The following is a 72,089-nucleotide window of genomic DNA, read 5'->3' on the forward strand; positions in this document are numbered from 1 at the left end:
CATTAACATAAAAGTCACAGTCATTGTAAAACTAAAACAGTTTTTTTTTTGCTTGAATTAATTTTACATTCGATTCCACAAAAAAAAAAAAAAAAAAAAAAAAATTCACTCCAACAATAACAAAGAAATTCTAAGCAGAATCAAGATTTTTTTTTTTATCACTGAAATTATATGAATGGTTTGAAGAGTTACAATATATATAGAAAAGAAACCTATAAAACACCACAAAGGGAAATAATATAATGCTCAACCTCGAACTTACAAACATATGAGGATGATTGTGACACATTGACAAAACCATTCACAGTTTTTTGTTCCGTTGTGTCTTTTAAAAAACCATAAAAGAACTCACAAGTCACTACTTGATCTTAAGTCCGACAAACAAAACCTCTGACCGAACCACTTATAATTTTGACATCATTGCCAAATCCATCTCCCCCCAAAAACGACATTTAAAAACATCCATCTCACTTTTCTTCAAACAAACACCAATCTCCACACCACCTATCTCATCTCTCCTCGCTGACATAGAAAACTCATCGTTCTTGTAAAGAGACATAATTTCAGTGTGAATAGGTCTTCCCCACCCGAAATCCAATCCATATATCCCAAACTGGTTTGAACCCGTAACAGTCAATACTTGCGTACCCAATTCCATCGTTTTTGTTCCTTCCTCATAAACATCCCATATTGACTCAACACTTCGTAAACCCAAACCTTTGACTGAGTCACTTAGAATCTCCACACCATTAACAAACCCATCATCCCCCAGAAACGTCTTAGCTTTGTATCCATAAAAATCAATTGGTAACACACAGTTCCCAAAGTAGGTCAAAGGAACCGGCGGGACTAACCGGTTTTTAAAATCAGCAGCGTACATAAACCGAACCGGTCTATCCACACTACCTCCACGTGCCTTAACCACACATGTCAACACATAAGCGTACGTGACTACGAACGTTGACAAATAAAGATCTGACCGAATTGACTCGTTCTTGGCTCGTTCTTTAAGTTTCTCAATGTTCTCTTGAGACAGTTGGAGTGTGAACCAGACGACGTCTTTGATATCTTTAGCTGGAGGAACCTTTAAGGTTCTTGCGTTATCTCTGTCTTTTGACAGATACGGTAGGAGCTGCAACATCTTGAATTCGAGTCCGGTCGGAACATTGATGACCGTACGATCTAAAACCAAAGGTAAATCAAGATCTTGCGGTATGGTTCCGTATTTACAGATATGAGCCCAAGAGTTGTGAAACTTTGTTGCGGTTTTTCCGTCCATAATGACATGGTGAGTTGTGATTCCGATGGTAAAGCCTTGGTTTGGGAAGAGAGTAACTTGTAGAGAAAAAAGAGACGTTGACTCAGAAGAAACTTCTAACTTGGGGATAAAAGAACGTAACTCAGTCTCGAGACGAATCTCTTTGCTAGAGACTCGTGAGAAGTCAGCGTCGGTCTCGGCCACAGTGAGAGAGACAGTGTCTTGTGAGAAGACGAAGACGCGTGGCTTAGGATCTTGTGGGTTCCATTTGAGGTGACCAGAGAGAGGGAGGAAGTGTGAGATGGCGAGGGAGAGAGATAGCTCGAGCTTTGGGAGGATGGAGGAGAAGAAAGAGACATAAGACAACTCAGTGAGTTTGTAGAAGGTCACTCGCTCGATTGGACTGAGTTTTAGCCAAAGTAAATCGAAAAAAGTGAGTGGTAGGAGGAGTGGGGTGGTTGAGCTAGTTACAGGGCTGACTCGGGAGATCTTGATCACGTTTAAGGCCATCGTTGACGGAGACAATCTCACTTGGTTTCAAGCAGACTAGTGTTTGGTGACTCTATTCACCAATGATCAAAAGGTCCATATAAAATATGGAAGATGCTTTTAGTAGGTAAAGATGCTTTCTGGTAGGTCGAACCAATTTAAATTTGTAAGGAAACCACACATAAATAGTTATTTATTCAAACCAATATGACATGAAGTGCAAAAAGCAACGTACGTAAATCATATTAATACTGATATATAAATATATCATCCCATTAATCATATATTGTTTCACATCATTGTGTGAGCCCAATAGACTGAGTTGATAACAGATAGGATTCATCTTGATTCTTCAAATTCAATCTTTTAGGACATTAGAAGCAGCATCGATCGTCAAGCAGCACGAAACAGTATATTCTTCATATCACGAAAATCGTATGGATGAAACATATGAAGGAAGTTTTTAAAGATGGAGATTTGTCCCTAGTTGACAGCTTTAAGAAGTGGTTTTAGTGAAATGTCACAAAAAAAAAAAAAGAAGAGTTTTTAATAATTCATTTTGAAAAGTCGAAAGTAACTAATACGTTTAGGGTTTTAAGAATTTTTTTTCTGTGTTTTAATAAAAAAAAAAACCGGTAAGGAAATGATCCGAAATTTCTTAGCTCCGAAAACAAATTTAACAATTGTTTGTGAAATTTTGAAAGCTGTGATAATTTTTTTTTGTAGATGAGCGCAAATAATTTGTGACTTTTAGTATACTCCTTTCAAGTCCAAACGTCTCGGGAACGAAATCGAAAGAGTTACTTTGACCGTCTCTAGGCTCTCTATATATAACCGAGTTTAATCGTTAACCAAATCAAAACCATTATAAACTTACAAACATGGGAGAGCAAAACAACAAAGAACTACTCGTAGGTGGACTGGCAAGGGCTTTGAAAGAACAACGACACGTCGATGTACGCCTAAAGCCAGGGGACAGTAATGAGAAGGGCGAATCTATATCTGTCCACATGCTTGTTGGTCTCTTCTTCTTTCCTTACTATTACTACTCCCTCCGTTTTCTTTTACTTATCATTCTAGAGTTTTTCACACAAATTAATATAAATGTTTTATTATACTCTTGTTTGACTATTAGAATTCTAAAGTTAATTTTTTATTCATTTAATAAGGGGCAAATGAGAGAATTTTCTACTATAAATGACATTGGAAAGCGAGAACGACAACTAAAATGAAACAAAAAATTAGGCCGAGAATGACGAATATTTTAAAACGAAAAGAGTATTATTTATCGAAATCTTTTACGTAAATCTTTTTGTTAATGCTCTTTCCTCAACATTAATGTGGAATATTTATAGTCTGCAAGATCTGAGGTGTTTAGTAAGATACTTGAATCAGCAAGATCAAGGCTGCGACTAAGCTAGAGACAATCACTCTCTCGGAGCTGAAACACGAAGATATACACTATGTATCAAGGAAACCGGAGATCTATCAGGATCAACTAGAAGGATCTAGAAGATATACATTAGGAATATTTATATTTATCTCTTATGTATTATTTACATTTGTATTTATTTTAGAATAGGAAACTTAGCTTTATCATATCTCTACCATTATGTATTAATACCTATGTTATGTTAATGAATAAACCAAACCTTTCTAAATTACTAGATGAGGACCCGCCAGATATGCGGGTTTAAGGTTTTATAAATTAAATTAAATTTAACAAAAATATATTAAAATTTTTTGTATGTTGTTTATAAATTTTATTTTTGTTATAGTACACTGATTTATATTCATTTACAAATACTTTATGTATGTTACTAGTGTATGTTACTATTAAAAGTGTACCTAAATATATTCTATGTTACAAATATATTCTTTACTAGGTGATTTACCCGCACGCTTGTGCGGGCAAGAACTGAATAGAAAAAAGAAAAAAAAATTAATTTAATTATTTAAAATGTTGAATTAAAATTTTTTTATATTTTAAAAGCTTGTTTAATTTTTTTTAATTTTTATATTAGTTCGTATGTTCAGACATAAATTATTTTTTTTGTAAGTTTCGTATTAAATATTTTGTTTTCATTTTTTAAAATAATAAAATGAATAGTTAATAAAATGTTTATTGATAGTATTACTCTACATATGCAAAATATAAATTAAAATTTAAAGTCCATTTTTAAAGTTTAATTGAAATTTTAAAGTTCATTTATAAAGTTTAAACCCAAATTGACCGTAACAAAGTTTTAAATGAGCCAAATACAATTGTTACGGTCAATTTTAATTACCTTGATATAATAATTTGGGACAATATAATATGTAATTTTTTTTACACCATTAAAATAATATTTTAAGCAACCCATAAATATACTTTCGTTTAGACCATTGTATTTGGTACTACAAACATTCAAAATTATACTAAAGTTTGCATATACAAAAAGTTCATTAAGCCACGGTAACTTCATTTCTGAGTCCATTCTTTATGACTGAGTCTCCGAGCTCTTACTTTGATGCTCCATTACATGGTTTATGTAATAACGTCCAGCAAACTCAGACCTATAAATATATTAAGTGTATGAAACAAAATTATTTTAACATCATACATAATCATATATAAAGTGTACAAAGTTATAATCAAATCTTACCAGTCCTTCGAACTGTGGTTTATAAAGATCTTCGAAGACGTCAATGTGTTTTCGTTACATGGTGCACCTATAAACATTTGCAGAGAGAATATATTGGTTACCTTATGATGATTATATCAGAACTATTTTATGTTCCATACCTTCATATTCTCCGACTTTCACAAACCGCATTACACAAGACTCAGGTTCGGATTTGTATATGAGATGGCACCTGTTTGATTGTCATTTAGACATGAATTCAGAAGCGTAGTTATCTTTGACACGACACTTCACAGTTTCATTCATAAATGTTTATCAAATTAATAAAAAATCTTAAAAGAGACAATTTTAAAACGTAACTGTCCTAAAGGTAGAGTAAATGTCTTTTACCTGCAATTCAACAACGTGAAAACAAATTCATTACGTTTAATGGCACTCTGAGGTCTTCTTTTATCTTCCACATCTATACACCCACAAACATCTAATTTGGGGAAAAGATAGAATTTAGTTTTCCAAAGTGTTGCAAATCTACATTTTGTAAAAGTTTAATTCATACTTTTCTAAGGGAGGGGCCAATACACAAAGTTACAACAAATCCTATAAAGATTCTAGATTCCCAAACACAAAGTTACAATTAACTATACTCACAGATTGTACCATATCAATATTAACTGTGCTTCCACGATATATATCATCCAAATCCTCGAATCAAAAGTAATTCTTTGGACTCAATTGTTGGACCAACGTCATAGTAGTATCGTCCGTGAATTTAATTTGATAAGGATGATGAGTATTCCTCTCATTCAGAGTTGGATTGATTACTTTGAAAGTTCTAATATCATATCAGTCACCATCATCAATATATTTTTGAAGTTTAGCGAGTGTATTTGGTAAAAATGTAGCTTCAATTGTGTTACCCTTCACAGTTTAATAACAATTGTGTAAGAATTCATATATATATATATATATATATATATAAGAACTGTTAAAATTTGAAATTTAAGTAATTTAAGTAAGAATGATGTTCAATTAACAACGCTAACCTCTACATCCACAAGAAGCAGTACTTTTTTGTAAAGAACTCGCTGATACTCCAAGAATGTAAGACCTTGGCGTTTATACGCCAATTAGTTCTTCCAGGAAGAAGATCAGCAATTTTATCGAATCTCATGATTTTCTCAAATTAGAGTTTTCACCTTTTTGTTTCACACCTCTTTATTTTCACACTTTTTTGTTTTATATATATACAGAATTTTATGGACTTTGAAAGAAAAAAATTTGTTCTTTGAGTATTATTAATGATCTCACCATTTGTTAATGATTTCAAAATATGCAAAGTTTTGATCCAAAAATTATGTTTCTTTGTCGCACCCCCAGCTTTCCATGTTGGCACCGTTAGTTTTCACAAATTTTTGTTTTACACCTCTTTGTTTATTACTTTGTTTATATAAAGTTGCAATTTTTTGATCCAAAAATTGGGTTTCTTCTCGTACCCCTAGCTTTCAGTATTTGCACTTGTTAGTTTCACACCTTTTTGTTTCACACTTCTTTGTTTTCACACCTTTTTGTTTTTATGTATATACAAATTTTTATGGAATTTGAAAAGAGTTTTTGTTCTTTGAGTATTATTAATGATCTCACACTTTGTTAATGATCTCAAAAGTTGCAAAGTTTTGATCCAACAATTGTGTTTCTTTGTCGCACCCAAACTTTCCTTATAGGCACCAGTTAGTTTTCACATCTTTTTGTTTTGCACCTATTTGTTTATATATAGTTGTAATGTTTTGATCCAACAATTTTTTTTCTTCGTCGTAACCCTAGCTTGAAATATTTGCACTTGTTAGTTTTTTCACCTTTTTGTTTCACACCTTTTTGTTTCACACCTCTTTGTTTTCACACATTTTTGTCTTTATATATATACAGATTTTTATGGATTTTGAAAAAAAGTTTTTGCTCTTTGAGTATCATTAATGATCTCATCCTTTGTTAATAATCTCAAAATTTGCAAAGTTGTGATCCAATAATTTTGTTCTTTGAATATCATTATTGATCTCACCCTTTGTTAATGATCTCAAAATTTGCAAAGTTTTGATCCAACAATTGTGTTTCTTCATTGCACCCCCAAATTTTCATGTTGGCACCGTTAGTTTTCACAATTTTTTGTTTTACACATCTTTTTTTATATAAAGTTGCAATGTTTTGATCCAACAATTATGTTACTTCGTCATACCCTTACCTTTCAATGTTTGCACTAGTTAGTTTTCGCATCTTTTTGTTTCACACCTATTTTTCTTCACACGTCTTTGTTTTTATATATACATATCTTTATGGACATTGAAAAGAGTTTATGTTCTTTGAGTATTATTAATTATCTCACATTTTGTTAATGATCTCAAAAGTTGCAAAGTTTCGAACCAACAATTGTGTTTTTTCATCGCATCCCCAGTTTTCCATGTTGGCACCCGTTAGGTTTCACACCTTTTTGTTAATATAAAGTTGCAATGTTTTAATCCAACAATTGTGTTTCTACGTCATACTCTAACCTTTCAATGTTTGTACTTGTTAGTTTTCGCACTTGTTAGTATTCACATCTTTTTGTTTCACACCTTTTTGTTTCAGATCTCTTTGTTTTCACACTTTTTTATTTTTATATATATACAGAATTTTATGGACTTTGAAAGAAAAAAAATTGTTCTTTGAGTATTATTAATGATCTCAGCCTTTGTTAATGATCTCAAAATTTGCAAAGTTTTGATCCAAAAATTATGTTTCTTTGTCGCACCCCCAGCTTTCCATGTTGGCACCGTTAGTTTTCACAAATTTTTGTTTTACACCTTTTTGTTTATAACTTTGTTTATATAAAGTTGCAATGTTTTGACCAAAAATTGAGTTTCTTCTCGTACCCCTAGCTTTCAATGTTTGCAATTGTTAGTTTTCATACCTTTTTGTTTCACACTTCTTTGTTTTCACACCTTTTTGTTTTTATGTATATACAAATTTTTATGGAATTTGAAAAGAATTTTTGTTCTTTGAGTATTATTAATGATCTCACCCTTTGTTAATGATCTCAAAAGTTGCAACGTTTTGATCCAACAATTGTGTTTCTTTGTCGCACCCCAACTTTCCATGTAGGCACATATTAGTTTTCACACCTTTTTGTTTTGCACATATTTGTTTATATATAGTTGTAATGTTTTGATCCAACAATTGTGTTTCTTCGTCGTACCCCTAGCTTGCAATGTTTGCACTTGATAGTTTTTGCACATTTTTGTTTCACACCTTTTTGTTTCACATCTCTTTGTTTTCACACATTTTTGTTTTTATATATATACAGATTTTTATGGACTTTGAAAAAAGTTTTTGCTCTTTGAGTATCATTAATGATCTCACCCTTTGTTAATGATCTCAAAATTTGTAAAGTTGTGATCCAACAATTGTGATCCAACAATTTTGTTGTTTGAGTTTCTTCTCGTACCCCTAGCTTTCAATGTTTGCAATTGTTAGTTTTCATACTTTTTTGTTTCATACTTCTTTGTTTTCACACCTTTTTGTTTTTATGTATATACAAATTTTTATGGAATTTGAAAAGAGTTTTTGTTCTTTGAGTATTATTAATGATCTCACCCTTTGTTAATGATCTCAAAAGTTCCAACGTTTTGATCCAACAATTATGTTTCTTTGTCGCACCCCAACTTTCCATGTAGGCACATGTTAGTTTTCACACCTTTTTGTTTTGCACATATTTGTTTATATATAGTTGTAATGTTTTGATCCAACAATTGTGTTTCTTCGTCGTACCCCTAGCTTGTAATGTTTGCACTTAATAGTTTTTGCACATTTTTGTTTCACACCTTTTTGTTTCACATCTCTTTGTTTTCACACATTTTTGTTTTTATATATATACAGATTTTTATGGACTTTGAAAAATGTTTTTGCTCTTTGAGTATCATTAATGATCTCACCCTTTGTTAATGATCTCAAAATTTGTAAAGTTGTGATCCAACAATTGTGATCCAACAATTTTGTTGTTTGAGTATCATTATTGATCTCACCTTTTGTTAATGATCTTAAAATTTGCAAAGTTTTGATCCAACAATTGTGTTTCTTCGTCGCACCCCCAACTTTTCATGTTGGCACCGGTTAGTTTTCACACTTTTTTGTTTTACACCTCTTTGTTTATATAAAGTTGCAATGTTTTGATCCAACAATTGTGTTACTTCATCATTTCCTTACCTTTCAATGTTTGCACTTGTTAGTTTTCGCATCTTTTTGTTTCACAACTTTTTGTTTCTCACCTATTTGATCCAACAATTGTGTTTCTTCGTCGTATCCTAGCTTGCAATGTTTGCACTTGTTAGTTTTTGCACCTTTTTGTTTCACACCTCTTTTTTCACACATTTTTATTTTTATATATATACAGATTTTTATGGACTTTAAAAAAAGTTTTTGCTCTTTGAGTATCATTAATTATCTCACTCTTTGTTAATAATCTCAAAAGTTGCAAAGTTTCGATCCAACAATTGTGTTTCTTCGTCGCATCCCCAGTTTTCCATGTTGGCACCCGTTAGGTTTCACACCTTTTTGTTTTACATCTTTTGGTTTATATAAAGTTGCAATGTTTTAATCAAATAATTGTGTTTCTTCGTCGTACCCTAGCTTTCAATCTTTGCACTTGTTAGTTTTCGCATCTTTTTGTTTTACACCTTTTTGTTTCACACCTCTTTGTTTTCACACATTTTTGTTTTTATATATATACAGATTTTTATGGACTTTGAAAAGAGTTTTTGTTCTTTGAGTGAGTATTATTTCTCACCTCCAATTTTTAAAAATTATGAGTAATATTTTTTTTAATTTATTAGTCAACATGATTCACTCATCTTTGTTAAAATTTGGATTGTTTTATTTATTGATTCATTCATCTAACTTTTGTTTGGTGTCGTTTTCCATTTATTCATGCATCAATCATCTTTTTCAATTATTAATCTAGGTAATTGATTGTGATTATTAATTTTTCATAGATTTATATGTTTATATATTATAGCAAACTCACTTTTAGGTGTCAATTTAAATATAAGGGATAAGATTATTTTTATTATCTCATCTAGATGTTTAGATTTATTAATAATATTAAATGTTGTAATATTTTGATCCAACAATTGTGTTTCTTTGCTGTATTCACAACTTTTAGTGTTCACATTTATTATGGACATATATATATTATGGACCTTGAAAAGAGTTTTTGTTCTTTGAGTATTGTTTAACACCTCCAAATTTAAAAATTATAAGTATTATTTTCTTTCAATTTATTAATCAACATTGATTCACTCATCTTTGTTAAAAAATTTTGAATTGTTTTATTTATGATTTATTCATCTAACTTTTATTTGGTGTCGTTTTCCATCTACCTGTATTGATCATCTCTTCCAAGTATTAATTTAGGTAATTAATTGTGATTTCTAATTTTTAATAAATTTATATTTTTAGTCAATTTAGTTTGTTGCAGCTATAGCTCTTTCTCCCTGATTCTCTTATTATTTTTTATAAATTTTGATAGAATAATGATTTTTTTTTAATGTGAATATCTTTCAAAATTGATTATCTGAGTATGATTCAGTAAACTTAGATTTATATATGTTTAACCCTATTCTCTTATTTTCACTGAATCGATTTTTCATTTTATATATACAACAAATATTTTATTTAACTATTTGGTTGATTAATCTTAGTCATTATTTATGATTTTTATACTATACAGTTAAAGAATTACCATAAAGTTAGTCATTTTAAATTTTCATTTTCCCATACGATAACGTATGGGCTGAAATCCTAGTATATATAATTACAGGTTAAAGGTAAAGTTTGTAGTTAATAGATATGATGTAAAATTATATATACACTTTATGATACAGCTAACAATTATATGTTTTCAAACAACATTGTTGAAACCAAATAAAATATAATCATGTGAAAATTTTAAATAATATGTTCTTAGACCATCTACAGTGTATTCATCTATTATTTTATAATATAGAATAAGTCTAAATTAGAAAATGGTTTTCTCCAATGTGAAAGTCTATATCTGACTATAAAATAGAGGTAGTGTTAAAAATATTAAAAATCACTATATTTAAGAGAAGAAATATAATTCAAGTCTAAATATCCAAAACAATTATCCAACTACAAACCATCATTATACAGTCTCAAATACCTCTTTAAAAACAACATTAACTGTTTTATTCTGGCATTTTCCATCTTTATCTGTAAGTAACACCTTGAATTCTTTTCTGATTGTGACTCGAGAGAAGACAACATAAAGCTGTCCATGTGTGAAAACCGGTTTTGGTAGAAACAATCGTTGTTCTAGCGTATGACCTTGACTTTTGTTTATAGTAATTGCAAACGCCACAGTAACAGAAAACTGGCGTTGCCTCATACGAAAGGGAAACTTTGCATCAGGTGGACTAACATACATCCTAGGGATAAGTACTCTACCACTGATCTTTTTTCCTGTCACGATTCTTGCTTCGATTACATGATTGGCCATCTGAGTAATAATTAACCTTGTATCGTTACACAAACCTCCCTTAGGATCTATATTCCTTAGCAACATGAAGATGCTCCTATTTTCAACGTTAAAACATGGCTTGACAATCCAGAAACTTGTATACTGTTTAGAAATTCCTGAGTGTAGATCATATTATCATGAGCATTTTTATCTGACGTTTCAATACTATCAGACCTAAGATATCGTCTCTCCTCACCTGTAAATAAAAAAATAAAGATGGAATTTTAGATATGTATTTAATATTAATATTTCTTAAAATTATTACTTCAATATCCATATTATGAGTTTTGCTTCTCTAATTAAGTCAGCAAGATCCGATTCGGCATCGATAGTACACACAGAATATTCATTAAGATTGATTGGAATACCAAATCTTGAATGAGCCGTTCTACCACCTTCCAAAAGCAAAGCAGCTATACCACTTGAAGCAACATTCATAACAATATTACTTTTAGACTTTATATCAGCACCAAGAATAGTCCACAAGAAAGTTTTCCATTACCACCAAATCCATGAACATAAAACATACCACATTTGTTGTGATTCACAGAGTGAATGATTTCTTCATAAACACGTCTTTGCTCCTCAGTTAGCATAGGTAACAACTCATTGTACAATTCCTGTTGTTTATGAAGTTTATATATTTTCTCATCTGCGATAAGCCTATTTACACATGTGTTTATCATACTATTATCTGGTTTAGGCATTTTCTCAAACGCCGTAAGAGACGTTCCATTCGATCGCAGCATCAATTCTATTTTAGTTAAACATATATTTTCTATCTGAGCATGTGTCAACATTAGACCTACAACAGTAAAATTAAACACTTATTTATAATTTTGTTTTGCGAAAAATAAATTACATTCAATTAACCAAATAACAATTTGACTTGTGCGGGAAAATTTTTTTTTAAAAAGAATTATTGTCTAAACTTTTTTGTGGTCAAATATATATTACTAATTCAATTCTTTTATAAATTTGTGTGGGCAAATATATAATAGTTCAACTACTTTAACAAACCAAAAAGTAAATTAATTATAAGGCTAAAAAGGATTCCAACAAAAATGTAAATGGAAAAGAATTAACTAAAAGAGAAGCTATAATTTAATCTTCAAAAATAGTATTTATTTTCCATTTTTAATAATTTAAAATGGGATTCGATTATTTTATTTTTGAGATTTTCTAATTTTTGTTTTAAAAATAACAATACGTTTTTTAAACAGTTTATTTTTAAAAGTGAAAGAAAAATAATTTGTTAAAATTACTCATTTATATTTTCAATATATATACATTTTAATTGTCAGGACCTTTTGTCTTAATTAGAATCTTTGTTCCTTCTTTTGGTGATAGAGTATCCAGCCGGAATAACATGGGTTTTCCGGAGATTTACATCAAATTAAATGGATATTTTTAGTATATCCTCTCGAGATTTTCAATTCCTTCTATCCAAATCAAACCGTTATAATTATCTACAGAAATTTAACATTTTAGAAAATATAAAATTACTTGAACAAATATTTACAAAAGATTTAAGTATTTATTTCCACTTTTTTAAAAAAGTTTAAATTGGATGTAAATATTTGATTTATGTTTTTTTTCTTCTAATTTTTGTTTTTAAAAGAAAAATAATTTTAAAAGTGAAACAAAAGGTCTGTAGAAATTTACTAATTTTAAAAACAGGGATATTCTCAAAGAAATATTTGTAATATATTCTAGTATTTATTTTCTATTACTTTTAAATTTTAAATGAGACATAAAATTTAGATTTCTGATTTTTTTTATTAAAAATATGAGAAATTTACTATTTATTATATATTATTTATCCGTCTAAAGCAATTTCAAATAAACAATAATTGTAAATTGTTTAAAAAAACTCTTCCTAATCTTCCTTAATCTCTTTCCTTCTTGAAAAATCTCTGAGATATAAAATCCCGAATCCAATTAATATTCCTTCATTCTTCTTTCTATCAATTTAAGAGGAAGAAGGAATATTAGTCACAAATATTTATGAAGAAATATTAGTAACAAATATTTATTTAAATATTAGTCATAAAAAATATTTAGCTTATTTGTAAATAGAAAGAAATCAAAGTTTTTAGAAAATTACCATAATTTTTTTATGAATAGAATCCACCATAATTTTTGTGCAACTATAATCATTACAAAAAATATTAGCAACAATATTATTTTAAAAAATTAAGGATTCGGTTAGCAAAAATTAATATCTAAATTTCATTATGTATTCAATTTTGTAGATCCACAATTATGATCAATGATCATCCATGAATTCAACTGAAACCAAAAAATATATGTAATAGGTTACATATAAATAGAATTATAATTTAAATCTATTTGTAAATAGAAAAAAAATCCAAGTTTTTAGAAAATTACCATAAATTTGTTATGAACAGAATCCACCATAATTTTCTGCAACTATAATTATTACAAAAAAACATTAGCAACAATATTATTTAGAAAAATAAAGATTCAGATTAGCAAAAATTAATAGCTGAATTTTATTATATCCAGTTTTGTAGATCCACAATTATGATCAATGATCATCCATGAATTCAACTGAAACAAAAAAATATGTATTAGGTTACATATAAAATTATATTTCAAATTACTAAACTACAAAACAAAATATCGAAAATAATACAACCTATATTTTTTAAAGATGGAGAATCCATAGACAAAGTCTATGATTGCTTGATCTTGCTTTCCAAACAACCACTACAACAAAAAAAAAAAAGAAAAAATTAGTATCCGATGAATCATATAAAATTTTCAAAAGTTATCTTTGCTCATTTACTTGTAGAATAAAAAAAATCATGGAATAAAAATATGATCATGTTTAACCAAGAGAATAAAATTGAATAACAATCACCACTATAAAAAAATAAATAAATACAATTATTAAAAATACTTTACCGATTTGATTTTTTTGCTTGCTTCATCAACTTGTTCGTCCAATCTTGTTTTCGATATACAAAAAAATGTCCATGGTCCATGACAGGTACACCTAAAACACAACCAAATAGTACAAAATGAGTAAAACTTTTGATATGATTCAACATAATAATTAAAAATTATAGCAGCATAAAAATTAATCATGCAAAGCATCAAAGCATATGGATAGTACATCAATATGAAAAAAAAAATCTAAATCACACAATAGTAAAGTTGATTCATTAGAACCAAAATAATACAAAAAAAACATTATACTCTCAAAATATATGTTTAGCTTAATGAATCCGACTTCTACTGTTTTGGATGAGCCTCTATATATATAGCTTAGAAGGAAAATCGTCGTAATTATCTTTACCATTTTAAAATTTTAAGAAATAGAAAATTTCTTTAAACAAATATTCATAATATATTCTAATATTTATCTTTCATTTTTTTAAAAAGAGATATTGTGTAAATATATTAGATTTCCGATTTTGTAAAACAAAATTCGTTTTATTTTTAATTTTTGATTTTTTTTTTTTTTTAAACTTAGAAAAGGGTAAAAATGTCCAGTTTTGAATCTCATTAATGGCAAATGAAACAACCCTTCCCGTTTTTTTTTTTTAATACCTTAATTTACTAGTGGTCCCATACCCACTAACATCCTAACATCAACCAATAACCGCGGATAATCAAATAAAACAAATTCCATTAAACCAAAAGAATTTCAACAACCATAAACCAAAACTCAATAACAGCATAATCCAAATAAAGAATTAACCAAAAGCTAACATCCTATAATGTTCCGTTGACTTAATCTAGCAACCTAACAACAGCTAGACCACAATCAATCAAGCCTCTAGAACATCCTCCTCCTCATAGCCCTTGATTCCACGATCACACTTTTCCTTTACCTGCACACCACAAACAACAATTGAGATGCGTAAGTATTATCATAAATACTTAGTGAGGCCATCCTCCCATCTACTGGGTTATACACACAAGCAGATGAGACCCTCAAGTTCAAGCAAAACAAACAACACACAACAATACATCAAATCAGAAAAACAAGTCTCGGATAAGACTAGTGTCGACCGATGCCAAACGGTGTCGATCGATGCTACAACAAGGTGTCGACCGATGCCAAACAGTGTCGACCGATGCCCATCAAATTGGTGTCGACCGATGCTCCTGAGTGTCGATCGATGCCTCCTCTGCAGACACGATCTGCGCGAATCCTAGCGACGAACTCCGACTCCAATCAACCCAAAATCGACTCCAATCGAGTCTATCCATCTCGGAAATCACTAGAAATCACACAAACAACGAACCCAAGCACAAAACAACACAAAACAACAAGGAAAACACTCAAACAAGAGAGATCTCATGCTTAGATCAACCATGGTCAAGCACTCACCTCAAGAACAAGAAGATTCTGAACAGTAGGAACGAAATCCTCACTCCTAGCAAGCTTCTAACTCTTTCCCAGCTCCAAAACTCTCAGGAACAGCAAGTAATCTCCCAAACTTCTCCCAAAAGCTTAAGAACTCTCTCTCCTTTCTTTTCCTCTCAAAAGCGGCGAGTACAAACAAATAATACGACCTAGGGTCATTTTTTTCCCCTTTTACACACGATTTTAGGGATTTTAATTGAACCAAACCGAACCAATTCGGCAATTAAATCAAACCCGACCAAACCGGAAAACCTGGTGTCGATCGATGCCACCAAGGGTGTCGATCAACACCCACACCAAAAATACACAAATTGGTTCGCGGGCGTTACAATTCTCCCCCACCAATATGGATTCGTCCCCGAATCCCGCAATACCGTCCATCTGCCAAGGACCTCCGTGCCACCGTCATCACGGCCCGCACGTCCCCAGACCGGACTAAACACCATCAGTCAAGGTTTCCCGTGCCACTGTCGCAACAGCCCGCACACCTCCGACTGACCCTCGAGGTCTCCCTCTAGCCAATATACTCGCATCATAACACTATCTACTCACAACTCAGTGCTTCCCCCGTCCGTGGTCGCAACCAACGAATCATGCCGGCTCGCTATCAGGCCAACCGCCTTAAGCTACGGCATCCAGGAAGTCACACACACACACTCCCCCCGCTCTCGGGTCGCAACCCTCGAGACATACCGGCTCACTGCCGAGCCTCGGCTCACAGCTACGGTATCCAGGGAGCCTCACATATCCCGCTCTTGGGTCGTCACCCTCAAGCGCGCTCTCGGATCGTCATCCGAAGCAGCATACCACTCCCACTCTCTGGCCACAAAGTCCATCGAGCTATCGGTATCACGTGAGTTGGGCCCACACGGCCTAGAGCAAAAACAAACACTGATGCCAACGAGTATCTCCCGGCTAGATCTACCTCACTTTTCCACAAAACATTCCCATTTTAGAAACTTCCTATTTATGGAAACCTTCCTTTTGTGGAAACTTTCTATTTATGGAAACTTTCCAAAAATAGAAACCCGAGCTATTTCTCTTTTCCCATGACAACAACAGTCAAACATAAAGAAAAATACTCATCTTATTAATCTCAAAATGTCATAATCGTTACAATCTCAACGAAATTACATCAGAAAAACCAAAAATACAACAACCGGAGCCAACAACCCGCATCCCGAGCACCACCTCATCTTGATACTTAGTCGCACAACCAACCACCCCTAAGCGACCAAAAATCAAGAGAGATGGGCTGGAATACTCCGTACCCGCTCCAGCCACGGACTACAGCTCGGACCCGGCTAGACAAGCTCAAGCGGTCTGCTTCTCAAACCACTTCTTAAACCTTGCCTTCATCCTCGCCTCGGGCTCCCAAGTCTGCTCCTCTACTCCGTCACAGTCCCACAGGACCCTCATCAAAGGAATCTTCTTCTTCCGAAGTTCCTTGACTCTCCTCTCGAGCACCCTCACTGGTCTCGCCTCCAAAGTCATGTTAGGCTGAAGATCCTCAGGAATCTTAGCCAACAACTGATCACCCTCGTGAAGACACTTCCTCAGCATCGACACATGAAATACCTTGTGGAACGCACGCATAACCTCAGGCAACTCCAGCCTATATGCCACTGGTCCCACCCGCTCAACCACTCTGAACGGACCCATGTACCTCGGACTCAACTTAGTCTCTGTCAAAGACCTGTTCGGACCCCGCAACATGGCCATCTTGAGGTACACTCTATCACCAACCTGAAACTCAAGATCCTTTCTCCTCTTATCAGCATAGCTCTTCTGCCGATCCTGAGCCTCCTTCATGTTCAGCCTCAAAACCCGAATCTTCTCCGAGGTCTCCTGAACAAAATCCGCACCAAAAATGCTCCTCTCCCCCCACCTGAGTCCAACATAAAGGTGTACGACACGGCCTCCCATACAGGGCCTCATAAGGAGCCATCCCAATACTAGCCTGGTAGCTGTTGTTATAAGCAAACTCCACCAAGCTCAAGTGATCTGCCCAATGACCACCCCAATCCAGCACACACATCCTCAATAAATCCTCCAAAATCTGGATCGTCCTCTCTGACTGACCGTCCGTCTGAGGATGATAGGCTGTACTCATATGCACCTTCGTGCCCAACTCTGCCTGAAACGCCCTCCAGAACACCGAAGTGAACTTGGAATCTCTATCAGACACAATACTAACAGGCACACCATGCAATCTGACTATCTCCCTCACATACTTCTTGGCCAAAACCGCTGCTCCATCAGTTTTCTTGATGGCCAGAAAATGTGCAGACTTAGTCAAACGGTCCACAATGACCCAAATAGCATCAAACGTCCTCGACATAGGTAAACCTACCACGAAGTCCATCGTGATCAAATCCCACTTCCACTCTGGAATGGGTAAACTATGTAACAAACCACCAGGAACCTGATGCTCCGCCTTCACCAGCTGGCAAGTATCACACTTCGCCACCCAGTCTGCTACGTCCTTCTTCATCCCGACCCAGTGATAATACCGTTTGAGATCACGGTACATCTTGGTCTCCCCTGGATGAATAGAGAACTTGCTCGAATGAGCCTCTCTCAGTATCTCCTGCCTCAAATCCTCACCCTTGGGCACACAGATCCGACCATGCACAAGGATAGTACCATTAGCAGAAACCTGATACTCTGCACCCGCAGCCTTAGAGGCATTCACCAGCCCCTCATCACTCTCCTGAGCTAACCTCACTCTGCTCAACAAATCTGCTCTATCAACTGCCTCCAAACCCAAAGGTTCTTGTGATATAGCACACAAACTCAATGCACTAATCTCACCTACCAACACCTCCATATCCTGCTCCTGAGCCGAAGCCACCCGCTTCCGACTCAAGGCATCTGCAACCAGATTAGCTTTACCAGGATGGTAAGCTATGTCCAAATCATAATCCGCTACTAACTCCATCCAACGCCTCTGCCTCAAATTCAGCTCAGGCTGAGTAAAAATATACTTCAGACTCTTGTGATCTGTAAATACCTGTACCTTCCCACCATACAGATAGGATCTCCAAATCTTAAGAGCAAAGATCACTGCTGCCATCTCCAAATCATGAGTAGGGTAATTAGCTTCATGCTTCCGCAACTGCCGCGAAGCATAAGCTATAACCTTCCCCTGCTGCATAAGTACACAACCCAACCCCACTCTAGAAGCATCTGTATACATAACATAAGGCTCGTCCTGCTTAGGCAATGCTAACACCGGCGTGGTAGTCAACATCTGCTTGAGACTTGCAAAACTTGCCTCACACTCTGGTGACCACACAAACGGGACATCCTTCCCTGTAAGCTTAGTCATCGGCTGAGCCATACTCGCAAAACCTCGAACAAACCTCCTGTAGTAACCTGCTAACCCCAGGAAACTCCGAATCTCAGTGGCACTCTGCGGCCTCGGCCACTCCCTGATGGACTGAATCTTCTCTGGATCCACTGAAACTCCCTCAGCTGAAACAATATGACCCAAGAACCCCATCTCACGCTGCCAGAAACTGCACTTACTCAGCTTAGCAAACAACTTCTGCTCCCGCAGCTTCTCCAACACTGCTCTCAGATGTACTGCATGCTCCTCAGGACTCTTAGAATATACCAGGATGTCGTCGATGAAAATAATGACTGACACGTCCAGAAACTCCTGGAACACGCTGTTCATCAATCTCATAAACGCAGCTGGCGCGTTTGTCAACCCAAACGGCATCACCACAAACTCATAGTGCCCATATCTCGTCCTGAAGGCTGTCTTCCTCACATCTGCCTCATGAATAGGGATCTGATGATAACCTGAAGCCAAGTCGATCTTGGAGAACCAAGTAGCACCCCTCAACTGATCCAACAACTCATCAATCCTCGGGAGAGGGTACTTGTTCTTCACAGTAACTCGGTTCAAACCCCGGTAGTCAATACACAACCGAAAACTCCCATCCTTCTTCTTAACAAACAACACCGGAGCTCCCCACGGTGAACAACTAGGACGGATAAAACCCTTGCCCAACAAATCCTCCAGCTGCTTCTTCAGCTCTGCCATCTCTGCTGGAGCCATCCTGTAAGGAGCCTTGGATAACGGCATCGTCCCCGGTTCCAGCTCAATGGTAAAAGGATCCGACCGAGATGGTGGTAATCCCTGCAATGACTGGAACACATCCTCAAAGTCCTCCACAACCGGAATACCGCTAACCGTAGACTTCCCCACTGACTCTGGCATAGATATAGTAACCAGATAAGCCTCACGGCCCTTCTCGATCATCTTCCCTGCCTGAACGGCTGAGATCACGAGACTCCCCGAAGTCGGTCTAATACCCTGAAAAACCAACTTCCCTCCTGGACGCTCAAACTCCACTCTACCCCGATAGCAATCCAAATGCACCTTATACCGATGCAACCAATCCATACCAAGAATGACGTCATACAACTCCACTGGACTGATAAGCAAATCCGCTGGCCACGACTCTCCTGCGATCTGAATATCAACTCCTCCAGCTCGTCCAATAACCCTCAGAAACTTGCCTCCAGCAACTCTGACAACTCCAGAACGCTCTCCAGAATCCCCTCTGATCCCCGCACTCACGGCACACTCCGGAGTAATGAAGCTATGAGAAGCTCCAGAATCAAACATAACATGGGACGTAAACCCGCCCACCAACAAGGTCCCTACACAAATCTCATGTGTTGAGAACCTAACACTTGACCACAAGCAAAAACAAATATAATCTGAACTATTGAATTGACTAAGTTCGAATCTCAGAAGTTATACCTGTGATCGCTCCTGCACTAGTGCCACCGGGCTCCTGGGTCGAGTACACCTGAGTCGTCGGCTCAATCCAACCCACCGGCTGCACACCGTGCTGCACACCCTGCTGCACCCCTGGCTGAGCTCCAGCCTGCAACACTGCTACTGCTCTCTGCTGCAACTTGGGACAACGAGGCTTGATATGCCCCGTCTCTCTGCAGTAGTAACACACTCGAGTATCGGTCCGCGGCTCCGTCACTGCCCGCTGCTCTGTCACTGCCCGCTGCTCACCTCTCTGTGGACAGCTAGTCACCTTGTGGTCCCTACTACCACACCCAAAGCATCTCGCACCCCCGTGCCTCGACCTCTGCATAGCATCAAACTTCCGCTTCTGCCCTTGCGCAGGCTTGCCGCCCTTGCTAGGAACAGAAGACGGCTGAGACTGCTGAGACTGCTGTGGCTGCACTGAAGAACCGACCACAACCACCTGTGACCTCAAATCATCCTCTATCCCAGCTGCAACCTCAACCAACTCCGCTCTCGTAGCATAACTCCTCACTCTACACCGAGTCCTCAAATCATCCCGCAGAGCCAACAAAAACCTCCGCACCTGAGCCGCCTCTGGCTCCCATGCCCTGCCTGCATACCCTACAAGCCGACTGAACTCTGCATCCAGCTCCCGCACTGTACGGTTCCCCTGAGTCAGACCCAAGAACCGTGCCTCCATACGATCAAGTGCCTCCTGAGGAAAATACTTGGAGTTAAACTCCCCCACAAAATCTCCCCAAGACATACCCCTCTGCACCCTCCGTGCTGTCACCGACCTCCACCACACACGAGCATCTCCTGACAAGTAAAACACTACCAGATCCACCCTGTACCGGTCGGGACACCTAAGCGAAAGGAAAATATCCTCCATCCGCTCTCTCCACTCATCCGCTACACTCGGATCGGTACTTCCTGAGAAATACCCTGCTCCCACATGCCGCAGCTGCTCCATCATCCGAACATACTGAGCATCCACTACCTCGGCCCCCGGCTGCACACCTGCCTGCAAACCCGCTGCAGGCTGCACCACTGGAACCTGTCCACCACCCACTGGCGGCACTACTGGATCCTGCCCACCAACCACTGGCGGCACAACTGCTGGAAGTCGCTGCAAAGCCTGAGCTACCTGAGCTAGCAAGTCCATCAAGACATCCTCCCTGCCTGGAGCACCTCCCGCTGCAACCCCCACACCCGGGGCAACACCGTGACCGACACCGGGCCCATCCGCCCTGCCGTCACCCAAACCAGCCTGGTCTCCAGACACACTAGGATGAACCTGTGACTCCGCCATCTCCTCACTGGCCATGCTCTGGGTCACACTCACACTGGCCTCAGGAACCTGACCTCGTCCCTGACCACGACCACGACCACGCCCACGACCACGACCGCGACCAACAGCATCCTCACCCCTAACCATCTGTATCATCCAAGAACAGAAGGCTAAGCAAACCATAATTCTAATACACAAGAAACACAACTCACCGTGGAATCACAATCAGGCTCGAAGAGGATGTTCTAGGACTTCACGCCACACACAATTTCCAATCACACAATCAATTATAGCATGTAATCCTAAACATCAACAGCAAAAGCACAATGAACCCTAGACCTAGAACCGTAAGGGCTCTGATACCAAATTGAAACAACCCTTCCCGTTTTTTTTTTTTTTTAATACCTTAATTTACTAGTGGTCCCATACCCACTAACATCCTAACATCAACCAATAACCGCGGATAATCAAATAAAACAAATTCCATTAAACCAAAAGAATTTCAACAACCATAAACCAAAACTCAATAACAGCATAATCCAAATAAAGAATTAACCAAAAGCTAACATCCTATAATGTTCCGTTGACTTAATCTAGCAACCTAATAACAGCTAGACCATAATCAATCAAGCCTCTAGAACATCCTCCTCCTCATAGCCCTTGATTCCACGATCACACTTTTCCTTTACCTGCACACCACAAACAACAATTGAGATGCGTAAGTATTATCATAAATACTTAGTGAGGCCATCCTCCCATCTACTGGGTTATACACACAAGCAGATGAGACCCTCAAGTTCAAGCAAAACAAACAACACACAACAATACATCAAACCAGAAAAACAAGTCTCGGATAAGACTAGTGTCGACCGATGCCAAACGGTGTCGATCGATGCTACAACAAGGTGTCGACCGATGCCAAACAGTGTCGACCGATGCCCATCAAATTGGTGTCGACCGATGCTCCTGAGTGTCGATCGATGCCTCCTCTGCAGACACGATCTGCGCGAATCCCAGCGACGAACTCCGACTCCAATCAACCCAAAATCGACTCCAATCGAGTCTATCCATCTCGGAAATCACTAGAAATCACACAAACAACGAACCCAAGCACAAAACAACACAAAACAACAAGGAAAACACTCAAACAAGAGAGATCTCATGCTTAGATCAACCATGGTCAAGCACTCACCTCAAGAACAGGAAGATTCTGAACAGTAGGAACGAAATCCTCACTCCTAGCAAGCTTCTAACTCTTTCCCAGCTCCAAAACTCTCAGGAACAGCAAGTAATCTCCCAAACTTCTCCCAAAAGCTTAAGAACTCTCTCTCCTTTCTTTTCCTCTCAAAAGCGGCGAGTACAAACAAATAATACGACCTAGGGTCGTTTTTTTCCCCTTTTACACACGATTTTAGGGATTTTAATTGAACCAAACCGAACCAATTCGGCAATTAAATCAAACCCGACCAAACCGGAAAACCTGGTGTCGATCGATGCCACCAAGGGTGTCGATCGACACCCACACCAAAAATACACAAATTGGTTCGCGGGCGTTACAACAAATTAGTAATCTTAAGTCTGAGGATAAATGTGGTGCATTTCAGCAACCTAAATAGAGAGTAAAAGCTTTTTCGAAATATTTTTAAGGGTATTTTTCATTAAGGGCAAAGAAGGTCAATTTTTGTGAGATTGGCTGTGAGCTCTCTCGACTTCTCCTTTAATATATTAGATCACCACCTAGAAAATGTCTATATAAACACCTTAAGCCAACTATTTTACTTCACTACTGCATAGTTTTTTAATTACTAAAATTGTTGACTCAAAAAACATTTTGAATAAAAAATATATTACATAATATACTAATCAAGATGTATTATCACAATAATGTATGACTACCATAGAGAAAACCTCGGCTCCGCCCTCATACCTTATGGAGAGAACCTTGCGTCCAACCTTCTCTACCATGGAGAGAAACTTGGCTTTGCCTTCCTCCCTTGGGGAGATAACCTTGCATCCAACCTCCTCCACCTTCCTCCATTGGGGAGATAACCTTGTGCGCAACCTTCTCCACCATAGAGAGAACCTCGGCTCTGCCCTTCTCCTATGTTGAAAAAATATGTTCACGTCTTTTTACTATCTCAAAATGGTTTGCAGACTAACTTTCAAAATCCAACTTTATATAATAAGATATCATGGTATCAGAGCAGAAAGCTCTTGTGACCTAATTTCTTTAATACTGCCGCCGTTGCTTGGCTACCGCTTCGTTCTAAAATCATTAACCTAGCCACCACTGCAATAGCCGGTGTTGCTTCCGCTACCTACTACTATAGGTTTTCTATTAAACCTAACCGCCGCTGCCGTCGTTTTCGTGAAAACCACCGCTGCTGCTACTTTACTTCTACTTTGCCGCCGCTTCAGAAGCCGCTGCACATCTATCTTCTACTGTTTCTACAAGCCGTCGTTGCTCCACAGGCAGTTGTAGCTTCCGCACCAACTAATTACTACTTCAGCCTCCACCGTTGCACAAGCGGTCGTTGCTTTACGTTGTCGCTTCATCAAACCAGCGCAACTACTTGATCTACTACCGCCTACAAGTTGCTTCAACGTTGACTTCTATTGTTTGGGAAGCACACGTTACATGACCTCTTACGTAAAGCTTCATAAGATGCATAAACTCTTACGATGGTACTTCTACGGTATTTCTACATCACGATACTGATTTGAAGATTTGACTTGAAGACTTGGTTCTCAAGTAATTCATCATCAACTTCGACATATGTTCTACAATTCTACTAGTGTTTTGGTGAACCAAAAACATGTGATTTTATTCTACTACCATGCCGCTGCTTTACAAGCCGCCGCACTTCTACAAATACTGCACTTAGCTACCGTGGTTGTTGTATTCTACAAAATCAACGCTGCTATAATTTTCTACACCGGTCGCTCCTGTACATTCACAAGTTGCTGCCAATACTACAAACTTTTCTAATCTCATTTGTCCATTCTCATACGTGTTATGACGTATGAGCTTGCGGGAGGGTATCAAGGAAACCGGAGATCTACCAAGATCAACTAGAAGGATCTAGAAGATATACATTAGGAATATTTACATTTATCTCTTAAGTATTATTTACATTTGTATTTATCTTAGAATAGGAAACTTATATTAGCTTTATCATATCTCTATCATACCTATGTTATGTTAATGAATAAACCAAGCCTTTCTAAATTATATCACTATGCTTTCTGAGAAAGGGAAACAACATGTTATGTCACTCTATCTTGCAGCCGACAAATATGAGATTCCGCATCTACGTGACCCATGTAGAAGCCAACTTTTAACATCTCTTGATTCCTCTAATGCTCTAAGCGTCCTTGCGCTAGCCCAAATCCCTTTTGACACAGACCTCAATGATGCTGCCATGGATACTATCGGAAACAATACAAGCACAATTTCCAGCTCTTCTGCGTTAAAGGATTTCGTCATCAATTACCCAAGTCTTACCGTAGAGATAGTGAAGGGTACTTGTTATCCGTCGAGATGTATTACATGTGATCACGAGAGTGGGTATTGTTACTGAAAGAACATAAGAACCACTATTTTGTTTCGTTGGATTTGACTTCCTTTGTTTTCTCAAGGTTGGAAAAATTAGTTGTTTCCATTTACTCTCTCCTTTTCATAAAAGTACTAGGATTTAACCCGCGGTACACCGGGAGACAATATTTTTAATTTTAAAATTTAAAATTTATATTGTATTTATTTGTTATTTTATTATTGTTTTATTAATTTTAAAAATATAAAATTTTACAAGTATTTGATATAAGTATTAAAAGAATAAGATTTTTGTAGTGTTTTCAATATTTGAACCCATGTAGTATATGTATAGTCTAGTAATACATTTATCTCCTGCTACACATCTAAAAGTGTTTAAAAAAATCTGTTGTATATCATTTAAATTTAAGACATTCTAGCATCCATAAAAATAGTTTTAGAGATTTAATGGGTTAAAACTTTAATGGGTAGAGTTGTTTTTGGAAAAATCGGAATGTATAGATGTTGTTAAGATTTTATGGTAATACATTTAACAAATGTTGGTCAATTTAAGAAAGTTTAGTATTTGAGTTTCTTTGCAATGTTATTTATTTATTTTTTATTTTTTTTTTTCAACCAAACATTTAAATAAATTAAAACTTGACTCCATAATTGGTTGCCCAACTTGGAGGGGAAGAGTTTACAAAAGAAAGTTCAGAAACTAGAGATCTAGAAGAGCGGGCCAAACAATCAGCTCGCACGTTAGACGTCCTCGGAATTTTAGTCAGAGTGAAGGAGGAGAAAGATGATCTTAGCGCTTGGAAGTCTTCCAACAAATGCGAGAAGGCTGGCCAATCGTCAGGAACCTGCACCATCGCCACCAGCTCGGAGCTATCAGACTCAAAGTTGGGACAATCTATCCCCACCGCCCGAAGAGACTCCATAGCCCAAATCAAGGCTTCAAACTCCGAATGAAGGGGGGGAAGGACTACGACGTAAACTGCGAGCTCCCATAAGAATCGTCCTATCATCATTAGTACCATACCACCAACCCAACCCTTCCAAAGAATCCGAACCTTTCCAGGAACCATCAACCTGGCAACGAATCGAAGGATTCCTATCCTCCAGAGAAGACTGGGGAGCCACATAATTCTCAGAGACAGACTTGGCCTCCTCGCAATGTAATTTTTTTTTTTAACACCTTTATTAACTTTAGTAAGATATTACAAATGTATCCATAAGCATACAATTAAAAGCTCCGCAAACCATACAAACAAAGCTTAAGTATAACGAAATAATCAAAAAAGTGAAATTACACGTTGCTTTTCTTCTTAGGTAAGCCTTACACGCTAAAAAATTTATCAATTTGTTATTTTCCTTAATCGTCTTCATCTTCGGTCTAAGTTGATCTTCTTGTTTGGCTATCATCTCATTCATGAAACTCCAATACGTTTTTTGAAAATCAAAAGGTCGCGATCCATCATTTACATCACAAACCATAAAACCATTTCCATCTCCCGCACCAGGCGATGGGTTTGTTTTGCTTGTAAATAACGCCAATGATATATCCATAATCTCTTTTTTCTTGTTGACGTTCTTCAACAACAGTAGATGGAAGATTCTGAGATTTTCTATCAAACATGTCTTCTTCCCTTTCACCAGCTTGATCCTTTTTAAATATGAAATTCCTGGATCCCATATCCGTCGACCGAGGCACCAATTGCGAGGAAGAGTTGCAACATGCCTCAATTGAGTCACGGCTAAAATCTCAAGCCAAACTTCAAATAGAAACACAACATATTCAATCTGAAAATGGCGAGCCAAATCGACATCGTTGAAGGTGTATCCAACAACGGACATGAAAGATGCTTGAGCGGAATTGTTGGAGAACACTCCCCCACATGCATCCAGATCAGGATTCAAAGTCCCCCTTTCTCGTTTCTTCATCACAAAATCCAAGATCATGAACCAAAGGATTCCGGTTGAAAAATTTCTGAGTGGAGAGACACGGACATTACTCTCGCCGGATTATGGTCGGAAGGAGAATCTCACAAAAGAAGAAAAAGATAATGAAACAATTGGACACTAACATCTAAAGATCACCCACCCGGATCATTTACCGGTGATAATACCTAAAGCTTTGTAGAAATTAGAGAAAGAAAACAACAGCCGACGTCGGAGAAGCCGACGCCGGCCAGAAACGGTGAGAACCACGAAAAGTTTTGTTTGGTCGCTTTGAAAATCGCCCAGAGAAAGAAAACTGCTTTACAATGTTATTTATGGAATTGTTTTAGGGGTTAATGTTGTAAAAATAAAAAAATAAGTAAAACTTAAAGGGCATAAACCAAAATGTACTTCAAAAATGTTAATATAGATTATTTTAACACAATTCACACAAATTAAGAAAATATAAAATTATTTAATAAGGGAGTAATAATTATTTTCCTTTGTTTGCTCATTAGTGATTAATCATTTAAATTAAACAAAAATAAGTTTTGGGTTAAGGGTTTTTTATGTGACAACCCGTCCCGCGGACCCTACTAGCCCCCCGCTAGCTGCCCCAACGGACCGTCCGTGGACTCTGCTAGCCCCCCGCTAGCCGTCCCAAAAGGACCCCAAGCTGGCACTGCAGGGCATCGATCCTAACCCCTCACCGTGGAAATGAAACTAATCATCCAAATCCACCAGTAGGTTATTGGTGTACCAGGCGTTCCTCGAACCATGGTCCCCACCCTTTAACAAACTTCCCACAGGACAAGCTGTCACCAATTGACCTGCAATAATAAACAGATTGCTTGTCCAAGATTTCATATTCTTCGAATTTGAGGACGGATTGCCTTGCACGATCGTCTAGATCTCTTGTTTTTGCAACTTCTTTTGTAAATACTTTCCCACCGATTTGGGCTACCAACCGTGGAGTTTTATTATAATTAATGTTTGGTTGAAAAAAAAAACAGATTGCTTGTCCAAACAAAAAAAACGTTCACGAAAAGAATAAAAGATCTAGAGAGGAAGCATTTTATATTTAAAGTATAAACTAGATAGTTACCCGTGCTGTACAGCACAGAAAAATGTTTGCGTAAACTTTATTATAATTTGTTAATAATAAAATAATAATAAAATTTTGTTTGATTTATTCTATACATTATAATCTTTTATATTTAATTAACTTAGTTTCATACTCTGATTTCAACACGTCTTTGGTAAATGAAATAATGTTCAAATCCGTGAATTATATAAATTTGGTAAAATCCAGAAAATATAACAAAACCCGTATTAAAGCGGTCGTGTTTAGAAATCTCGATTTGATTTTTCAATTTTTTTTAGTTGTATATTGAATAAAATACAACATTTGTGATTTCTTTGATTTTAATAAGATGTCACCACGTTGATATAAAAAAATATTTAATAAATTAAATATAATATTTTATATTTCTAAAATATAAATAATATTGTATCATAGTTTTAAAATATATCTATCATTATTAAACGATTTAGGAATGTAGATATTACTTTTATAATTGTTCTAAATAGTTTATTATTGTTTTTCTGTGCTGACATCATGAGTCATCTTATAAAAGTTAGAGTTCAAGATGGTGACATAAAAGGAGTGAAAATAGGTAATGGAGTTCCAGCAATTACTCATCTGCAATTTGCTGATGATTCTTTGTTTTTCTGTCAAGCTAACTCACGGAATTGTAAGGCAATTAAGGAGGCATTTGAGGTCTACGAATATTACTCGGGACAAAAAATAAATACAGCAAAATCTTTAATTACCTTTGGATCTCGAGTACATGGCACAACACAGAACAGACTGAAACATATCTTGAATATCCCAAATCAGGGTGGGGGAGGCAAATATTTGGGTCTTCCTGAGCAGTTTGGAAGAAAAAAAACAGAGATGTTCAAATACATTGTGGAGAGAGTGCAACAACGTACATCTTCATGGAGTACCAAACGATTGACTACAGCAGGCAAAGAAATTATGTTGAAGTCTGTAGCTCTATCAATGCCTATTTATTCAATGTCATGTTTCAAATTACCTCTTGGAGTTGTCGATGAGATAGACTCAATCTTACAAAAAATTTGGTGGGAGAAAAGTAATAGTGAAAGAGGCATTCCTTGGATAGCATGGAAAAGATTGCAATATTCAAAAAAGGAAGGGGGACTTGGATTCAAAAACTTATCTAAATTCAACGATGCCCTCCTTGCAAAACAAGCTTGGCGACTCTTACAATATCCTGATTCTTTGTTTGCTCGGATAATGAAAGCAAGGTACTATAGAGATTGTTCCCTTCTTGAAGCAACATCCAGAAGCAATCAATCATATGGATGGTCTTCCATTCTAGAGGGTCTAAATCTTCTTAAACAAGGTGTGAGATCAATGATCGGGGATGGAAATACAACCAGACTAGACGTTGATAAAGTCACGACAGAAAAACCATCGAAGCCTATACGAAGCGCAAAGTCAAACCCTTGTTTGTTTAAAGATCTCATGACAAAAGTTGGTCAGCGACGTTTCTGGAATCAAGACAAAATATTATTACAGGTTCATCAGCAGGATCAAAAGTTTTTTCAAGACATGTATCTACCCATACAAGAAACACCTGATCGACTCATTTGGGATTATAACAAAACGGGTGATTACACAGTAAGGTCGGGATACTGGTTGAGTATGCACAATCAAGACATGGAGGCTTCACAAGGGCCAAAACCTCACGGATATGTCTCACTTAAAAACAGAATTTGGAAACTGAAAATCTTACCTCAGGTTAAACACTTTCTTTGGCGCTTGATGTCAAAAGCATTACCGTCTATTACCAGACTTAATACACGGGGGTTAAACCTTGATCCTATATGCCCCATATGCTTCAAAAAGGATGAAACAATGGAACATATTATGTTTTCCTGCTTCTATGCTAAGAAGGTCTGGGATCTGTCCAACATACCTATTGATGTTTTCTTAACCCGAAATTATGACATCGAACAAATTATTACAGCTTTTTTAGATATGGATCATATGAATGGGATGACGGACAATTCTTCTTTACAACCATTGTGGACCATGTGGCATCTTTGGAAATCTAGGAACAAATTTATTTTTGAAAACCGTACAGTTCCACCTAGAATTCTAGCCCTTAGAGTCAAGAATGATGTTCATGATTGGTATCTATATAATCCTCAGAAATCAGTATCCCCTCTCGAACAACAAAACATATCTATATCGACTTGGAAAAGACCAAGAAACACATTAATAACATGTAATTATGATGCTGCATATAATAAATACACTAATCAAGCAACATGAGGTTGGATTTGGAGGGATTCAAATGGTGTTTCAAGAGGATGGGGTTCACAAAAACTAGGATCAGTAATGTCTCCTCTACATGCGGAAGCCAAAGGACAATTATCGGCAATGCAACAAGCCTGGATCAAAGGACATACTCATATCTGCTTTGAAGGAGACTGCCAAGTACTTACTAGGATACTGAATGAAGAACAGAATGATATATCGATTGCAGGAATTTTACAAGACATAAGATGGTGGCAGAAACAGTTTCAAGCAGTTGAATTTCTTTTTACAAAACGTTGCAACAATTCAGTAGCTCATTTACTTGCAAAATACGGATATCTTAATAGTACTTATTACTTTGAATGCTTTAGACCACCTGTTTGGCTAACACAATAATTGTATCAAGAATATTTCAATTCATTTATATAATTATATTTTCGACGAAAAAAAAAAAGTTTATTATTGTTTCTTAAGATTTCTAAAACAATAAATAGATTTGTTAACTAATTTTATTAAATAATTTCGAAAACATTGCTTTATTATTTATAAACTAATATAAACTTTTATTGTTAGTTATTAAATTAATTAAAATACAATGATATTTTTTTGTAATATATCAAATGATGTAGGGTTAAACTTTAACCTCAATGTTTAAATAAATATATAGAGATTAATTGTATATCTATGATTTTGGAATCCTACGAGGTACCCATATTTTAATTACAAGTGTTATCTGCGGTCACACTTTAAAATTTGGACAAAAGCTATTCAAATGTGGGATTAAAATAATGGATTGGTAAAATATAATCTTTGTGATTTTAGTTTAGATTAATTCAAATTGAACCGATCTTGTATAAACACCCCAAAATCCTGGATGAGACATGAAATGTAGCAAACTTACATACAAAAAAAAAAAGAGAGCAACTGCCTGTAGTTTCAAACTTATAAAAAAGAAACACCAAACATCTCTAACAAAAACATTAGAACAACATTACGCCGTTTCCGTCAATTTTTCTTTGTTTCATCTGTTTCCCCCAAACCCAACAAAAATATAATCTTGAAACAATCCTCTGTTTTTTACCGTATCAAGTTTCTAAATCTGTATATTTGAGCAGGTACATGTAGCATACGAATCGCCTCTCTGTAAAACTCCCAAGATTCAGTTGCTTCTGTAATAGCTTCTTGACCAAAAGGGTTGTTCTTGATGAAATCTTGAACGTTTTCAGCTTCTACCAACCTCTGAAGATGAAGTCTCAGATCACCACCATTACCTGAAATTTCATGGAAAGCATTCAACAAAGTAAATAAAGGAGATCTAAAATATAATTACACAGAGATTGATTCTTGCTGAATACCTAAGGATGTGTCTGTCTTGTTCTGATGATTGTATGAATGAGGGAATATCGCTGTATATGGCTGTGACATTCAAGAAGTTAAAAAAAAAAAAACCATCGATATGACACTAGAATTGTTGTGTAAAAAAGACCAAAAGAAGATGCAAACAAAAAGCTTACTGGGTTAAGCAAAGCCTTGTACGGAGAATCATCAAGCAAAACCGTGTTGGTTTGGTTGTAATAACCCATTTGCCACGGTAGATTTGGATCGTGTTTCTCCCAAAGCCGGTTAAGATCCTTGAACACCACGTATTTATGCTTATTTTCAAGGGAACCAACAGTCGTCGTAGCACAATAAGACATGTCCTGCAAAGATATATCAGAATAAAAAAAAACGAATGAATATTAGAACAGTCGTTTCGAAAACAGAGAAACATATCGCAAGAACCAGCTTACCCAGCAAAACAACAGTTTACTCTTCATATCACCAAGCAAGAAGTCAGTAATTCTTACAACATTGTTCCTGCAAGACAAGTAAACAAAAGTGATATCCATTATACATAACAAATATGGAAGTAACAATCATATGATCTCTATATATATATATATGAAAGTGTCAATGACGAAATATGAGTAACGTCTTACAGCTTTCTCGATGACCATATACCAACTTCAAACTTGTCAAAACAGAACTTCAGAAACTCTTCACAAAAAGGTCTCTTAAAAACTGACAGAAACAAAAACAATTGCATACTAATATAAGTTAATACTATCAAATAAGTATTGGTATTATGGACTCACCAAAGAATCAAAAAACTCACTAGCTCTTCTTCCAATATTAATGTCGGCTTTAACATCTTTGAGAGGAGAGACTACATCAGCAAGCAACCCATTAAGATCAAGAACAAGAAGTTTTTTCCTTAACACCAACGGATTTGATCCACACTCTTCTCTGATTCCACCCAAATCAACACAGATACCTTTGCTCTCTACCCCGGGAACTTCATCACTCCTCGTAACAGTCGATATAACATTAGCTTCGTTACTCTTTTCCACCTCAAAAACAGGAAGCTTTCCTATGTTTCCATCATTCACAACAACATGTTTTCGATCAGCCACCGAAACTTTCTCTATCTTTGTCTCATTAGACTCGGTTTCTTGGCCATTCTTGCAGCTTCCATCATCAACACAAGTTTCTTTGTTTTCTTCAATATCTAACAAAGGAACTAGAACATTCCCTTCAACAGCTGTTTCGGTTTGCGACGACAACATTATAGGAACCTCGTAAGTATTCTCTACGTTACCAATCATTCTAGCTTTCTTAATCACAGGTTCCTCTTCAACAGATAATTCAATAATTGCTCTCATTCTACAAACAACATCAGAATTCGCATCACTTGTTTTACTTCAATGTGGAAGCTGGGAAGACCAAAGTGTATCAAATATTTTTATTAACATGTCAAAAATATACAAAAGTTACAAATAAATAAAAATTTTTATAAAACTTCCGTTTTAAAACAATTTTGATTAATTAAATTAAAGATAATTAACGTTTAATGAAAAAAAAATCTGAGTCTTTGCAACCACAAATGTCACATTAATTTAAAGATGATCTGAATTTTTTTTTTTTTTAAAAAGAACATAAATTCACTGATAAATGTTCGTATCATTACAGAATTTATCGATCTAGATTTCGTTAAAATCATGAAGACTAAAGAAGATTATACACAAATTCGCCGCCGATTAAAAAGAAAAAAAAAAAGAGGGAAAAAAACTAAACTTACCGATGAATTGGAAAAATTGAAGAGGAAGAACGAAATTAGAAGAGATGAAGCTTCTTCTCGAGTTTGTGGGGAATAATATGATTGGGAGAAGGAGAGAATTTAAGGATCTGAGGAGTACTGAGCAGATGAAACGACGGCTTTGGAATGTCGTTTGGTGTTCCCAAGGAAAGGATGTGTGGAAAACGAAGAAAAGAGAGATTTTTTTGCAGAGAGAGAGAGAGAGAGAGAGAGACAAGAAGGAAGTTAAGTGGTTTAGACGTGACTTTTTGTGGGGTCTTTTAGATCTCTCCCCTCTCGTCTCGTGTCGTCAGATTCTGGTCGGGTCGGGTCGTGGAGTTGGTTATTCTAGTTTTAAACCACTGTACAGTTGTTTTATTAGATATAGTACTGGTTAGAGCTCGTGTGATTCGGCCCCAAGTTTTGAAAAGCCCAAATACATTAGGAAATTTTTCATTTAAGAAAATCCATATTGATTATTGGACTTTAGATAGTAATCTAACTATTTTATTAAAAGTTGAACCAATTTTTTTTATCAGGGCCGCAACAAGCTGGCCCTGATAGTAATCCCTATATTTATAGGGAGCGAAACTCGATCCCATATGTGATGGTGTCTTGTGCATTAAAGACTTACCTTTAGCTACTACACTAAGTTCACTTCACAAGTTGAACCAATTTATTAATTTCTTAAAATTCTGTTGGTGTTATTAATTCGCTTTATTGAAAGAAAAACAAAAAAGAACATAATTGTTCGAGAATAATGTAGTAAGTTTTGTTGTCATTATCACCATTTGAAAGTGAAGTTTTGAAATTTTATTTTGCTCACACCATTTACATAAATTAAAAAACTTAAGGTAAATTTGAGGACTTTTCTTTTTTTCTTCACATGGTTACATAATTAAAAAAATATATATCTATCATTATTATTATTTTTAAAATAATTTTTGAATACTTTTAATATTTGAAATCACAGTTTTCATAATTTTAATTAGTTTTCCTGATAACTATATGACTTAACTTTTCTTTATAAAAATAAAAACATAAATATTGGTGAAACTGGTTAAGTACTTAGGTTTGTCAAAAAAAAAATTATTAATTAAAATTTTTCTTTTCTGTAAATTTATTTACAACATTAGCCGAACAGATAAATCAAGTGTTTTATTTTTGTATTTGACATATTTTGTGTATTGTAATAAATTAAACTATAGAAACTAGAAATATCCTACTTCTAATACAAACCTAACCAATTATTCTCTTATTCCAAACATATAACGATAACACATCTTGGCACTTCCTTGTGACCCATCTGACCAGACCCGGCCGAAAGCACATGCTCATGAAGTAACTGCTTACGGCCGGATTCTGATAAATAGTTTTTCGGCCCTAAATCAGTAAAATATCTTATTAGTCTAGTGGTAAGTAACTACAAGAACCTACACACAATCAGGTTTATTAATTTTCATTGATTCATTAAAGATAATTGGTTCTAAAAGCTTTTCGGCTTGTGACCTTTATAATTTGTGTGATGGCTGTGCATATGACTTGCTACGTAGCACTACAAGTTCATTGTGGCTCTGGGCTGACCTATCAACTGGTGGGAGCCCTCTCGATATCCAAAGCGGAAGCGTACAAGTTGTTAACCCTTCTCCAACTTCTTCTTTTCCTTATAGCGGATGGTTTGTACGTTGTACTCATAAGAAGCAGATGAAGGGTGGGTTAGAACTTAGAACCCTGTCAGAAAAAGCGGTAGATCAGTTCTACTAATAAGTTTGAGAACTAGTCATGACACACTCTATCATAAGCTGGAAACGCTCACACATTAATTTTTAATCTCGATCTCAAAGATGCTGTTTTTTCTCCTTTTCTAATAATTTTTGACGTGTACCCTGTTAGATTTGCTTTTTGCAATTGATGTTAAGATATTATCTTACAAAAATAGTTCAGCGATGAAAAAAAGAAAAAAGATAGTAGATTAAATATATATATATATATTTTTAAATTTCATTTAGACCCTAAATGTTCCATATCAAAGTTTATAATGTGATTTAGAGAAAATTACTCAAACAACACTTTTAAGCTGGTCATTTACTCAAACAACACATATAATTATGAAAAAGACGTTAAAGCATTAGGTAAAATTGTTATTTACAGAAGTGCCATTAGAATTTGTTAAAAAAAAAGCCGAGCAAAGGTAGTAAATACAGTTTGACCTAAAACTTTTATAAAAGTGAAATCTTTCTAAATATTTGGTTAAGACTCTCTAACAGCGAATCGTTGATCTCATTTCTTTGTTCGAGGGTGAAGAGATCTGTTGAGTTAGAATGGAAAAAAAATGTAATCTTTGTCGAGAAACAGTTAATTAAGGTTTGATTTAGAGGAAGAAAAGCAATTGTTTGAAGGTTCGCGGAAGAACGAAGCCAAAGGTCGACGATAATCCGGTAAAGATGAGTGAAACTTATAGTTGTATTTACAGTTAGTTATGATAAATTTCTGTTTGGTGAAGGTGGGATGGGTAGATCTAGCGGCGGCCAACAAACCTAGCCTTAAACGACGGTCCTTATTAGTAGAAAAGACTGGGTAATGGTGTGTAGTTTAATTTCGAGTGCCACATAAAGTAATTTATATGAAAAGCAAATTTTGTTTTGTTTGTGATTTTCTTTTTCAACTGTTTGTGTGTTTGTTCTCTGTATACTTAAGCTGGAAATTAAATTCTAAGATGAAAATCAAATTTTAAAAGTTGAAATGGTTTGTGTTTTTTCTTTGTATACTTAACAAGTGAGGAACAAGTCTTACTTGATATACGATGTAGTAGCTCATAAACACTACAAGAAATATCAATATTAATAGCACAAGAAGATAGCTCATTTTTCATAACTGCTATAAAGGATATAAAAAAATTTTGACAACAAAACAATAGCACTTAAACAAAGCTAAAATAGAAAATCACTAAATGAAAAGCTAATTCACTTATCCGCCAATATTTCACCCAAAAGTTTAACTTGAGCGCCCATACTTACGAAAAATAACACTTAGAGCCATTGAGCAAACATAAAAACATAGTAGGACAAAAAAATCTTACAGACCAAAAAAAAAAAAATCTCACCACTCGAAGAAAAAAAAACTAATTTCTCATTTCTCCTCAAATTTGAAGATCTGTAGGCAAAATCGATAGATCTCTTGTCTAGTCATGTAGATCTCTTGCTTCCCATTGTCTTGTCTTTATTTCAGTACATCTATGGGCAAAATCGTGGTGGGGGTGTGTGGTTATCGACCACGGCTGTAGCTTTGCGGCGGAGGATTTGGCTGGTCTTGGTGTCTTGCTTAGTGATTGGCGATGGTGGCTGGGTATGGATTTTCTCCAATTTGAGGTTTTCGACAATAATAGCTATTAGTTTCAATGGTTGTTTTTTTCTGCTTCTCAGAGATCTTTCATTCGAGGAGGAGAAGACAAATCATGATATCCACGGCGGAAGCAGATCCTGAAGAAGGAAGAGACCTTCATAACGGCGGCGACTAGACAAATTAGGGTTCCTGGAGCTTCGAAGTCAAAGCCATGGGTAACCTCTAGGTCTTTCTTTCCCCTTGTTTCTTTCTCTTTTGGGGTGATACTATGAAACAGGTGTGTGTTCTATTAATGTTCGTGTTCCAACATGACGATTGATTTATCTGACTCAGTTTCTTTGGGTCGGTGGCCGGCATGTTCTTACAGTAAGTAACAACAACATCAAGCTGATCAATTTAAAGGTAACATAGGTATTTGTCTTCCCTTTGTGCTCTTTCTTAAATTTAATCACTTTCTTTCTTTTGGTTTGTTGAAACTACGAAACAGATGTGTGTTCATGTTCGTGTCCCAGAAGGATGAGTTTATTCAGAGAACAAACATTGTCGTCGGCGTGTTCATATAGTAAGTAACAACAGTATCAATCTGATCGATTGGAAAAAGGTAACATATGTCTTTGGTTTCACAATCAAACTGGTCCTTCTTATTACATGTGTCTTTATCAACTCAACACGTCTTATTCTTATTCCACAATTCCTTGTCCACTTCAGTTTTCCAATCCTTACTTAAGTCATCAGTAAGTCTACTTCTCTTTAAAAGTTCTCAGACCTCTCTATTTTATTATTGGGGAATTCTCTTCTTTCTCTTCTACATTGACAATATTACCTGATGATTTTGTTCGCTCTCGCTCTCTCTCAGGTTCCGAGCCAGCCAACACTGCAACCGCCAAACAATATATGTCCAAGGAGTGGCCTTGTTAGCCTTCAATCGGGCTGTTACGAAATCTATCCAAAACCAGAGGTTTGCTTTTTTTTAATCTTAGCATATAATTTGGTCTCATTCCTCCTCACTTGACCATCATTGTTGTTTGTTAGATTTGTCTAACTTCCTTTTATCTGGTGTTTTAAGATTGTCCTACTTGCACCAACTTGCAGCATGTAACACACTTCTTTCTTACAATTTTTGGTGTGTTAATCTATTCTTTAACCGACATCTATGATTGTGGAGAACAATACTTGGCCATTTCTTATTTTCCTCTGAAAGTTGTCCTTTGTTTCCTCAAAACCGATGTTATATTATTTTCTTTATCAAATAAATTACCACAATACCTTTTTTATATATATATCAGGTTATTAGGATATGGCCTCGAAGAGTTTCAGCAATGAGTGTTGCTACCCGTGTGGCTCAAGTGATGGGTGTCAAACTTGAGGATGAGGTATGCTCGCTTCTTTTCTTGCTTGCTAAAGCAGATTCCTCTTCATTACAAGTCATTCTCTTTAAGTAAGCCTTTTACTTGTTACAAAGTTACTGGAATTTGGAAAAAAGTCTTATAATACTTACATAACCTCAGGCTCAAATATTGTATTGGTGTTAGTGTAGTCCATTCGATTTTATTCACTATTATGAGCGACTTCAGATCATTTCTTTCTTTTACAAGATGTCATTGTGTGCATCATTTGCAGGAGACAACCAACGACAAATAAGAGAGCCAAAGTTCTTGGAGTATGTAGGGAAGTGAGAATTGCTTGGAATGATACAACAACCTAAGTTCTGGGAGGGAGAGAAAGAGCAATGGAGTTGTCAGTTTAGTCCATCTCACTACAACAAATATATACATTGATAGCAGTAGAGAAATGTTATAATACGTCATTTATAGCTTTTTCACAAACGCTATGTTAGGCCACTGTTATCACAGGTACGATATCGCCAGATACATATGCTATGTAAGAAGTTTTCTACCATAGCAGCAGCGAAATGCTTTGTTATCACACTTTTCTAAATTTTTTAAACAATGTAATAAGTCATTTTTCATGCTATGTTAGGAGGTTCTACTATAGCTCTATTAAAACAATTTAGTTTATTTTGCAAAATTTATTTATATTTATTTATAAATAGATTTCATATTCATAAATCATCTATATAATAAAAATATTTTAACCAAAAAAATGTCATACATAAGATCATACCAAGTCTTATACTAATATCTTAAGTACAACTAAGTATTGAAACAAAATAATAACATTCTAAGAGCCACCAACTGAATCTTCCGTTGAACTCGTAACACCAACAACCGGATCTTCACGGCTCTAGCCACACCATCCTCGTCCTTCATCGCCTTTACTTAATACCTCCAGTAGACTTGTTCACACATGGCTTCCATTCCACACCTTTATAAGAACGTTTCCAAATCGTTGATATCTATAAAATACAAGTTTCATTGACAAAACGTGAGAAAGCATATAGCATGTACCAATTAGGTGATAATACTTAGCTATATAGAGAAAACAGCATTATCACTGGCATGAACCAACCGCTCAAACAAAGTAGGGACAATGATAAAACAGAGCAATACATTCTCTTAAACATTGTACTCTCTAAATGGATCAATACTAAAACTCATAAGAAAATGTAATTAGAGCTGAAACTAGATTAAACGGTTATAGTGAAGGCAGAGAACAAAATTAATAAAGAGAGTAATCATATCATAAGAGATCCAAATTCATATATAGTATATCTGAGTTGTAAGTACACCAGTGAGATACTAGCTCAGACTAGTTATATAGATGGTTAAGTAGATCTTTTACCTCAAGAAGCAAAAGTCCAGCAACGTCGAGAAGCAAACCTTCAAACTCTCACTACACATGCTTAAAGCAGTTGAAAACTAAAAACAAGGAGAGTTAAATGAGACAACACAAGTGAAATCAAATACTTTAACAATGCAATATTGGTTATTGGGAAGAAGCTCAATTGATAATACATCCTAAAATACTAGATTTGAAACATAAATGCAGACATATATGAGACAACAAAAGTCAGAATGAAGAAACCTGAGATTTATATACTTGTGCTTGATATCAGAGTTCCACAAATCAAGATCTTTGTTCTAAACCATTCAAAATGCTAAACAAAATTCCATATCTAACTAAATGAAAAGATACATGGAGAACAAGAGCGATGCACATAGGGAGTAGGTGACAATATACATGAGCAACAACGAGACTACTGATATGACCCATATCACAGAGCAAAAGAGCTCCAACCTTGTCAGCAAATCACTAGAATAGAGGCGTGATTACCAACTTAAACTGTTTCAAACATAGAAAATACAACTTAATGAAATCATCTAAAGTTAAGAGATAAAATCAAACTTGTTTCTTGCTCTAATCGTATTGTAGTATCTCAGCTGAAGGAGCAAAGTGTAGAAGTAGAAAACCATATATTGAAAACCTAAAATTAAAGCTCCTGCAATAAACATAAATCAAACACAACATGAGCACGAACACAATATACGGCGGTTTCAAGCACCCCTGTAAAGCACATACCTCGATTAGCTAGCTCCTTTCCTTGTCCTCTTCTACAAAAAAACAAACGAAATAAAAAACCAAACACAAAAACTAAACCTTAATTTGTTCATCTTTAATCTATAAGAAACTCACATCAACAATGGGCACAAAGCATGTTTCAGCCACACCATCGAGACAAGACAAATCCACAATCGCACCAACGAGACAAGAAATCAATAAACGATCGATTAAGTATTCATAAAACACTGAATCGATAAGCCAGCTCCCAGATTGGGAGAAACCCAGCAAATATATTTTTAGAGAGTTTTTTACAATTTTCTGATAAGATTCAACAATAATGAAAAAGAAGAAGAAAACACACGATATGAAGCTTCCTCCAACGGCCATTTAGCCGCTTAATCCTCACCCTCCACGTGTCTGCCTGAGATAAGCCGACTTACTTTGTATTCTCTCGCACGTACCACTCCCCACGTGTGGTCCTGCAACACAACTTCCCCTCCTCGCGAAACCTTGACCTCAAGGTTTTAAACATCAAACTCAGGAAACTTCTTCCTCAAATCAAAAAGGAACTCCTAAGTGGCTTCCTCCAACGGCTCACCAACCCACTTCACTAACAACTTAGTAGCTGCTCTTCCTTGACGGTTCACCATCTTCCGTTCCACTACCAATTCCGGTTCCTTGACAAACACAGCAGGCATCACAGAGGGCAACTCAGTTGTGGTATTACCTACAAGAATCCTCAGTTGAGAAACATGAAACACCGGGTGAATCTGAGAAGATGAAGGAAGTTGCAACTTATACGCCACCTCTCCACATTTATCAATAATCTTGTAAGGACCAAAATATTTAGGAGACAACTTTTGGTTCGCTCTGGAAACCACAGATTGCTGTCTATAAGGCTGAAGCTTAACATAGACAAAGTCACCAATTTCAAAATCACGCTCACTTCTATGTTGATCCGCCATCTGCTTCATCCGATGTTGAGCCCATAGCAAATGAAACTTGAGAAACTTCAGCATATTCTCACGTTCCTGCAATGAACGAGCTACCACCGCCACCTTACTTTCACCAGGCAAATAAGGGAGATGGATCGGGGGTGCTTGCCCATACACAGCTTCAAATGGTGTCATATTAGTAGAGGTGTGATAATTGGTATTGTACCAGTACTCAGCTAATGCAAGCCATTTACACCACATGTTGGGATGAGCATGACACATACACGTCAAATAAGTCTCAAGGCATCGATTGACTACTTCTGTCTGTCCATCGCTTTGTGGGTGATAAGCACTCGACATCTTCAAAGAAACCCCCTGGAGTGTAAAGAACTTCCTCCAAAAGTCACTAGTAAAAACTGCATCTCTATCACTTACAATTGAAGTAGGACAACCGTGGAGTTTAAAGACGTTGTCCAAGTAGGCTTGTGCAACAGAAAGTGCACTGTAAGGATGTGATAAGGCAATGAAATGAGCAGCTTTAATAAGTCTGTCAACGACCACCATTATAACCGTCTTACCAGCAGAATCAGGCAACCCATCGATAAAGTCCATCGACACTTCACTCCAAATAGTCTCTGGAATTGGCAGTGGTTGAAGTAACCCTGGGGATGCGGCATTGTCACTCTTACATTGCTGACACACACCACAACCCCGAATGAAAGTTTGAATATCCTTCACCATGCCTCTCCAATAAAACAAGCCCTTCACCCTTTGATAAGTCACCTCTCTACCCGAGTGACCCCCAACACCAGAACAATGGAGCCACTCAAGAATAGCATTCTTCACTGCCACTACTGCTGGTATAACAATTTTGTTCTTGCGCCTGAGAACATTTTGACTCCAAGTGTAATGTTTCTTCGCAGCAGGGTTCTGTTGTAGTAATGTTATGATCTCCTGAATAGAAACATCCGTCAGATAGCCTGCTTGAATCTCCTTCAAAAGATCACACTCAACTGTTGACATCGCCATATGCAACACTTCAGCCCCTTCAACGCGAGACAGAGCATCAGCAACCACATTCTCCTTACCCTGCCGATACTGAATCTCATAATCAAACTCTGATATGATCGTGGCTAGCAAGGAGTCAGAAGCTGCAGAGAAACCGGAGATCGTGGGAAGGTTCACTCGCAAGGAGTCAGAAGCTGCAGAGAAACCGGAGATCGTGGGAAGGATCACTCGCTCAAGAGCTAAGGAGATGGCCAAGGAAGCTCATTCACTCATAGCTGACGGGTCATTCAATCTACCGTGGATCCAAATCTTCAACATATCCACCTTGAAGACTTCACCCGGTAATGATAACTAGATAACTTAGGTGTGAAGTTTGCACTCTTTTTCCCATAACCGAGTTTTGTCCCAATGGGTTTTCTCGGTATGGTTTTCAATGAAGCAAATGGATCACTACGTCGGATTATCTAGAAGTCATTACCAATGGGGAATAATGTACAAGTCACTATGACTTCTGTACTTAGTATCTTAGAGGCGCACCAATTAGGATCCTGCGGGATGGGACGCCTCGTTGTTATCTTATTTCCTTTAAACGCTTGGTTGTTTTATTTTGAAGTTCCTGTTGTTTGGAGTGTCGAGCCTTAGGGTCGATTATAAAGTCCAAAAGTGACGCCTCCTTGTTTTGTAGCGAAGAAGTTTTATGCAACAAGTATTGCCGATCCTTTCTTCTCTCAATCCGAACTCGTGAATGCGTTCATGATTCCGAGTTTCTAAACACTTTGTGATTAAGAAACTCTTCACTCTGTTTCGAATCCATATAGCCATCTAAACACTTCTCACCATCGAATCATTGCTCTCATCTTTCGAACATCGCCCATAGTCACTCGTAAATCACTCGTGCATCATCACCCTCAAATCACGTCGCCTATCACCTGTCATCAGCCTCCATCAGAGTTTCATCCTAAGGAGATCGTATTAAACTCCAACAACTTTGGAAGCCATTCTTAACTCTTTGAATCTGTTGTTGTTCTATAAACATCTAACAGATTGATTTGAGATTTCATAAACGTTAAAGGAGAAATTGTGTGTATATTCACAAGTTTTTACCACAGTTGCGATTGGGTAAAAAAACGTGACGAGAGCTTGAGAGCCTCAGACCTGTTTTGTTCTTTTGCGAAAGGAAAAAGAGAGTATGATGCAATTGGTTTAGATTTCTTGTTTGTAAAACTTGCTGCTTGCATTTGTTTTATTTGCTGTTAAGAATTGTGATTCTAAAAGCTATTTTGAAACCAATTGTTGTATTCAAAACCTGCAGTTTGCATTGAGTTGTGATTCATAAACTGCAGAATTTTTGGTTTGGATTTATTTGCAAATTAAAAACTCATAATCGACATAGCGTCTTGGTTTTTAAGTTTCTGCAAATTGAAATTTTAAGAGATTTATTATCTCTTGCTTTGAGAGTTTAACGAGAACTCCAACTTGGTTGTGTGATAATTATAAAATATCCAAAGTGGTTTGACTACGTGTTTAACACACAAGCTTGTTATTTACGTATTTTGCAAAGTAAAATAGTTAAATGTGAACCAATTTGGTTTTGCGAAACCTACGTTCTTGTTTTTCTTGTGTTTAATTGCAATTTTTTAAGGAATCGAGTGTTGTTGATTTATTCACTTGATTATCATAGTCATTTCACGACTTGATATACTGTTCTGAACAAAGCTTTGTGTTTTTGTTTCAGACATGGGCAGTGAAGACTTGAACATCTCCACCGGAGCTGACTTGTGTGCGGTAGTCACAGAGGCTAACGTTGACGAGAGCCATCCAAAGATGTGGTGGTTTGATACCGGTGCAACTAGGCACATTTGCTTGGATAGGTTGATGTTTTCAACCTACAAGAAGAATGAGAGTGACGAGAGACTCTTCATGGGAAACTCCGCCACCTCAAAGGTTGAAGGTTACGGGAAGATTGTCTTAAAGCTTACTTCTGGACATGAGCTCACTTTGACGAATGTAGTTCACGTACCAGAGATGCGTAAGAACCTAATCTCCGGATCTCTCATTAGCAAGCATGGATTTACTGTTAATTTAAATACGGATAAGCTTGTACTTTCCAAATATGGGTTGTATTTGGGTAAGGGATTTGTTTGTGATGGGTTGTTTAAGATGTCTGTTGGAGCGGTTGTCCGCAACAAAGGTGTAACCATGGTTACCACCTCAAAGATGAATAATAACGAACCAGTTGCTTATGTTGCGGAGTCGTTTAATATTTGGCATGAACGGCTAGGACATGTTAATTTAAAATCTATGAGTAGATTGATGAACATGAATTTGATTCCAAAGCACAAAATAAGCAAAGATAAGTGTGAGATATACGTTGAAGCTAAACTCACTAAAACACCATCACCAAACGTGGAAAGAGAAACACAACCTCTAGCGTTAATTCATACGGACTTGTGTGACTTAAAATATGTGCAAAGTAGAGGTGGAAAAAAATATTTTGTAACATTCATAGATGATTGCACAAGATTTTGCTATGTATATTTATTACGTAGTAAAGATGAAGCTTTGGAGAAATTCAAAGAATACAAATTGGAAGTGGAAAATCAACTTGATAAAATTATCAAGATAATTCGAAGTGATAGAGGAGGGGAATATGAGGAACTGTTTAATGCTTTTTGCCAGAAACACAGAATCATTCATCAAACTACCGCTCCCTACTCACCGGAATCCAACGGAGTTGCGGAACGGAAAAACCAAACTCTTAAGGAAATGATGAATGCAATGTTGCAGAAATCCGGGTTAGCCCAGAACATGTGGGGGAAGCTTTGCTTACCCCAAATCATATCCTGAACAAAATACCGCATAAAGTCACGGGAAAAACTCCTTATGAACTTTGGAAAGGTAATTTACCTTCATATAAATACCTGAAAGTGTGGGGGTGTTTAGCAAAAGTTGCGGTTCCACCTCCGAAAAAGGCCACCATTGGACCTAAGACGGTAGATTGCATTTTCATCGGTTATGCTCACAATAGTAGTGCTTATCGGTTTCTAGTATATAAGTCTGATATACCGGATATTCATGTGAACACCATAATGGAGTCAAGAAATGCTTCATTTTTTGAAAATGTGTTTCCATGTAAGGATAAGGAAAATAATAAACGAACTCGTGATCAACGAGATGCTAGTTCTTCCGGGAACGAAGCAAGCAGTTCAGGCACGACTATTATTGATGATGTAGAAAAAGAAGAACCTAGACGAAGTAAAAGATCTAGGAAGGAAAAAGATCTTTGGATATGAGTTTGTAGTTGCTTTTCTCGAAGAGAATGAACCTAAAACTTTTAAAGAAGCAATGTCTACACCAGACGGTCCTTTTTGGAAGGAAGCCGTTAATAGTGAGATGGACTCCATTCTGCAGAATAATACATATGAGACAACGGATTTATTGCCCTTGGGAATAAATGGATTTCCAAAAGAAAATTGAAATCCGATGGGTCCATAGACAAGTACAAGGCTAGGCTTGTGGTGCAAGGTTTCCGACAAAAAGAAGGTTTGGATTTCTTTGACACTTATTCTCCTGTGACGAGAATAACTTCAATAAGAATGTTAGTAGGCAACGCTGCCTTAAGAGACCTAAAAATACATCAAATGGATGTAAAAACAGCTTTTCTAAATGGTGATTTAGAAGAAGAAATTTACATGAAACAACCCGAAGGATTTGTGGTTCCAGGACAAGAACACAAAGTTTGTCGACTAGTGAAATCATTGTATGGACTTAAACAAGCTCCTAAACAATGGCATGAAAAATTTGACAATGTAATGATGTCAAATGGCTTTAGCATCAATGAATGTGATAAGTGCATCTATGACAAAAATACTCCAGACGGATATGTTATGCTATGTTTGTACGTTGATGACATGCTAATTATTGGGAGCAATGAAGACGTGATCAATCAAACAAAGAAAATGCTAAGTGGCAAGTTTGATATGAAAGACATGAGTCTAGCAGATGTAATTTTAGGAATAAAAATTATTAGACACTCTGATAGTCTAATCTTATCACAAGAACATTATGCTGAAAAAATCCTTGAGCGCTTCAAGAGATATTCTAATGGTAAGGCAAAAACTCCCACTGACCCTCAACTTCACTTGACGAAAAATTCAGGTGAACCGGTGTCACAAGTGGAATATGCCAGAGTTATCGGAAGTCTTATGTACCTGACAAATTGTACTAGACCCGATCTAGCGCACATAGTAAACGTACTAAGTCGCTATAAGAGTAATCCAGGTCATACTCATTGGATGGCCATAACTAGAGTGTTGAACTATGTGCGATACACCAAAAGTTATGAGCTGCATTATGGTAAAGAATCAGCTGTGTTAGAGGGCTATAGTGATGCCAACTGGATTTCTGATTCCAGACACTCAAAATCAACAAGTGGTTATGTATTTACCTTAGGTGGTGGAGCGGTATCCTGGAAATCTTCCAAACAAACTCTCCTGGCTAGATCAACCATGGAGTCAGAGTTTATAGCTTTAGATAAAGCAGTAGAAGAAGCAGAGTGGCTTCAGAATTTTTTGGAAGATATCCCGATGTGGGAAAAACCAGTGCCAGCATTACGTGTACATTGTGATAGCAAATCAGCTATATCTCGGGCACATAATAAACTGTATAATGGTAAATCTCGTCATATTAGAAGGCGACACAAGACCATTAGGCAATTGATCTCAACGGGTGTAGTCTCGGTAGATTACATCAAGTCAGCTGAAAACTTGGCAGATCCATTTATGAAAAGTCTGTCAAGAGGTCAGATTGTTAAGTTATCAAGAGGAATGGGTTTAAAGCCTATAAATAAAAATTCAACTTGATGGAAACCTCACCTATGTGATTGGAGATCCCAAGATCTAGGTTCAAATGGGACAACGAAATCATGTTGGGTTAGAGTTGAACACTGTCTATACCCAGTTCCTAAAGATAAAAATAAACAGTGTTACCTGTAAGAGTTGAGGTTAAGCGTTAGCTTTTAATGATATACCATAGCTTTGAGATATTCATGGATTATTACATGATGCTTCTAAAAACAAAACTGATGGGAGGTCACCTAGTGAGTGTGAAATGGGGCCGTTTCTAGGAGAATGAAAGAGAGGCTATATTCTCCAAGTTCACTCATGAACCCAGGAATGTCCAAGGCCAAAATGGACACAATAGAGAACTAAATCTCTACGAGAAGATGTTGTTGTGCGATACATGTTGTCTAGGTTTACATTAAAATCTGGGTGGTTCAAGACATAATGTTCACCTCCCGGCCATGTAAATCCGACAGATGTTAAAAATGATTGGTTCAAAGCTGAAAAATGCTACCTTTTAGATACAATAACATTTTTGTATACTCTCGAACATCTGTCTAGTCTAGTCTAAGTTGTGTCTAGTCTAGTCAAGTCTAGTTAGTAAAAGTTTTTTATGAGTCTTCCTATATTTAGTGTGTAATTCCTATTAATGTGGAGAATTGTTGGACCTCAATTTATTTAAGCTTAGTGGGTCAGATTGGATAGAGTCAAAACTCTGTTTCACGATCCGTGAGACTCGGTCTCTTTGTTTTCGTGATTAAGTGGAGAGTTGGATTTCTTTGAGAGATCGTCGCTTCTTCACATCGCACACCTCCTAGATTTGCGATGGACTTGGTAAAGTTGTGGAGAATCAATTTCAAACCCAAGTCATCCAAGTCCTCTGTATATACTCATCGAGTTCTTCTCTTGAAAAACAGTGAATTGACTAAATCAATCGCTTGTTCTCACACACAGAAAAAGCACAAAACATCCAGCAATCTCTCATAAAGTAAGTTTCGAGACTATCGTAGAGTGTAGTTCGATAGAGCCGGTGTGTTTGAGTGATTAGCAAACTCGGTTGTGTTTGGTTGTATCCTGGGACTCTTGTAACCACTAATCCCGTTGCACTGCGAGGGTTTCAAAGAGTTAAGGAAAGAGATTTCGGTTTTGCCTCCATTCTTCCCTTCACGTTTGTGTTGTTATCTCTTATTCAATACCTCTTACGTAGTGTGGCAAATTTCTAGCTCCTACAACACTGACTATTACAAACACGAGCCAATCACAACAACAACGGTGGTGGAAACTAGAACAATCATGACAAAGACTTTCTCTTTTACGATTACATAATCACTTTAATAATCAATTCTAAAGATCAATCCAATAAACAATCCACACAACCAAGAAAATACGATCCTCTTCCCATGACCACCAAACTCACAAATCAGTGACTCACATAACACAACAACAGAAACGAGAGTTAAGGGTTAGCGATACCTTCTCGACAACACCGGTTTGCTCTCCCGTGAAGGCGTTACGGGCAACAGCACAGGTTGTGTACACAACGAGAGTCTCGGAGATAACAAACGGCGGCAACCAACACCAACAACATAACATCTCGATCCCCTCTTCCTCTCACGCTAACACCACCTCGGCCCGTACTCCTCTCACGACCCCTCTCCCCTTTCATCTCTATCGTCACCACAACCCTACACAGAATCACAACAACACGTTCACCACAACTCACCCCCTTAACCTATATCTCTTTCTCTTTCGACGTCCACCAAGGTATACTCCCATCGTCCGTGACCGCCCCCAAGCTCGTTGCTCCTTTTTTTATTAAAAGATTAAATTAGGGCTTTTGGTTTAGGCTGGTTTAGTTTCTGGTTTAATAAACAAAACTCAATTAAACCATATGATCACATATATAATTGAGCTTGGTTTAATTAACAACTCCTCCTAAACCAACCAGACTAAACCGATTCAACTTCAGTTCTCGACATAAACTCAAATCATTTATATATTAATTTTTTTTTGGGACACGGGCGTTGCAATTCTCCCCCTCTAACAAAAGACTCGTCCTCGAATCTGACAACATCGCACTTCCAAGTACAATACATTTCCACCGTCGCAATGGTTCACACCACAACCTGACCAAACGGGTCCACACACAAGTCTTGAGATTGAACCACCATCAACCTTCAAGGTCTACATTTCACTATACTTACATTCACGTCCTAAAAAATATTTGCTCCAACTCATCTACTCTAAGGTCAACACCTTCGAGGTATACCGATCTGACTCTCAGACCACCGTCTTCGAGTCATACCGTCTCACTCTCAGACCGCAATCCTCGAGATCTCGATATCAAGGGAACTATTCATCCCCTCAGGAGAACTATTCATCTCTATAAGAGAACCACCATCTCCTCTACCACTCTCAGGGCCACAGCCCTCGAGCTATCGATAGCTATGAGAACAAGTCCCCTTAGGAGAACTAATCATCTCCTCACGAGTTGCTCAGGACCACATGTCCTTAGAGCAAACAAGTTTTAACGTCGATAAGCATCTCCTGACCCAAATCTATCTCCCGTGATCCGAGTACGAGATTGCAAAGTCATACATGTCCACCCATATTCCTACTCTGTAACATCATCCCATCCATGACCACAAGTTAACAATCCTCACTAATTGCCTTGTTAGCAAATCCGCAAACAGATCATCTCGGGCCTGAGTAAAACCTGCTGTCCCACCGACAGCCTCCATACTGACTCACTTACCGGCTACCACCGATAGCACATCGGCTTCACCCTCAGAACTCGTCATGATTTGTATAAGAACTCATGGCCTACTCGACCGTGGTACTCCGACAACACACTCATCCCAGCTGTAGCTACTTTGTTCAGCTATCTTGATGAAGTTTCCTTATTAAAAAATAAAATGATATAATAATAATAATAAAACAAGTTTCCAATTTGCCTCGTGTTTTGGTTGTGTGGTTCGGTCCGTGTTCCAGCTGGGATGAGTGTGTTGTCGGAGTACCATACAACCAAAACACGAGGCAAATTGGAAACTGGTTTTATTATTATTATTATTATATCATTTTATTTTATAATAAGGAAACTTCATCAAGATAGCTGAACAAAGTAGCTTCCCACTTAACAATTGTTCACAGTGAATCATCCATACGATCGTAATAAGACAGACAAGTACCATACGTCCGCATATTCCAATCCACTGCGTCAAACGCCTTGTGAGCCGCTAATTTAAGCCTCTTGACTCGCTTCCCCTGACAAGCTTACCAACTCCTCAAATTTAGCAATACCAACGAACACAGATTTGTCCTCGAATCTCGAACAACCATCAGCCAAGGACTCCCGTGCAACCGCCTCCACGACCTGCACTCCTCCGACCGATCTGCGGAAGGTCACCTCTAGGCGATAGACTCACGCTCCAGGCGTTATTTGCTCTCGACATTTGGACTTTCCTTTACTCATAGGCCTAAACCTTGAGTTTTTTTTTTTTTACTCCTCATCAGACCTAAGTCTGCATGCCATAATGTTGGCTCCTCATCGGGCCTAAACCCGCATGCCAAAATATATAAGGAAAATCCAATACTCATCTCTCGGGTTACCACCCTACAGCGCGCCTCCGGATCGTCATCTGTCGATATACCAACCATACTCCCAAGCCACAAAGTCTCTGAATATGGCAGTACTAGGAGAACCTAAGTCCTCCAAGAGTCGCGAGCAAACAATTCTGAACACGTCTGAGTCCTATCCCTATCCGGGTTTCCTTCCCGTGGCTCGCGTACAACATCTCAATGCCCTACCAACCACATATCCCCTAACTGGAATACCTCATGACCACACAAGGATCATATACATGCCACAAGGCCAAACAAATGTCCTAAACAGGACCGCCACCAAGGCCAAACAATCTGTCTTAAACAGGACCGTCACAAAGACCAAACACTCTGTCCTAAACAGGACCGTCACAAAGACCAAACAATCTGTCCTAAACAGGACCGTCACAAAGACCATTTGTCCCCGAAGGACCGCCTAAACATGCACTCTGGCTAAACAGCCCGCCACAAAGGCTATCTGTCCCGAAGGACCGACACAAAGACCATCTGTCCCGAAGGACCGCCTAAACAGGCACTCTAGCTAAACAGTCCGCCACAAAGGCCATCTGTCCCAAAGGACCGTCACAAAGACCATTGTCCTTAAGGACAGCCTAAACAGGCACTCTGGCTAAACAGCCGCCACAAAGGCCATCTGTCCCGAAGGACCGTCACAAAGACCATCTGTCCCGAAGGACCGCCTAAACAGGCACTCTGGCTAAATAGCCCGCCACAAAGGCCATCTGTCCCGAAGGACCGTCACAAAGACCATCTATCCCGAAGGACCGCCTAAACAGGCACTCTTGCTAAACATCCCATCAGAAAGGCCATCTGTCCCGAAGGACCGTCACAAAGGCCATCTGTCCCGAAGGACCGTCACAAAGACCATATATCCCGAAGGACCGCCTAAACAGATACTCTGGCTAAACAGCCCACCACAAAGGCCATCTGTCCCGAAGGACCGTCACAAAGACCATCTGTCCCGAAAGACCGCCTAAACAGGCACTCTGGCTAAACAGCCTGCCACAAAGGCCATCTGTCCCGAAGGACCGTCACAAAGACCATCTGTCCCGAAGGACTGCCTAAACAGGCACTCTTACTAAACAGCCCACCACAAAGGCCATCTGTCCTGAAGGACCGTCACAAAGACCATCTGTCCCGAAGGACCGCCTAAACAGGCACTCTGGCTAAACAGCCCGCCAAAAAGGCCACATAATGTCTAAAAAGACTGCCACACAAGGCACAACGAGTCAAAAGTCCGCCACTAAGGCCACACAAGCCCCTTGAAGGCTCTCCACCACTAAAAATGAACAAATTCTAACTCACATAAACTTTCCATTTTAGCACTTTCCAGTTTAGGAAACTTTCCACTTTTGGAAACTTCTATTTCAGGAAACTTCTCCAAAACCCCGCCTCACGGAAACTTTGTACCCGAGCACCACCTCATCTTGTTACTGAGTCGCACAACCAACCATCCCAAGCGACCGAGTAAACAAGAGAGATGGGCTCGAATACTCCATAAAACATTATCCTACTTGATCACTCATGGATCAATCACCTAAACAACACGCTTGTGCTTTTCCTTAACACTTACTGGTCTCCACGACATAGACAAGTCTATTTCCATTCAAGAACATTTCCTAGGACCATATACGCTATGATACCAAACTGAAACAACCGCACCCGGATTCCCAATCGTTCCACCGGACACACGGGAAATAATCTCACCGGAACCCCATAATTCCGACAAGACAACCGGCGTCAACCGCTTATGACAAAAGTTCCACAAATACTATCTAGAGCAAACTATCTCATACTCTGCAGCTACTAACAACAATCATACAAATCTACTTCGGCTCCATAAGCATTTTACATTTATAGACTCTGATTACTCCTCTAACTAGCCACTTCACGATCCACCAAAGCAAGCCACTTAAACATGTATCCCAAACACCACCTCATCTAGTTACTGAGTCGCACAACCAACCACCCCTAGCGACCGAGTAACAAGAGAGGTTGGGTGGAATACTTCATTCCGTCCAGCCACGGAAACATTTCTCTGACTAATCCCTCGATTCATCGTCTTAGCTTAAAGCCGACTTTCCTTAGCTCTAACTTGGTTCTACAACCACCCCGACCTTGCTCCATAAGCTTAAAGAGATTTTAGCTCAAACCGAGCTTGTTGGTTCAACCAACAACACAACTTAACACAATTCAATCCATACAAAAGCTTATATAAACACTCGAATAATTCATAAACTAACCGTTGAAATCGAATTACCACCGTTGGATATGAAGCCCGTGCTATCACGAGTCTCTCTACCAAATTTCGTCTCGATCAGACAAGTTTTGAACCCCCAAACGCCGCCTAGAAAGAGCCATCTCGGAACAGTTTCTAGGGTTCACACTTAGCCAGATTTCACAGTTTCAGCGAATTACTTGTCCAGAAAGCAACAAACATAACTCCTCTAGATCAACTCGGAATGAAGCTATTTCAGATGCTCTGGATTCTTGGCTTGATGGAGAACTCTCCGGTATAGTCAGCTTTCCGATCCAACATAAGATCCGGCGCCAGCGAGCCTCCAAATTCGGCTACTCCACACTGCCTTTATCTCCAATCTTCTTTCACTTCCTTTCTCCTCTTCAGCTCTGTTCACTCTGCTCTGTTCTCCCATCACTAGAGAAACTTCACACAACCATAACATGACTATTGAGACCCACAAGAGGCTTCCCCACCTCTGCCGCGTCTCTCTCTCATCTCCGTCATGACTCCATCGCGTCTCTCTCTCCTTTTTGATAACAACACCCATCCACAGCACCACATCCTTTGCTCTAGGACTCACGTTGCTTCTCCTCCTCTTGAGTCGGAAGAAACCACGAACAAAAAAACAACTCCATGGAGAAGGAGATGCGCATGCGTACATGCATACACAAACTGATATGCACGGCTCACCCCTCTCCTCCTTACATCACCACCAAACCAGGCTCTACGCCTTTTATCTCTTTACCCAAACATTGATCAACGAAAGCCAATACATACACTGACTATTACAAACACGAGCCAACCACAACAACAACGGTGGTGGCAACTAGAACAATCATGACAAAGACTTTCTCTTTTACGATTACATAATCACTTTAATAATCAATTCTAAAGATCAATCCAACAAACAATCCACGCAACCAAGAAAAATACGATCCTCTTCCCATGACCACCAAACTCACAAATCAGCGACTCACATAACACAACAACAGAAACGAGAGTTAAGGCGATACCTTCTCGACAACACCGGTTTGCTCTCCCGTGAAGGCGTTACGGGCAACAGCACAGGTTGTGTACACAACGAGAGTCTCGGAGATAACAAACGGCGGCAACCAACACCAACAACATAACATCTCGATCCCCTCTTCCTCTCATGCCAACACCACCTTGGCCCGTACTCCTCTCACGACCCCTCTCCCCTTTCATCTCTATCGTCACCACAACCCTACACGGAATCACAACAACACGTTCAACACAACTCACCCCCTCAACCTATATCACTTTCTCTTTCGACGTCCACCAGTGTATACTCCCATCGTCCGTGACCGCCCCCAAGCTCGTCGCTCTTTTTTTTAATGAAAGAGTAAATTAGGGCTTTTGGTTTAGGCTGGTTTAGTTTCCGGTTTAATAAACAAAACTCAATTAAACCATATGATCATATATAAAATTGAGCTTGGTTTAATTAATAACTCCTCCTAAGCCAACCAGACTAAACCGATTCAACTTCAGTTCCCGACATAAACTCAAATCATTTATATATTTATTTTTTTTTGGGACACGGGCGCTACACTAACAGAAGCCAAACAACCAAGCGAGCCACTAGAACATCCTCCTCTTCATTGCCTTGATTCCAAGATCACAATTTGCCTTTACCTGCACCACAAACACAAATTGCAAGGCATGAGTATTTTATAAACACTCAGTAAGGCAATCCTCCCAACTACTGGGCTATACACACAACCAATAGAGACATCTCTAACCATCAACCAACAATCAACAATTAACAATAACAAACCAGGACTCTGCATCGACCGACACAATGTATGCATCGACCGACACTAGTTGGGGTTGTGTCGACCGACGCAAGCTTGCATCGACCGATGCAAGTTACACTTGCATCGACCGACACGCACACTGCATCGACCGACGCATGCTCGACATAGCACGAAAACCCTAGGTTTTACGCGCTGTCCTCGCACTTGCATCGACCGATGCAAATGCTGAGCATTGTTTTCCCCCGAAGCTTCTCGCCGGATCACAAACTCGATCCCAAGCCACAAGAAAGCTTCCTAATGTCCCAAATGACATTCTAACAAGCCTAACAACAGATAAACAAGCAAATCAGAGAAATCTCCAGCTTAGATAAGCCATGGTCATGCACTTACCTTTGCCAAGACGATTATAAACCTCAAACAAGCAAGAAAACACTTCTAGGAAGCTCCTATAACGATCTCAGCTACAGATCTCTACAGGAACAGCCTCAAACTCCCAAACTTTCACCAAGAACACTTAGAACTCTTTTTCTCTCTTATTTTTGTCGAATGAGACAAAACACTCGAGTTAAGGATTTTTCCTTAACCCAAAACGCAGCGTTTAACTTAAACTTGTCCACACTAAACTGGCTTTGCATCGACTGATGCAAGCCCTAAACCCGGATTTCGGTTCGCGGATGTTACAATTCTCCCCCAGCAACATAGATTTGTCCTCGAATCTAAAACAACCATCAACCAAAGACGCTCGTGCTACTGTCTCCACTGCCCGCACTCCTCCAACCGATCTACGGAAGGTCACCTCTAGGCAATAGACTCACGTTCCATGCATTATTTGCTCTCGACTTTCCTTTACTCATAGGTCTAAGCCTTGAGTTTTCATTGGCTCCTCATCAGGCCTAAGCCTACATGCCATAATGTTGGCTCCTCATCGGGCCTAAGCCCGCATACCATAATATAAAAGAAAGCCAATATTTGACTCTCGGGTTGCCACCCTACATCGTACCTCCGGATCGTCATCCGAAGTCGATAGACCAACCATACTCCCAAGCCACAAAGTTTCAGAATATGGTGGTACTAGGAAAACCAAAGTCCCCCAAGAGTCACGAGCAAACAATTCTGAACACGTCTGAGTCCTATCCCTATCCAGGTTTCCTTCCTATGGCTCGCGTAGTACATTACAATGCCCTACCAACCACATATCCCCTCACTGGAATACCTCATGACCGCACAAGGATCATATACATGCCCCAAGGGCTGCCACGAAGGCCAAACAATTGTCCTAAACAGGACCGCCACCAAGGCCAAACGAATGTCCTAAACAGGACCGCCAATAAGGCCAAACAAATGTCCTCAACAGGACCGACACAAAGACGAAACAATTTTCCTCAAGAGGACCGTCACAAAGACCACTTGTCCCAAAGGACCATCACGAATACCACTCGTCCCGAAGGACCATCACAAAGACCACTTGTCCCGAAGGACCGTCACAAAGACCATACATCCCGAAGGATTGCCTCAACAGGCCACACGTCCCGAAGTACCGCCTAAACATGCACATTGGCTAAACAGCCCGCTACAGAGGCAACACAATTGACTAAACAGCCCGCCACAAAGGCTACACAATTGGCTATTCAGCCCACCACAAAGGCCACACAATATCTCAAAAGACCGCCACACATGGGCACAATGACTCAAAAGTCCGCCACTAAGGCTACAGAAGCCCCTCCAAGGCTCACAACCACAAAAAGTAGGCAAATTCTAACTAACATAAAACTTTCAATTTTTTAGAACTTTCTACTTTTAGAAACTTCTAATTCAGGAACTTTTTCTCAAAACCCCGCCGCACAGAAATTTTGTACCCCAAACACCACCTCATATTGTTACTTAGTCGCAGAACCAACCACCCCTAAGCGACCAAGTAAACGAGAGAGATGGGCTGGAATACTCCATTCCAGCTCCAGCCAAGGATTACAGATAGGACTAGGCTAGACAAGCTCAAGTCGCGGCTTTCTTCTAATACCACTTCTTAAACATTGCCTTCATCCTCGCCTCAGGCTCCCAAGTCTGCTCCTCAACACCATCACAGTCCCAAAGTACTCTCATCAAAGGAATCTTCTTCTTCCGAAGTTCCTTGATTCTCCTACGGAGGACCCTCACTAGTCTCGCCTCCAAAGTCATGTTAGGCTGAAGATCTTCAGGAATCTTAGCCAATAGCTGATCATCCTCACAAAGACACTTCCGCAACATAGAAATATGGAAAACCTTGTGGAACGCACGCATAACCTCATGCAACTCCAGCCTATATGCTACCGGTCCCACCTGCTCAATCACTTTGAACGGACCCATAAACCTCAGACTCAACTTAGTCTCTGTCAATGACCTGTTCGGACCCCGCAACATAGCCATCTTGAGGTACACTTTGTCTCCTACCTGAAACTCAAGATCTCTCCTCCTCCTATTAGCATAACTCCTCTACCGATTCTGAGCTTTCCTCATGTTCAGCCTTAGAACCTGAATCTTCTCTGGGATCTCCTGAACAAAATCCACCCCGAACATGCTCCTCTCCCCGACCTGAGTCCAGCATAACGGTGTACGACATGGTCTCTCGCACAAAGCCTCATAAGGAGTCATCTTAGTACTGGCCTGTTAACTGTTATTGTAATTAAACTCTACCAGGTTCAGGTGATCTGACCAATGGCCACCCCAATCCAACACACACATCCTTAGCAAATCCTCCAACGTCTGGATCGTCCTCTCTGACTGTCCATCTATCTGGGGATGATAAGTTGTACTCATATGCACCTTGGTGCCCATCTCTGCCTGAAATGCCTTCCTGAACACTGAAGTGAACTTAAAATCTCTATCAGACACAATGCTCGCTGGCACCCCATGCATTCTGACTATCTCTCTCACATATTTCTTAGCCAAGACCGCTGCTCCATCAGTCTTCTTAATTGCAAGAAAATGTGCTCACTTATTCAACCAGTCCACAATGACCCAGATAGCATCAAAAATCCGAGACACTGGCAATCCTACCACAAATTCATCGTGATCATATCCCACTTCCACTCAGGAATGGGTAGACTCTTCAGTAACCCGCCTGGAACCTGATGCTCAACCTTCACTAGCTCACACACATCGCACCTCGCGACCCAACTAGCTACATCCTTCTTCATCCCGATCTAGTGATAGTACTTCTTGAGATCACGGTACATCTTAGTCGCTCCTGGATGAATAGAAAACTTGCTCGCATGAGCCTCTCTCAGGATCTCCTGCCTCAACTCCTCATTCTTGGGCACACAAATCCGACCGTGCACCAAGATAGTACCATTATCTGTGACCTCATACTCTAAATTAACATCATTAGAGGCATTCACCAGCCCCAAATCCTTCTCCTGAGCCAACCGCACCCTGCTCAGACGAGCTGCTCTATCAATCACCTCCAAACCCAACGTTTCCTGAGAAACAGCACACAACTTCAATGCACTGATCTCTCCTACCAGAGACTCCATCTTCTGCTCCTAAGCTGAAGCTACCCTCTTCCGACTCAGAGCATCTGCAACCAATTTAGCCTTACCAGGGTGATAAGCTATCTCCAAATCATAATCTGCCACAAGCTCCATCCACCGCCTCTGTCTCAAGTTCAGCTCAGGCTGAGTGAATATATACTTCAAGCTCTTATGATGTGTAAACACCTGCACCTTTGCACCATAAAGATAAGATCTCCAAATCTTCAGGGCAAAAACTACAACAGTCATCTCCAAATCATGAGTAGGATAGTTGCCCTCATGCTTCCGCAACTGCCGCAAAGCGTAGGCAATCACCTTCCCATGATGCATCAACACACACGTCAAACCAACTCTAGATACATCAGTATAAACCACATAGGGTTCTCTTAGCTCAGGCAAATCCAACACTGGCGCAGTAGTCAACATCTCCTTAAGGCTTGCAAAGCCCTCCTCACACTCCTGTGACCAAACAAAAGGAACATCCTTCCTTGTAAACTAAGTCATCGGGCGTGCCTTACTCGCAAAGCCCTGCACAAATCTTCTGTAGTATCTTGCCAAACCGAGGAAACTCCTGATTTCTGTGGCATTCTGCGGTCTAGGCCAATCCCTGATAATCTAAATCTTCTTCGGATCTATAGAAACCCCCTCTGCAGAAACAATGTGACCTAGAAAACCCATCTCACGCTGCCAAAAACTGCACTTGCTCAACTTAGCAAACAACTTCTGCTCCCGCAGCTTCTCCAGAACTGCCCTCAAATGCACTACATGCTCCTCATGACTCTTAGAAAATACCAGGATATCGTCGATTAAAATGATGACAGACACGTCCAGAAACTCCTGAAACACGCTGTTCATCAATCTCATAAACGCTGCTGGCGCGTTAGTCAACCCAAAAGGCATCACCACAAACTCATAATGCCCATACCTCGTCCTGAAAGCCATCTTCCTCACATCTGCCTTATCTATATGTATCTGATGATAACCCGAAGCCAGATCTACCTTGGAGAACCAAGTAGCACCCCTCAACTGATCCAACAACTCATCGATCCTGGGATAAGGGTACTTGTTCTTCACAGTGACCTGGTTCAAACCCCGGTAATCAATACACAAACGGAAACTCCCATCCTTCTTCTTAACAAATAACACCGGCGCTCCCCACGGTGATACACTAGGACGGATGAATCCCTTACTCAACAAATCCTCTAACTGCTTCTTCAGCTCTGCCATCTCTGCTGGAGCCATTCTATAAGGAGCCTTGGATAACGGCGTCGTCTCCGGTTCCAATTCAATAGTGAAAAAGGATCAAACCTAGATGGTGGTAATCCCTGCAATGATTGAAACACATCCTCAAACTCCTCAACAACCTGAATACCGCTAACCATAGACTTCCCTACTGACTCTAGCATTGATATAGTAACCAGATAAGCCTCACAGCCCTTCTCAATCATCTTCCCAGCCTAAATGGTCGAGATCATGAGACTCCCTGAAGTCGGTCTAATACCCTGAAAAACCAACTTCCCTCCTGGACGTTCAAACTCTACTCTACCCCGATGGAAATCCAAATGTACCATATGCCGATGCAACCAATCCATCCCGAGAATAACATCATACAACTCCACTGGACTGATAAGCAAATCCGCTGGCCACGACTCTCCTACGATCTGAAATCACTCCTCTAGCTCGTCCAATGACCTTCAGAAACTTGCCTCCCGCAACTCTGACAACTCCTGTACGCTCTCCGGGATCTCCTCTGATATCTACACTATCTGCAAACTCTGGAGTAATGTAGCTATGAGAAGCTCCAGAATCAAACATAACGTGGGACTACTTAAACCTGCCCACCAACAAGGTCCCTACATAAACCTCATGTGTTGAGAACCTAACACTTTATCACAGGAAAACATAAATCTGAAACTACTGAAATTCACCAAGTTTAAGTACCAAAAATTATACATGTGATCGCTCCGGCACTGGTTCTACCAGACTCGACCGTCATGTACACCCGTGGTTCAATCCGTGCTACCTGCTGCACTTCAGGCTGCACCACATGCTGCACCACTGCCACCGCCATCTGCTGCAACTTAGGAAACTTGGGCCTGATGTGCCCAGGCTCCCTGCAGTGATAGCATACACGAACCGCTGCCGTCGGAGCACTCCTCAGGGGACAGCTAGCTACCTTGTAATCCATGCTCCCACAACCAAAGCACCCTGCACCACTCGGTCTCTGCATAGCCTCCCACTTCCTCTTGGTTCCCTGCATACGCTTGCCGCCCTTGCTAGAACCTCCCTGATGATGAGCCTTCCTAGGCTGCACCGCTGGACTAACCGTCACTGCCTGTGCCCGGATATCCTCCTCAATCTCTGCTACAGTCTCAACCAGCTCTGCACGCGAAGCATAACTCCGTCCTCTACAATGGACCCTCAAGTCATCACGAAGAGCCCTCATAAACCTCCTGATCTGGGTCTCCTCAGACTCCAAAGCACGACCCCCATAAGAAAGAAGTCTATTGAACTCTAAGTCCAGCTCCCGCACCGACCGCATCGCCTGAGATAACTGAAGGAACTGCACCTCCAACCGGTCCAATGCCTATCTCGGAAAGTACTTGCGGTTGAACTCCTCCACGAAGTCAGCCCAAGTCATCTCCCTCTGCACTCTCCTAGCAGCCACTGATCTCCACCACACCTGAGCATCACCAACCAAGTTGTGGACCCCTATGTCCACCCAAAACTCTTCAGGACATCTCAGAGTCTGGAAGTTACGTTCCACACTCGTCCTCCACGCATCTGCAGCAGTAGGATATGTACCACCCGAAAACCATGCAGTATCGATGCCACACATCTCCTTGAGCATAGACAAATAACGACTATGCCCTCACACATCCGCAGCCACTGACTGCCGCTCCTCCGCCACCACTGGTGGCACTACCTGAGCCTGAGCCGGTTCCACTGCTGGTAACCGCTTCAACACCTGTGCTAGCAAAGCCGCAAAGTCAACTTGAAGGACTCCACCCGCTGGAACTCCCACTCCCGAGACCCTAGCATCATCGGCCTCTTGAGCACCAATACCGCCCCCTCCGGCCACACTCATGGAATCCTCCTAGACACCCTGCGACTCTCCAACACCCTCAACTGTCACATTCTGGTCCACAGTATCACTAACTGCTAGGCCTCTGCCCGTACCATGACCACGACCGCGTCCACGACTAGCAGCAGCATCATCTCTAGCCATCTGCACTACCATGAACAGAAGACTAAGCAAAAAATTTAAGCATAGCACAGAAACATAAACTCACCGTGGAATCACTTAGTAGACTCAAAAATGATGTTCTAGGACTCCATGCCAAACACAATTGACTAACTCACATAATCAATCAAAGCATGCAAATCCCAAACATCTACAGCACAAAGCCTAGTGAACCCAAACCTAGAACCGTAAGGGCTCTGATACCAAACTGAAACGACCCGACCCGCTTTTTTAAAATAAATAAATAATAAATAATAATAATAAATAAATAAATACTCTACAGCTAGTGGTCCCATATCTACTAGCCATACCCACTAGCCACCTAACCACAACCTCACCAAACAGCGGAAATAACAATACCAAATAATATCCAACAAACCAATAACCAATAAATAATGACCAGTATTAATTCCAAACATAAACTAATGATCCAATAAACATAAACCAGAGAACCATCAATCCTAAACAACATTCTAGAACTCAACTCTAGCAACCTAACAGAAGCCAAACAACCAAGCGAGCAACTAGAACATCCTCTTCTTCATTGCCTTGATTCCACGATCACACTTTGCCTTTACCTGCACCACAAACACAAATTGCAATGCATGATGATATGCTCAAATTAAACCCTAGAGCTACTCTCTCAAATTAAGAGATCAATGCAGTACTTAGGGGTCGAATTCCACAAGGACTCAAGACTACACAATAAATTATAGAGGTTTTTAATTATGCTAAACAAATTGATTTGAATTAAAATAAAAGCAATGCAAAATCTTAAAATAAAACTGTTCTAATTTCAGGAGATTATGAAATATTAAATCAATCAATAAATTATGATTCAAGCAATTAAGAACAGATCTAGAACTCTAAACACTTTTTTAAAATAAATCAGTTCTCACTGTAAATATTATCTAGATTTTTTTAAAAAAACCAGAAAATCCAAATCTCTTTGTAAAATTCTAGGTTAAAAATCAGCTTTGAAAACAGGTTTAGATTGTTCACAAAATCACTAAATCAAATCTCTTTACAAGAAGTAATTTTGTTCATCAAAAGGTTTTATCAGGCAAATCAATTATATTCTCATATCAGTCAATAATCCTAAGATCTAAATCCAGATGACTAATCAAAGATCTAGCATTAAGAACAACCTATGATGAAGATCTAGAAAGATATTGAATCCTAAATAAACAGATCTAATAATTCATAAAAACCCTATGAAAAACCATGAACCTAACAAGCAAACTATTCAGACATATTCAAAGAAGAACAAAACATAATTCTGAATAATAAGCAATAGATATTAAAAGAGTAAGAAGGAGTTTAGGAATTCTTCTCTCAAAGAGTTCAGATCTCTCTCCAATAGCTCTCAAAAATCTCTCAGTGTTGCAGAAAAAATAAAACTTGATAAAATACAACTTAATGGTTTGGAAAACCTAAAAATACTATTTATATGTTCTAAAACACGTCAGGGACTAATTTTGCAAATATGGAAAACTTTGGGCAACTTTTGTAAATCTTCCAAAACTTGGGTTTTTTGCGGCTAACATGGGTGTCGACCGACACGAAGAGTGGTGTCGATCGACACCAACTCCTCTGATTGATTCCAAGTTGATTTCCTCCAGATTATTGCTCCAAACTGATCCAAATTGCTCCACTTTGCTCCATCCATGCTAAAATCCTAGAAAACCTGCAAAGACTCCAAAACATTCTAGAAACACATCAAAAGACACTAAAAGACTCCTAATATCATGGTTAAAAACCACAAAAACCATGATATATCACATGAGTATTTTATAAACACTCAGTAAGGCAATCCTCCCATCTACTGTGCTATACACACAAGCAATAGAGACATCTCTAACCATCAACCAACAATCAACAATCAACAATAACAAACCAGGACTCTGCATCAACCGACACCAAGCATGCATCGATCGACACCAGTTGGGGTTGCATCGACCGACGCAAGCTTGCATCGACCGACACGCACACTGCATCAACCGACGCATGCTCGACATAGAACGAAAACTCTAGGTTTTACGCGCCGTCCTCGCACTTGCATCGACTGACGCACAAAGTGCATCGACCGATGCACATGCCGAGCATCGTTTTCCCCCAAAGCTTCTCGCCGGATCTTCGTTCCTACAACCAAAAAATCGATCCCAAGTCACAAGATAGCTTCCTAACATCCCAAATGACATTCTAACAAGCCTAACAACACATAAACATGCAAATCAGAGAAATCTCCAGCTTAGATAAGCCATGGTCATGCACTTACCTTTGCCAAGACGATTTTGAACCTCAAACAAGCAAGAAAGCACTTCCAGGAAGCTCCTACAACGATCTCAGCTACAGATCTCTACAGGAACAGCCTCAAACTCCCAAACTTTCACCAAGAAAACTTAAAACTCTTTTTCTCTCTTCTTTTCTACTAAAAAACGGCTAAACTCGTCGAATGAGACTAAACACTCGAGTTAAGGATTTTTTTCTAACCCAAAACGCAGCGTTTAACTTAAACTCGTCCGCACTAAACCGGATTTGCATCAACCGATACACATAGTGCATCAACCGATGCAACCCCTAAACCGGTATTGTCTACTCTCAAAACTAACACCATATCACTAAAGTTGCATGAATTTTAGGTTCAAAAAGAAAGTTAGCCTATCTGCATTATGATTTGAAAGTTTTCAAGCCAAAAAAAAAGAAAATTGAAACAGAGGCAAAATAGCAAGAACACAAATAGACTCCCTCAGGGGCGGATCTACAGCCAAAGGGGGTGGGGCACGTGCCCCACACTCCTTTTTATATATAAACATAACATATATATGTTCTTCCTTTTCTCATCGTTGTCTTAAATTTTAAGAAATAGTCGAACGGTCGATTCTTTTTTTTTTTTTTTTTTTTTTTTTTTTTACTTTCATGAAAAGAAAGTTATTATTGAAACTTAGAATTGTACAATGTACAATGGAAAAAAATGAGAAGTCTACTTCGTAAATTTAAAATTCTAATAATTCTATACTATATAGATAATAGATAGAAATAGATAGAATAGATAGAAAAAAAAAGATTTCTGATCTAATTAAGATTTTCTTATTTAGAAACTAATGAAATTAAAATTTGAAAGTCAATATACTGCTATATTCTATTAATTAAGGTAAGGTTATGCTTTATTTATTTAATGATAGTCACTATTTATTTGAGCTATACTCTGTTCTAGAATATATAGAATATGATTAATTCTAAATAGATAAGGAAAAATATTATAAAATATTATATAGAATAGTTAATTGATATGATCTAGTAGTTATTTTATGCAGATACAGAAAAAGTGAATTCTAATTCCGTATTACAATAATTTATATACATATATTAAGAATAGAACAAAGATTTACACGATAAAAAATACTTAATATTAATTATATAAAAAAAACTTTACCTAAAACAAAGTTATTTGAGTTTGGTTTTTTAGGATTGTTAAGGAATGGATTTGCATCATGGAATTTAGTGATTGTCTTCCAGTACACTAAGCGAGCTTTTTTTTTTACATATGATGTGAAGAAATCTTATAATTTTTTTGATAATATAATAAATCAGTATAGATTACTTAAATGAGTTTTCTCTTACGGATTTCAAACGTTAAAAAAAAGTAAAAAAAAAAACAGTTGGATTTGAAACTTTTGAATGTCTTTTTTGTTTTGAAAATAATATATAATAAAAAAAAATAAATCGATATGGAGTACGAAAGAATAGAATAATAAATGTCTTTGACATCCAATTATACCACTGAAATTTTTTTTTTCATTTTTGAATGGCAGTTCCAAAAAAACGTACTTCTATCTCGAAAAAGCGTATTCGTAAAAAAATTTGAAAAAGGAAGGGATATTGGACAGCGTTGAAAGCTTTTTCGTTAGGGAAATCACTTTCTACAGGTAATTCAAAAAGTTTTTTTGTACAGCAAAATAAAGAAAAAACTATAATAGTTAGAATTAGCCTAACTAAAAAAAACCCAATTTTTGAAAATACATATAAAAAAAATAGGAACCAAAAGAAAAAAAAAGGTTCACGTTTTTTTTAGAAGGGGGATTCGTATTTTCCCCACCACTATCTGGATACAATAAAAAAAAGATCTTTTATTTCCTCATTACTCTTTTAGTAGTCTTGAATAAAAAGTGAAATGGGGCGTAGCCAAGCGGTAAGGCAACGGGTTTTGGTCCCGCTATTCGGAGGTTCGAATCCTTCCGTCCCAGAGTATAGTCATTACCGAATCAATCTTCTATTGCCTTTGTACACCATCTTTCTCTTTCTGTTTAAAAATCCAATCTTTTTTAAGAATAAAATATTGAAATGAAAAGAAGAATAAACTTATTTTTCATTATTTTAACCGAATTCAAAAAAATCTATATTTATAGATATAAATATAGATATAAATATAGATTTCTATTCAAACTAATATGGGATTCATTTGAATTCTGACTGAACCTTTACGCGTAAATTCACTATTCCATTCATAGAGAAAGAAAAGGTATAGATTACGATATACTGACTGAACTATGACTATTCATGATTCCATAATTGAATCAACTACACAAACTAGAGGAATGTTATGGTAAAACATCGTTTAAAACGATGTGGTAGAAAGCAACGTGCGACTTGAATTGAAGGACCTGATCTGCTGTGGATTTTTTCATCCGCCATATCAGATCCCTTTGAATTCCATATTCGAAGTTGCGATCAGGTCTCTTCATTAAAAAGAATCGATTCAATACATTTCTTATATACCCATAGGGACTATATTGGAATTGGATTTGAATCATATTTCGGATCAATCTATATTGATTGACTGCCTCCATTATGTTGTTGCTAGCAAATACCACTCTTTTTGGATCTTCCAAATAATTCCCGCAGGAGATCCGGACCCAATTTTTTCTAATCCTTCGATAAAAAGATTCATTTTCATTATAAAAAATAGGAGGTAGAACCAATAAAGATTTCTTTTTTGATTCATCCCTGAAGTTGAAAACCTCCTTCAAGAATTGTCTTTGATCCAATCCATAGGAATCAATAGAAAAGGCAAATCCCTTATGATACACCAGATCCGGCACGGTTATTGATAGAGTGAATAGATCTGAAACGACCGACCTTTTTTTTAAAAAAAAAAAATATAATATAATAAACTATAGCTAGTGGTCCCATATCCACTAGCCACCTAACCACAAACACATTCAACAGCGGAATAACATAATCAATAACCAATAAATAACCAATAATAACCAATAGCAAACCAATATTTTAGCAAAGACAATATCCCAATACCAAACAACAAGAAACAAGGAACCAGCAACCTAGCAATGTTTCTAATAACCCAACTCTAGCAACCTAGGAATGCCATACAACATCCAATCGAGTCCCTAGAACATCCTCCTCTTCATTGCCTTGATTCCACGATCACACTTTGCCTTTACCTGCACCACAAACACAAATTGAGATGCATGAGTATTTGATAAACACTCAGTGAGGCAATCCTCCCATCTACTGGGCTATACACACAAGCAACAATGATTCCAAAGTTCCAAAAGAAACAACAAACAAACACACAAACCAGGAAATCAAACATCGTCTCGCTGGAAGGGAGGTGTCGACCGACACTGGCTAAATGGTGTCGACCGACACTACCCCACAGTGTCGATCGATGCCTGACTTGCTGGTGTCGACCGACACCAAGTGGTGTCGATCGACACTAAGTGGTGTCGATCAACACTCCCTCTGCAACTGCGATCCGCGCGAAGTCGAGAGTCGAATCTCGCTCCCAATCTCCTCCAAATCGCCCAATACTCAAAACCCAAGCCTTATACCTCCGTAGGAACCTGTATCAACCAATTCCCAGCAAGAAAAACACACAAACAAGCAACAACAAGCAAGAACAAGGGAATCAAAGGCTTAGATCAGCCATGGTCATGCACTCACCTCTTTCAAGAAGATTCTGACCAACAAGAACGAATTCCCTCACTCCTAGCAAGCTTCTAACACCTTCCCAGCCTTGGATCTCCCAAGAACAGCAAGGAATCTCTCAATCTCTTCCCAAAAGCTCAAGAACACTCTCTCTTTGTGTTTTCTCTCAAAAACGGCGAATAACCCAAAACAACACGACCCTAGATCGTTTTCTTCCTCTAAAACTCGATTTTTAGGGATTCCCTAAACCAACTACGCAAACCGGACAATTAAAATTGAACCGACCAAACCGGCCACAATTGGTGTCGATCGATGCCTCACTAGAAGGTGTCGATCGACACCCTTACCAAAATACCAAAAATTGGTTTGCGGGTGTTACAATTCTCCCCCACCAATCTAGATTCGTCCTCGAATCTCGAACAACCATCAGCCAAGGACTCCCGTGCAACTGTCTCCACGGCCCGCACTCCTCCGACCGATCTACAGAAGGTCACCTCTAGGCGATAGACTCACGCTCCAGGCGTCATTTGCTCTTGACTTTTTGGACTTTCCTTTACTCATAGGCCTAAACCTTGAGTTTTTATTGGCTCCTCATCAGACCTAAGTCTGCATGCCAAATGTTGGCTCCTCATCAGGCCGAATCCCGCATGCCATAATATATAAGGAAAAGTCCAAACTCGTCTCTCGGGTTGCCACCCTACAGCGCGCCCCCGGATCGTCATCCGAAGTCGATATACCAACCATACTCCCGAGCCACAAAGTCTCTGAATATGGCAGTACTAGGAGAACCTAAGTTCCCCAAGAGTCGCGAGCAAACGATTCTGAACACGTGTGAGTCCTATCCCTATCCAGGTTTCCTTCCCGTGGCTCGCGTAAAAACATCTCAATGCCCTACTAACCACATATTCCCTCACTGGAATACCTCATGACCACAAGAGGATCATATACACGCCACAAGGGCCGCCACAAAGGCAAACAAAATGTCCTAAAGAGGACTGCCACCAAGGGCAAACAAATGTCCTAAAGAGGACCGCCACCAAGGCCAAACAAATGTCCTAAAGAGGACTGCCACCAAGGCACTCTGGCTAAATATCCCGCCACAAAGGCCATCTGTCCCGAAGGACCGTCACAAAGACCATATGTCCCGAAGGACCGTCACAAAGACACTCTGGCTAAACAGCCCGCAACCAAGGCCAAACAAATGTCCTAAAAAGGACCGCCACCAAGGCCACACAAATGTCCTAAAGAGGACCGTCACAAAGACACTCTGGCTAAAAAGCCCGTCACAAAGACCACACATTGTCTAAAAAGACCGCCGCACACGGCACACTGACTCAAAAGTCCGCCACTAAGGCCACACACAAGCCCCCTTTAAGGCTCTCCACCGCTAAAATGGACAAATTCTAACTCCCATAAAACTTTCCATTTTTGAAACTTTCCACTTTTGGAAACTTCTCCTTCAGAAAACTTTCCTTCACAACCCCGCCTCACGGAAACTTTGTACCCCAACACCACCTCATCTTGTTACTGAGTCGCACAACCAACCACCCCAAGCGACCGAGTAACAAGAGAGATGGGCTGGAATACTCCATTCCTGCTCCAGCCACGGATTACAGATGGGACCCGGCTAAACAAGCTCAAGTCGCGGCTTGCTTTTCATACGACTTCTTGAACCTTGCCTTCATCTTTGCCTCAGGCTCCCAAGTCTGCTCCTCAACACCATCACAGTCCCACAGGACTCTCATCAAAGGAATCTTCTTCTTCCGAAGTTCCTTGATCCTCCTCTCGAGAACCCTCACTGGTCTCGCCTCCAAAGTCATGTTAGGCTGAAGATCCTCAGGAATCTTAGCCAACACCTCCTCTCCCTCACACTTCCGCAACATAGACACATGGAAAACCTTATGGAATGCACGCATCACCTCAGGTAACTCCAATCTATATGCCACTGGTCCAACCCGCTCAATCACTCTGAATGGACCCATATACCTCGGACTCAACTTAGTCTCTAACAATGACCTATTCGGACCCCGCAACATGGCCATCTTGAGGTACACTCTGTCTCCTACCTGAAACTCAAGATCTCTCCTCCTCCTATTTGCATAACTCCTCTGCCTATCCTGAGCCTCCTTCATGTTCAGCTTGAGAACCCGAATCTTCTCAGAGGTTTCCTGAACAAAACTAGCACCAAACATGCTCCTCTCCCCCACCTGGGTCCAGCATAATGGTGTACGACATGGCCTCCCATACAAAGCCACGTAAGGAGCCATTTTAATACTCGCCTGATAGCTGTTGTTGTAAGCAAACTCTACCAGGTTCAGGTGATCTGCCCAATGGCCACCCCAATCCAACACACACATCCTCAGCAAATCCTCCAACGTCTGGATCGTCCTCTCTGACTGTCCATCAGTCTGGGGATGATAAGCTGTACTCATATGCACCTTAGTGCCCATCTCTGCCTGAAATGCCTTCCAGAACACCGAAGTGAACTTAGAATCCCTATCAGACACAATGCTCGCTGGCACCCCATGCAACCTGACTATCTCCCTCACATACTTCTTAGCCAAGACCGCTGCTCCATCAGTCTTCTTAATGGCCAGAAAATGTGCTGACTTAGTCAACCGGTCCACAATGACCCAAATAGCATCAAAGGTCCGTGACACTAGCAATCCTACCACAAAATCCATAGTGATCATATCCCACTTCCACTCAGGAATGGGTAAACTCTTCAGTAACCCGCCAGGAACCTGATGCTCAGCCTTCACTAGCTGACACACATCACACCTCGAAACCCAACTAGCCACATCCTTCTTCATCCCGACCCAATGATAGTACCTCTTGAGGTCACGGTACATCTTGGTCGCTACTGGATGAATGGATAACTTGCTCGCATGAGCCTCTCTCAGAATCTCCTGTCTCAACTCCTCATCCTTGGGCACACACACACGACCGTGCACCAAGATAGTACCATTATCTGAGACCTGATACTCTGAATCCACATCCTTAGAGGCATTCACCAGCCCCAAATCCTTCTCCTGAGCCAACCGCACTCTACTCAGAAGATCTGCTCTATCTAGTGCTTCCAAACCCAACGGTTCCTGTGAAACAGCACATAAGCTCAAAGCACTGATCTCCCCTACCAGAGGCTCCATCTCCTGCTCCTGAGCTGAAGCTACCCTGTTCCGACTCAGAGCATCTGCAACCGTGTTAGCCTTACCAGGATGATAGGCTATCTCCAAATCATAATCTGCCACAAGCTCCATCCACCGCCTCTGTCTCAAATTCAGCTCAGGCTGAGTGAATATATACTTCAGGCTCTTATGATCTGTAAACACCTGTACCTTTGCACCATAAAGATAAGATCTCCAAATCTTCAGGGCAAAAACTACAGCACCCATCTCCAAATCATGAGTAGGATAGTTGCCTTCAAGCACCCGCAACTGCCGCGAAGCATAAGCAATCACCTTCCCATGCTGCATCAGAACACAACCCACCCCAACTCTAGATGCATCTGTATAAACCACATAGGGTTCTCCCTGCTCAGGCAAAGCCAACACTGGCGCAGTAGTCAACATCTCCTTCAGGCTTGCAAAGCCTTCCTCACACTCTTCTGACCAGACAAAAGGAACATCCTTCCCTGTCAACTTAGTCATAGGACGTGCTCTGCTTGCAAACCCCTACACAAATCTCCTATAGTAACCTGCCAATCCAAGGAAACTCCTGATCTCTGTGGCATTCTGCGGTCTTGGCCAATCTCTGATAGCCTGAATCTTCTCTGGATCTACAGAAACCCCCTCTACAGAAACAATGTGACCCAGAAAGCCCATCTCACACTGCCAAAAACTACACTTGCTCAACTTGGCAAACAACTTCTGCTCCCGCAGCTTCTCCATAACTGCCCTCAAATGCACTGCATGCTCCTCAGGACTCTTAGAATAGACCAGGATATCGTCGATGAAAATGATGACAGATACATCCAGAAACTCCTGAAACACACTGTTTATCAATCTCATAAACGCTGCTGGTGCGTTAGTCAACCCGAAAGGCATTACCACAAACTCATAGTGCCCATACCTCGTCCTGAAAGCAGTCTTCCTCACATCTGCCTCATCTATCGGTATCTGATGATAACCCGATGCCAGATCCACCTTGGAGAACCAAGTAGCACCCCTCAACTGATCCAACAACTCGTCAATCCTCGGGAGAGGGTACTTGTTCTTCACAGTGACCCGGTTCAAACCCCTGTAATCAACACACAACCGGAAACTCCCATCCTTTTTCTTGACAAACAACACCGGCGCTCCCCACGGTGACACACTTGGACGGATGAATCCCTTACTCAACAAATCCTCTAGCTGCTTCTTCAGCTCTGCCATCTCTGCTGGAGCCATTCTGTAAGGAGCCTTGGATAACGGTGTCGTCCCTGGTTCCAGTTCAATGGTAAAAGGATCCGACCGAGATGGTGGTAATCCCTGCAAAGACAGAAACACATCCTCAAACTCCTCCACTACCGGAATACCGCTAACCGTAGACTTCCCCACTGACTCTGGCAAAGATATGGTAACCAAATAAGCCTCACGGCCCTTCTTGATCATCTTCCCAGCCTGAATGGCTGAGATCACAAGACTCCCTGAAGTTGGTCTAATACCCTGAAAAACCAACTTCCCTCCTGGAGGCTCAAACTCCACTCTACCCCGATAGCAATCCAAATGCACCCAATGCCGATGCATCCAATCCATCCCGAGAATAACATCATACAGCTCCACTGGACTGATAAGCAAATCCGCTGGCCACGACTCTCCTGCGATATGAATATCA

At 38.9% G+C, this 72,089-nt stretch overlaps 5 protein-coding genes, 1 long non-coding RNA gene and 1 pseudogene across 21 annotated transcripts; 4 read left to right on the top strand and 3 right to left on the bottom strand.

Moving 5' to 3' along the window:
- Window positions 1-128: 128 nt before the first annotated feature.
- On the bottom strand, window positions 129-1,816 carry LOC104710802 (BAHD acyltransferase At3g29680). The gene has a single exon (XM_010427460.2). It carries the CDS (start codon window positions 1,766-1,768, stop codon window positions 404-406), a length of 1,365 nt encoding a protein of 454 aa, XP_010425762.1. The 5' UTR covers window positions 1,769-1,816; the 3' UTR covers window positions 129-403.
- Window positions 1,817-2,628: 812 nt separating this feature from the next.
- Window positions 2,629-3,444, top strand: LOC109126385 (BTB/POZ domain-containing protein). Its single transcript, XM_087465411.1, is given in 4 exon segments — window positions 2,629-2,763; window positions 3,103-3,139; window positions 3,142-3,212; window positions 3,325-3,444. Coding segments are annotated over 4 exon segments (363 nt in total).
- Window positions 3,445-24,651: 21,207 nt separating this feature from the next.
- LOC147937969 (putative BTB/POZ domain-containing protein At2g40450 pseudogene) lies at window positions 24,652-24,993 on the top strand (annotated as a pseudogene).
- Window positions 24,994-30,318: 5,325 nt separating this feature from the next.
- Window positions 30,319-30,633, top strand: LOC147937970 (uncharacterized). The gene has a single exon (XM_087465413.1). It carries the CDS (start codon window positions 30,319-30,321, stop codon window positions 30,631-30,633), a length of 315 nt encoding a protein of 104 aa, XP_087321539.1.
- A 432-nt stretch (window positions 30,634-31,065) lies between these two features.
- Window positions 31,066-33,697, bottom strand: LOC104773758 (uncharacterized). 2 transcript variants are annotated; one of them, XM_010498409.3, is made up of 7 exons: window positions 33,356-33,697; window positions 32,393-32,990; window positions 32,217-32,298; window positions 32,028-32,094; window positions 31,752-31,937; window positions 31,593-31,653; window positions 31,066-31,508 (listed from the first exon to the last, which is right to left on the bottom strand). In XM_010498409.3, exons 2-7 carry the CDS (start codon window positions 32,937-32,939, stop codon window positions 31,315-31,317), a joined length of 1,137 nt encoding a protein of 378 aa, XP_010496711.1. In that variant the 5' UTR covers window positions 32,940-32,990; window positions 33,356-33,697; the 3' UTR covers window positions 31,066-31,314. The 2 variants fall into 2 exon arrangements, with proteins under 2 accessions (XP_010496711.1, XP_087323498.1); XM_087467372.1 differs by having other exon boundaries at window positions 32,393-32,940; window positions 33,356-33,677.
- A 2,603-nt stretch (window positions 33,698-36,300) lies between these two features.
- Window positions 36,301-38,686, top strand: LOC104773759 (uncharacterized). Of its 15 annotated transcripts, none has more exons than XR_015566456.1 (8): window positions 36,301-36,697; window positions 36,775-36,920; window positions 37,028-37,096; window positions 37,182-37,295; window positions 37,403-37,428; window positions 37,551-37,652; window positions 37,981-38,067; window positions 38,315-38,686. XR_015566456.1 is itself a non-coding variant. In XM_087466269.1 (7 exons), exons 4-7 carry the CDS (start codon window positions 37,303-37,305, stop codon window positions 38,333-38,335), a joined length of 336 nt encoding a protein of 111 aa, XP_087322395.1. In that variant the 5' UTR covers window positions 36,362-36,697; window positions 36,775-36,920; window positions 37,028-37,096; window positions 37,182-37,302; the 3' UTR covers window positions 38,336-38,686. The 15 variants fall into 15 exon arrangements, 7 of the variants coding, with proteins under 7 accessions (XP_087322395.1, XP_087322399.1, XP_087322398.1 ...); XR_015566457.1 differs by having other exon boundaries at window positions 36,368-36,697; window positions 36,775-36,909; XR_015566459.1 differs by having other exon boundaries at window positions 36,377-36,697; window positions 36,775-36,971; window positions 37,062-37,096.
- Window positions 38,687-38,768: 82 nt separating this feature from the next.
- LOC109131593 (uncharacterized) lies at window positions 38,769-40,489 on the bottom strand. Its single transcript, XR_002037190.2, has 4 exons — window positions 40,289-40,489; window positions 40,175-40,206; window positions 39,437-40,094; window positions 38,769-39,050 (listed from the first exon to the last, which is right to left on the bottom strand). It is a non-coding gene; the product is annotated as an uncharacterized LOC109131593 (long non-coding RNA).
- Window positions 40,490-72,089: the final 31,600 nt, after the last annotated feature.

This window comes from Camelina sativa, chromosome 9 (genome assembly GCF_030686135.1).
Source record: "Camelina sativa cultivar CO46 ecotype springtype chromosome 9, ASM3068613v1".
NCBI lineage: Eukaryota > Viridiplantae > Streptophyta > Magnoliopsida > Brassicales > Brassicaceae > Camelina > Camelina sativa.

Coding starts and splice junctions, on each gene's coding strand:
- LOC104773758 (XM_010498409.3), bottom strand. CDS start 32,939: ATGAGAGCAATTATTGAATTATCTGTTGAAGAGGAACCTGTGATTAAG. Junction 31,938..32,027: donor GTAAACTGTTGTTTTGCTGG/GTAAGCTGGTTC, acceptor ATATCTTTGCAG/GACATGTCTTATTGTGCTAC. Junction 31,509..31,592: donor CAAGACAGACACATCCTTAG/GTATTCAGCAAG, acceptor ATGAAATTTCAG/GTAATGGTGGTGATCTGAGA.
- LOC147937970 (XM_087465413.1), top strand. CDS start 30,319: ATGTCTCCTCTACATGCGGAAGCCAAAGGACAATTATCGGCAATGCAA.
- LOC104773759 (XM_087466269.1), top strand. CDS start 37,303: ATGTCTTTGGTTTCACAATCAAACTGGTCCTTCTTATTACATGTGTCT. Junction 37,429..37,550: donor AATCCTTACTTAAGTCATCA/GTAAGTCTACTT, acceptor GCTCTCTCTCAG/GTTCCGAGCCAGCCAACACT. Junction 37,653..37,980: donor AAATCTATCCAAAACCAGAG/GTTTGCTTTTTT, acceptor TATATATATCAG/GTTATTAGGATATGGCCTCG.
- LOC104710802 (XM_010427460.2), bottom strand. CDS start 1,768: ATGGCCTTAAACGTGATCAAGATCTCCCGAGTCAGCCCTGTAACTAGC.